General features: G+C 45.8%; 1 protein-coding gene and 1 pseudogene across 1 annotated transcript; one reads left to right on the top strand and one right to left on the bottom strand.

Moving 5' to 3' along the window:
• Positions 1 to 14,956: 14,956 nt before the first annotated feature.
• LOC121837209 (endothelin-converting enzyme homolog) lies at positions 14,957 to 67,748 on the bottom strand. Its single transcript, XM_042292772.1, has 5 exons — positions 67,724 to 67,748; positions 67,294 to 67,578; positions 60,843 to 61,040; positions 45,041 to 45,270; positions 14,957 to 15,277 (listed from the first exon to the last, which is right to left on the bottom strand). Exons 1-5 carry the CDS (start codon positions 67,746 to 67,748, stop codon positions 14,957 to 14,959), a joined length of 1,059 nt encoding a protein of 352 aa, XP_042148706.1.
• Positions 67,749 to 69,634: 1,886 nt separating this feature from the next.
• Positions 69,635 to 70,870, top strand: LOC121837207 (annotated as a pseudogene).
• The last annotated feature ends 1,219 nt before the right edge of the window (positions 70,871 to 72,089 follow it).

Here is a 72,089-nt window from a genome sequence, read left to right as displayed (position 1 = left end):
AGTTTCAGGTCAAGACCACGCTACAAAAGTCACTTCGGGCTGGTGCTAACTCAATTTTAAACTAGAAATAGGGTCATTCCACGTAAAACGACTCAGACGTTGCGCTCGATTACCTCCAATTTCTAAAATAAAAATATTCACGGGCTTCGGCCACAAGGTCCGTAGCCATACCCTAAAATAGTTTTGACAAAAAAAATTTGTTGTGACGTGAGCGCGATCTTAATTTTTGAAAACAGCGTGAAACTAGGCATCACACAATAATTGACGAAAAATCAGCTTTTTTTATGAAACACCCAACAATATTTTTTCTCTTAAATTTGCACGGTTGTCGACTTACAATGTGGTTGGGTTTGTGCAGTTTTGTTTGATTTAAATATTTTTTAAATACATAATTTTATTCAAAAATAAACATTTTGTCATTTTATTAAAACACATATAATTGCTCCCGGGACCTAATATAACTTTTTACTGGCTGCCCTCTAAGTATATAATCTATGAAAAATATTTTAGACCGCTCAATTAAACATCTTGCAGTAAAAACAAAATCCTGAAGTTGCCAAAAAGTGCGTTTTGACGCATAAACAGCCGTTTATTCCGCCCTGAGGTGATTCAAGTAAAAATACAAAATATGGTGGGCTTGGAAAAACGATTGATCGTCTTTTGATTCTGAAAGTTTAATAAGAGTAATTTTTGTTTAAAGCGAGAAAACAATTTTTGAAGTTGAACTCTCGCACCACTACCCGGCGTCGCTTCTTAACGCCTCTTCGCCACACAGCACGCCACCTGCGACAATAGCCGACGCGATCAGGTACAAAGAAACGGAGTTTGCTGCCCGCTTCCCCTCGTCCCTCTTTTCTGGCTGTAAGGAAAGAAACGGCGGGTATCGTGTACTAATCGGAGGTGCCGCCAGTGCGTCGTCATAGCAGGCCCGTTGTGCCCTTTGTACCCGAGGGCGGCTTCTCACGCTAAACCAACTAGCCCACATTAATATTTTAGTAATGGATGCAATCTATTTTGAAGTCCAGCAAAGTTTTTGAAAGTGCTGGATCGAGCAGGAAGTTCAAGTTATTCATTGCAAAATTTTGTTCTGGAAATCTGTCAATACCGAAACCAAACGCTCGATGCCAGCCAGAATGACAACCCTCGTTGGACGCTGGTGGGTTACGTGTTAATGACGAAATGTACCTCGCAGCACGCAGGAGCTGATTGCAGTAGGTGTTCCGTGGCCGCTGAACGAAAGCGACGAGTAAATTTAGCGACTGCGAGAAGTTGCTTTGCTTTGATGCGTGATATAACTAAACATAATTATTTGTGTTGCTTTTGTTCTGGTGGTGGTTGTTGTTATCATGCATTTCTTTTGCTTAATATGAAAACGGCGAAGAGTATGTATCGGAGACTTAAGCGAATAATCTTAAAGTGAGACATTTATTAATTGTCCCGTGACGTGAGGCGGGTGGTTATCATTTGAGCCCGTTCTCGTTTCGACCTTCTCACTTGGCCCTTCTCAAAACTACCATTCTCAAAACGATCTTCTCTCTTGGACCTGTCGCATTTGGTCCTTTCCCGTTTCGTCCTTCGCATCTCAACCCTCCTCATTTGAGTCCGTTCTCGTTTCGCCCTTTTCACCTGGCCCTTTTCAAAACAGCCATTCTCAAAAATATCTCGCTTTGACCCCGTCGCACTTGACTCTTTCTATATTAAAATCGTTTTTTAGGGTAATATTAATACATTGATATAATTTGTGTGTGTGTGTGTGTGTGCCACACTAAAGGCATACTCTCCCTGCTAAGGATTTTAGCAGTGCGTCGCGGTCGTCGTGAAAAGCTACTAGCTGACAATAAAACATACCAACTATTTATCGCAACCAGATCATATTCCGAACTGTCACGTCGTTTGAGGTTTCTTGACTTGGGACAATGCCACCACTTTTATAATGCAGTGGTTCTCAAAAGGGGGTCTGCGAAGACATCCTAGGGGTCCGTGAAGCCCTGTCTCATCAGTCAGGCACGGCAATATTAGTTGTCTTTCTTCACGTTGAGAAGAAACGTTCCAATTTTCGGGAGAGTACTCTCATGTGTATGTCAATGAGATAAGTCTACTTTACACTAGCAATTAGTTATATCCATTTATTAAATCATTATCATGATAACCTATACCTTTCTATTCCCCTCACCCCGAACGGGGTGCTCCATCATCTCCGCATTTCTACAAGGCGTCCGCGAAACATCAATGGTTGAAAACCACTGCTATTATGAATGATATTTCTGTTCAAACAAAGTTTCCAAAATAAATGTTCATCGCTTTTTTTTATTGTTTGCTTAGAGGAAGGGAGCAGGCGTCACTGTACGATTCTCAGTGCGTAACTCCACACATAATATATATCTGATGGTATGTTGGGGGCCCAAGCAAGGTAAGGCTCATCAACAAAGTCGCGTAGGCATAACGAGGTCAGAAGCATGCCGAACTAGTGCCATTCGGTCGTAGCGCGAACGGGCGAAATGAGAATGGGTCAAGTTGCGAAAAACACAATTTGGACCTTATGAGAAGGTTCAAACGAGAAGGACCAAATGAGAATGGGTCGAAATGTGCAAGGTTCAAATGCGAATGGGACGTTTTGAGATACACCCACGTGAGTCTACATGCGCATCCGTAATGTTCGTATGAATAGCTGCTATGTTCGCACGGAAATAATACAATTCCAGATGATGAATCGGACATTTCATAATCATGGCAGAGTAATAAAATTGCTCTACTTCTGCTACTGCTACAAGCGCTGTTCTTTGGCTTCAAGCTACCTTTTGCTCGGAAGGCTTTGACGCACAGAGGCTATATTAAGTTCAGTTGGCCTGCCTTCCGTGTACCACAGAACGATTCTGCGAGGGTTTCCCGTGAGCTTCATGTATCCGGCGAAAAAAGAAGTGGACATGGTGTTGGCCCTAGCCTCGTCTAGTGCCACTAAATAAGCTGCGCTTCAGAGTAACGACACTTGCCCATATTGTTGCTTAAAATCATGGTTGCCAGTTATCTGAACTTTTATCGAATATCACAGGAAACTCTTTTCCGTCCTCCACATATGTATAAACAGTTCTCAAGAAAGCAAAGCAATATTACATGAGCTTCCTTACACCGAATCGAATGCTGAGGAAGTCGCACTTTTGAATTATGACGATCGGAAGTTGCGTCTGCTCTGCATACGAGCCAAAATGGCTGCGCCCACAACAATGTCGAGAAAACGGGGTGCCAATACTTTATACTCTGTTTCATACTTAGCTTGCAACACTGTCAAAGCTACTTGCGCGAGCGCGTGGCTTCATCTATGGTTTTGTTTGCACGAGAACGCGTGCAAATGATCAACGAGATGAAGCCCCATGCTCGCGCCAATAGCTTTCACAGCGTTGCATGCTAAGTATGAAACAGAGTATAAGCGCAGCTTATTTAGTGGCTGTAGCCTCGCCTATACTGACCACTTATTTTTATAACTATTTGCTGGATCGCGTTTGCCCGCTCCACAAATGCGGCCGCTGGCGGCGATCTTTTTGTTACAGTTATATTACCTCTAGCCAATGTACAGCTAGTGCAGCCACTATCATCCATCCATGGCAGGCAGCGTTGTGACAAAAATAGCCGTGGGTTATATTTCGCTCTTCATTGAATTTGTTTGACATAACGCATTGTTAAAACCCAGCGTCAACGGTAGTTCGGTCTCTGAGGACTTGGTGAAAGTTTGACGAAATCGCAGCAGCGGGGAAAGCTGAAAAGCAGCACAACACGCATCGAGAGAAGCATCGAAAGTAGACGCCGGTCACTGATCTCTATGACAATCGCTGAATCGTGTTTGCCCGCTCCGCGAATGCAGCCACTGGCGGCCATCTGTTTGGTAGAGTTATGTTACTTCTAGGCAAGGTACAGCTGCTGCAGCCACCAACGTTACTGGATCGGAGAAGTTGACAAGCTCCGAGAAAAAAGTGGGGCGCTGCCATTCACTGCCGCGCAGCGGCGCTCGTGTCCAAGCCCGCCCGACCCGTTCGGTCTGACTGGCCTCGGCACCCGTGGATCCGCCGTGAAACATCGCTGTTGTGTGAATTCACAAAGTGCATTACGAAGGACGGTTGCCAGTGTGATAATCTCCGGATCGAGACAACATTTCCTGGGACTTTTGAGGTAAATTTACGCCAGTCAGGCCTTTTTAGATTGGACAGTTTTCCGACACCCGGCACCAAGGCAAGCAGCACAGAGAAATGGCTGCGTCTATCGTTCGTGGTGGTTCGTGGATTCCGGCACATGAACCGTTGTGTTTTGGTAGTTTGAGGACTAAAACACCTTGAACTTCCCTCTTTTGGTGTTCTGTGTTTGAGTTAGAAGTTCAAGCGTAAACTGCTGTATAAACACCAAAGCCGCATTAGGAAAGAATGACAATTTGAAGACGTCTTAGTCATTTGAAAGAACCGGGCTCTTTTTTTTTTAAATATCTATTCGGCTACGTCGAGGCCTGCTACTGGTGAACATGGCTGAGTTATTCCCTTAGTGTGTTTTTTACGTGTGTGACAACCTCGCTCCCTTGCATGTGCGTGCCATTTCGGAGACGCGTGACTAAAGGGAAAGAATTTCAAGACATCAGTTCCGATCAGCTAATCAGCGCGGAGCCGTGGATGTATATTTGGAGATTTACGTGTGAGCCTAGGAGAGATATTTGAACCGTTATTTTGCAGTACCTGCTACAGTTTCGAGGGGTAACAGTGCACGAATTGTGACACCCTCGTTGACTATGTGAAACGAGTTCATTTGTGTAAGCGTATGCATCCTCCATGTGCCTGACAACAACATGCTTGTTGACGTGTTTATAAGCGCGCGTTCATTTAAGTTCGGTTTATGTTAACTACTATGTTCTTAACGTTGCAGTTGTCCATAAATGCTGTTGTTTTATTGATCTCGTGACGTTTCTGCGATCTAGTTCAAGCCAAAATAAAGACATTTTCGCTACCCTGAGAATGCGACATAGGAAAGCAGGGGTGCAAAGACCACTTTTGATAACTGCAATGCCTCTTTGTTGTAACGCAAATGCTCTTCTACGCAAGATAGGTCAATCGAGAGATGACGGAAAAGGTGCCAGTAGCAAACAAGAAAGCTCGGGTCTTGTGATCGCTAACTGCACGTATTTCCAGTCTTGGTGTTTTGCGTTCTGCTCGCGATTTTTTTTTCATGCAAAAGAAAATGAACGCTGCACAGTATTCTCCTGCAATTTCAGCCTTGCCGAAGATTTGTTGTGGTAACAAATAAAAGGCAGGGAACGCATTTTGTTGATTTCTTGTCAAAAATGGAAGCGTTTATTGAGAACACCATACGGCGCTGACAGCGCACGCGAGCCCCTGCTTGTGGATGATGGTCATAGACGAATATGAGAGACATCAACCATGACATAAATCCTGTTGTACTTTGATCTTACACGAACATAGAATTGCACTCAGAAGCCAGGCCCAAAGCTAGGCACCCATGCTGGTATCCGATGAATTATAGAGTAAAAATCGAAGAAATCATTAGCGTGCATAATTACAGTCGTGGCTGCAGCAGAATCCACTTTCAGAGTCAATTTCTTAAAAAGAAGGGCGCAAGGGCCGCCGACGTGCCGCCGACTGCCTGATTTCGGAATGAAACGCCAGCATCCTGAACTTTCCCAGAGTTTGGCCGGCCTTGGGGACCGGGCGGGCTGCGACGATAGCGCCACCATGCTCGCGCGAAAGGAGGAGGCCGACTTTGCGAAGCGCGGCTAATGCAGAGCTCGTCAACTGAGCTGATCTAGTAACGTTGGCAGCCACTATCATCTATTCATGGCAAACAGTGTTGAGGCAGTGAACGTTACTGGAGCAAGCTCAGTTTCACAGCTCCGCCTGCAATGTGGGCTCAGTGGCGATCCCGATAACTAGTAGCGCTGCAGTCGAGTCTTGCTTCCGGATTGTCTAGCCCGCCAATTTTGAATAGCAATACTTGAGCTTGGGCAAGTTGTTGATTCATACTATACTTCGTTTCAGCTTCGGTCCAGACGCAGCCGATGCCACAAGCGCGAGCATGTGGCCCGGAACAGAGCTTGCACTGCACGAGCGCGCGTGCTTGGCAGGGATGCTGAAAGCCCGGAGCTCGCGCTTGTAGCTTTGGCTGCGTCTGGACCGAAGCTGAAACGAAGTATAACACTTCACAGCGCGAGAAAACAGACGCACACAAAATAAATTTCAAATACTAAAAGAAAGAACACTCATAATGCGCTGACTCTGAAGGAAGAAAAGAAAAAGGAAAGGAAGCTCTCAACGCAGTGGTAGTAGACAACGCGCGAGGCAGGGAAGCAAGATCCGACTGCAGCGCCGCTAGTTCCCGTGACCGCCACCTGTGCCACTCGCCACTACAGGCCAGAATAGGGAGCTGCGAAACTGAGCTTGCTCCAGTAAAGTTGGTGGCAGTTGTGGTGGCAGGCTGCCGTCAAAATCACGTGGGTGACACTTCGTCCTTGATTAAAATTATTTGACGAAACATATTTTTGAAACCCGGCGTGAACGGTAGCCCGATCTTTGAGGACCCGGTGAAAGTTTCACGAAATCGCAGAACCGGGGGAAAGCAGAACAGCACACATTGAGAGTCGCATCGAAAGTTGACGCCGCTACGGAGTCTGCTTTCGATGCGAGCTGCGCTGCTTTCCCCCGGTGCCACGCGTTCGTAGAGCTTTCGCCGAGTTTTCAAAGATGAGGCTACCGTTCACACCGGGTTCCCAGGATCTGCTTCGTCACAACTTAGCAACTTCAATCAACCACGAAATTTCACCCACGGTAGTGTACTAGATTTACGGATATTTTATGGCAGCCTGCCGCCAGAGCGCAGTCAACCATATTACTATGATAGCTAGAGATAATATAACTCTACCAAAAAGATGGCTGACCGTGGCCGCATTCCGATCCATAGGCGGAGCTGGTCAAACGCGATCCAGCAAATAGACATAGAAATCAGTGATACTGACAAAGCCTGGCATAGTCACGTGACGCGGCCGCCGAAAGTGAAAAAGAAGAGCGGCAAGCAATGGAAAAGAGGAGGGTCATGTAACGGGCGCCCCGCTGCGACCAGATGCCGAAATACACTATGTTTTTTTTTCTCCTGTTGTTTAGGGTATACATGGAACGCCACCCCTTCCCCGTTCCGTCGTGTCGGTTTCGTCTAGTTTGTTTGCGCTCAAACTTGTGCGGCGAATTGCCGGGGCTCATTGATTACAGATTGCAGATATTGATACACAAGAATAGCGTCGAAGCGTCAGTAAGCAAGATGATGACGACGACGTTGAGAAGATGACACACCGGGCGACGGCGGTGCCTCAATCTGAGCCTTGGGATTCGGTTCCTCGGAGGCGGCAGCTTCCACTTTGACTTGGCTACCCCTGGGAGCCTCATGCTTCGACCACAGTGGATCCCAGCAAGCAACAGCGCTATAGACGCTTTACACACGCGCCAAATTACAGCCGCCATTGCTGACCTTCTCTTGTCTTACCGAGATGCCGAGCAACTGAAACGGTAGTTGCCGATCCTCTACAAAGGCCGATGCTTTAGAAAAGGACCCAATTGAATATAATGTGGCAATAACCTGGCCTGCTATGGTAATCATGAAGTGCAATAAACGAAATAAGAGGAAACAAAAACTGAAGGTCAGTTATGGCGGCGTCCATGCACAGCTGCTGCAAAGTGTCTATAATGTTCCTGTGGCTCCTTCTAAAGCCCCTTGATAAAGGCGTTTTCTACAAGTACCGCCAACCATTGTTGTGAAAACGCGCGAGACACGTGCTACGAGCGGGCGCTCCGCCGCCATTCGCTTCCAAGGGCCGTTCATTTCAGTGCTGCGCTGCCATCTGCTTCCAAGGGCCGCTCGAGACACGGGCCACGTGCGCTCGCGCATTTGACGCTACTTGCAAGACAAACGGAAACATATCGAGGGGCTTTAGCTCCTTCATGCACCGATCGAACCGCGTGCCAGATTCTCATGGATCGGTGCTGACCCGCGCAACCCGCCTCCACGAAATCTGTACTTCTGCAAATCGGACAGCCATCTTCCCCAATACCAACAATTCATGTCGTCGTTATCCCCTCGCATGTATATACTCATAACAATATCATGTTCACTAGACGTGGCACCGCGGGCCTCCATAGTACTTCCTGCTGCCGCCTTTCCGCGGTGCCGTGGCTCTCCAGACCCCCCCTCCCCCCAAAAAATAAAATAAAATAAAGACAAAAAACATTGCCTGCTTGGAGTTTTTGGCGGTTCCTGCGTCATAGTTCACACCACTGCCCAGATGACGCAGATGGTCCTGAGGACGTCCTCAGCTGGTCGAGACGTCTTCGTCCCGACGATGACGTCGTCGGGACGTCCGGAACCATGCATTCGGGACATTGTGTTCCTTTCAGAGACGTCTTGCCGACGTTTTCAGGTTCCCCTATTTGGAACGACCTAAAACGTCTCCTCCCGAATGCTATTCAATAGTACAAAACGTTTCCATGCCGGGAAGTAAAAAATAAACCGGAATGAGTACGAAAATAAGAATTCGTCAAAGGATATATTTATTGGAGATTTAATTGCGGCCGCCGAGGTCACAGGCCTCGGCGTCCGCAATCGCCGTAGCCTCGACATCAGCAGCCAGTCGCATCGGTTTCTCCCGAGCGAACAGTGTGTTTAGGGTCCTGGCCATTCAGAAGCCGTGCGCTCACTACCGGACAGCCCAAGAAATGTTCTGTGCTACCAGATACTCGCGCTGTAAATCTGCGACCGGGCACTCTATGGCTCCGTCGACGCACTGCCAGGCTTTGTAAGTATAGAGGAGTCTATGTTCTGGCATATGCTAAGATGAATAGCAATTCCCGACTGGGCACACGGCTGTACGCTGCTCGTGTTCCAGATCGTCGAGCTCCCGGATCGTCGGGTTCCGGGATATGCTTAGTTTGCGAGAGCCTTCATAAATCTTCAGAACGCAGGTTATGTACATCCCAGAATCACTCAGAGAAGCAGTCGTTGTAAGTGAAAATTATAAAATTGACGTCCTTGGCTACGTGAAAATCCACCCACTTGCCTGCACCTGATACACTTTGCGTAAGTGCGGCAGCTGTGTCAATACTGTCTAGAATGTGCCCCAACAGCATAACTTGCATCCGTACTGTTTGTGTGAACACCAGGACCTCACTGAAGGAAATTTTGATGATCACCTTGATTGCTACAACCGGGCTTTACTTAGAACGAATTAGGACATGGTCGTATAAAAAAAAAAGTAATTAGGACCGATGAAAAAAAACACGTATTCTGCGACGTAAGTGTGAACCTTCTGCTACTGCTGGCGGAACTGTGATAAGGTACAGAAACAGGGTATATGCCTGCAAGACGACGCTTAATCCACTTGTGATGTTTACGCAGCAGTTGCTGCTTCTCGGTGTTCCTGCCGCCAGCAGCCAGAACAACGTGGTCGTCTACAACGATGAGATTTCTTCGTCACCTACATTTGCACGACCTGCCACGTGGTCCGTTTTTTGGGGAACCACCCACTTCTTTGTAAGACATGCCACGCTTTGGCATGTCTACTTTGGTATCAGCGTCATCATCACCAACGGCACTCTGGGAGCGGAAAACCAGTAGTACGGCACCAATTCCGCTCAGAAGGCACAGCGGCAGGGCAGCCCGCAAACGACACTCGATCCACTTCTAATGCCTGCGCGCAGCTGTTCCAGCTTCTCGGTGTTCTGCCGCCAGCATACAGAATAACGTAGTCGAATTGGTTTCCACACGAATCGAAAGTAGGGAAGGGGAAGTCTAAATTTTTAGGAGGGGGGGGGGGGGGGGGGTTAGTGTGGCAGTCTGAATAAAGAAGTTGTTGTGAATTATGAGGGTGCCTTTAGAAAAACAAAATGGAAGTGGACACTCCCCCCCCCCCCCCCCCCCCTCCCTCTAGGGAGTGTGTAGGGAAATCACTGCGTGAACGTCTACAGCAGGCGTCTCCAAGATTTTTGGCTAAAGGGCTGGGATCGCGAATCTGTCACTGCCTCGAGGGCCGGAGAATAAATAAGCCAATATAAAGAAGCAAAAAAAAACAAGTAAATAATTTTAGATGAGCATAAAAATTAAAAAAATTAGAGCGAAATAAAAAAAAAAAAAGAAGAATTTAAGCTGCATGAATATATACACTTTATTTTTTGAAAACCAACAACTAGCTAATTATGTCACTACACTATAATCGAGACCCCGAACATTGACCAGGTTCAAGTCGAAGTAAAAAATATGGCATGTTCACACAGAGATTAAAGAGAATAATAGAACTAAAGCTGACAATGGGGTCATGCAATAGGTAGGACACGGGACCCTAAGCATAATTAAAACGAAAGGGAATTTTAACATACTTAATAACTCAGATTTAAAACAGCGATCTACGAAATGTAATGCTGGCGATGACAATGTCTAATGAATATAATAATGTCAGATCCCGAATTACTGAAACACTTTTGTTAGTGTATAATGTTGTTGTGGCTTTTTGTCTTCGTTTACACCTTTGGTGCTCATGGCGACGCCGAGATTATATTTTGCTTCCCGGTAACAGAAAGCTTGCTGGAAGCGGGCCACGGGCCCGCTTTCAGCAAAACCTTGGCATGCCTACAGCAAACCCGCTGTGCGTTGCCCGCTTTCAGCAATCCCCGGTCCGCGGGTCAAATCCGGTAGTGGCTGTCCGCGGTTCTTCACTGGAAGGACCACGGGCAGCCACGGGCCGGTTACAAGACCTCTGCGGTTCGCATTTGACTCGCAGGCCAGGTTTTGGAGACCCCTAGTCTCGAGCAACGAGAGTCCTTCGTCACCCGCATGCGTGGCAGAAGAAAACGAGCAAGTCCCATGCAAATAATCTGGTCAAAGTTTAATATACAACAACGAAGCGAGTCTTGATTACCTTACAAACATTCTACGTCTTGTATTGATACGTAGCACTTGAACTATGGGAGATACAAGGGCAGGCACATATCGGAGAGATTTGCGAAACGCAACTTAAGTAACAGCACGTCCTTCCTCATCTGTATGGCATATAGGACGGAGGAACACAGGCAAGGCTCCGTAAAAAATGATCACATGATTCTTTGAAAATTGCTATCGGATTTCTGTAAACCGACCTGACGTGTAGAACATACCAGCTATATAGAGGTTTTTTTTTTGCAATAAGATGGGCCTTTCTGTTGTTATGCTTGCTGTTAATTTTTGTGTGTGCGTTTTGAGAACTCTCTAGAAGAAAGAAAGTATCAATAAACAATTCAATATTAGACTATGTAGAATGAATGAAGCTCAATTAATTAATGTGATGAAGGTGAATACCGTGGGGTAAATACCACGCACTTTGACATGGCCCGAAGTCCTTTCTATTTGTTTGGATTTATCTGGGCGAAGTAACTTTATCATAGAAATAAAAGCGTTGAAGATGATACGTGATATTAATCTAGAAATTCATAAAAATTGAAATGCTGGAATTTTCTAAAAACAAGATTGAGCCTAAATGTAACAAAATGCTAGAACTGGAATACTAAAAGCACCAAGTTCACAACATGGAAGAAACATAGTGAAAGCTTGCTCTGCTGGTCTGGAAGTATCTAGGGTTGTAATAAAGTATGAAGTGGTCACAAGTGAGCTTCTGTGAAACTAGCAAAGACATATGCACATAGACTGAGCTTAGCAGTAGCATGTACTTATGACGTTGTACATAACACAACTAGCGTATACATGACACCATATCAGCACTTTTTGCATTTTACTCATACAGGGGAGTGCTGAACACAACATGCTAGTAACTTCTTTGGTGTTTTACATAAGAACATTCCATTGCATATGCAGTCTAATGTAGTATTCTTCAGACCTACTTAGCAAGTCTAAATATTGTCTGCAATGTACCAATGTGGCAAATTAACAGAAATTAATTCGCTAACTTACTAAATATTAATTTGTGCACAAACTCCAATACAAACGTTATAGAGCAAGTTGGGTAGCATCCTATGGTAATGTTTCCATCAATGTATACCCTTTGTGTGTCTAATTTTTTAAACCTTAAAAAAAGTGAGAAATTTGGAAATGTCATACGTTACTATGGGCACAAACATCGCAGTTCGCTAGTGGGTAGTCATGTGAAACTGTTTTAAAACCTTGCGCACTTTCTTGAACTTCGAAAGAAATAAGACACAAAATGCTACTTTAATGAAAACCACATGGGATGTTCCTCCCACGGATGGTTTGATCACAAACTAATATTTAAGGAGTGTTCTAATTAACCTCTGTTAAAAAGTCAATTTGGTCAAAATAAAAAAAAAATATCTTGACTTGCTCAATAAGACTGATCAATACTGCGTTGGCTGGACATGCCATGTGTGCCGAACCAGCTCAGTATTTTATTACATCTTGGAACGAGTTAGCCTGAAACACGCTATATATGTCACTGCCGTAGTCGGTGACAGGTTGAAAGACCAAGCTAACCTCCTTCCACAAAGCATTCTACTCTTTCGAGAAAATGTGGGAGAGAAGGCGAGCCCCTCCTCGTCTTCTCTCCTTCGTTCTCTGCTGGAGTAGAAAGGGTGAGGGCTTTGTGGGAGGAGATAACTTTAATTTTCAAACCTGCCACCACCAACTATATATTTTTCAAACAATTTAAATTGTATTTAGGCAGAATACAATAAGGGAATTACCTAAGCAGAACATACTGAGTGCAATGTGTAAAATGGTACTCATGAGCTGATTCGCGACTCACCCGAAAGGCATTTGCTAACTGTCATTTTAAATTCGTCTGTGGACCGATCAGTATACATGTTTCACCGCCCTCGAAATGAGTCCAATTTGTTCGAGTGATGTACGAAGAAAAGTTTGGAATGAAACAGACCACGACTATTTAAGAAAAATGAGCAGGAACAGAACAGTGGCGCAACAATATAAAGCAAAATCCGCCTCTTGTCCTGTTACAACAAAAACATTGTTATACCACATGTTTAATCACTTTCAATTTACTGAAGATAGAAAGCATTAACAGAAGCAAGCCTTTTTATTTTCAGTTTTATTGGTATTTGATTGCTAAGTAGAAATCGTGATACACTAATACATGTCCGTATTTTACAAAAGCATAATTTTTCTGAATAAATTAGTGCAAAACGTTCAGCGTGCCAATGCATCTTCAATTAAAAGAAAGACTGATTCGGCGAAAATATATTTCATATTTGGAAGAATTGAACATGCACTCATGTGATCTAGTTTTGTAACTTTAACTGATAACAATTCCGTCACCCCAAAATGTACGTAATGCTTAGGAAGTTATGAAAGGACAGATCCTTTGAAGAAACTCAAACGCGTGTGCTCCTCCCTCTGGGTACTTGATGTTGAATATGATTTAAGCACCCAGCAGTAGGCCAAAAGCTGACTAGATGCTGTTAGTTTCGAGCACCACTAATCGGTCATCAATATGCTCCACTTTATAGGAGAAAAATACTCCACAATCCTTTAAAACCAAACAAATATAGTGTCAACCCATATATCAAATAGATAATTGTGAAATTCTTTATAAATATTTACTTATAATCGAAGCACAAAAACCTAGTACTAATCGTTGCAGCATACCTATATATATACCCTGAATGCAGAAGAGAGCTGAACCGAAAAGCAATAAAAATAAAGAATTTGGAAAAAAAATAAAGTCTAATAATGCAGGTACCAAGACATTATACATATTTAATTGTAAATAGGAAGAAACACCGATTCGTTTTCTAATCAAAGCCAACCTTATCGTCTATACACATGAGCTTTATTTTGTTTTTGTATTTATTGAATGATAACAAAAAGTCAGCATCGTCGACAAAAATGAGAAGCAGCGCAGAAAAATGATAAACTAATTGTATTTATTACACAACTGGTGCAATAATGTGGTTCCCACATGTTTGTTTTATATACACGCGAAGCCACTAGCAATAATTAAACTCCGGTGTAAAAAAGCATAAAATGTATTCCGTTTAATTCATATTTGCTTGAATACATACGTTAGGTAGCAAACAAAAACAACAGCAACAACAAATATCTAGGGCAAGCAAAAAAAAAAAAACATTCAACATGAGGCCAAATTAAGAGACTACCGGTACTCACAAACATACCTGCACCCAACATGGTGCCCGCTGCATTTTAAGACCCATTCGTCTATTAAGTGGAGTGGTATGGTTTCGGTTTCGATCGCCCCGTTTACGAAGTAGTGCACGCATATGCGATCCACATGATACTAAAGTCAGCGTTGACTTGCATTGCACCTATTCCTGAGAGCCCCAATAATATACGGACCTCCGACGGCGGTAAGGACCTACCAACACTCAGCGAGTAGCGGCATGGTCGCCCGCGACCAATATCTCTCTGACGGATTGGCTACCACTCCAGTGTGCAGAGCACCACAGCATGACCCTCTCGGCTCACGTCTAATGCAGGAAACCAAGGACATTGATAAGACAATGGAACGGAATGATCGGCCCAGCTTACTTCTTCCTTTTCTATGTGCTACCGCTCTCCCGTGTTTACCTGTGCACAAATTCTTGCACCTCGGGAGACCAACACAAACGTGCCTCCGCATTCTCTCCTTATTGCTGCATGAAACGCCTAGAGTATTATAAATTTCAGGAAAGGCAGATATTAGTAAACGCAAGCACTGCATTTGGTCGTAACGGGATGTCTTGAAATGAGGCTGGCAGATCGAAACCGGAACACTGGCCAATGGGCTTCAAAGGTGCTTTGAGTTCTATTACTGTGGTACCTACCCGAAGTTATAGGTCAATTTGAGAAGATGCCGTTGCACAAAGTGACCGATTCTGAGTCATCCAGGTGTTGGCCGAAAGTCGGTCAAATATATATATTTGATTTCGCTTCCATTATTACAGTATCATAGAAATGGCGGACCTTGAGCCGTTCACCACACCGAACATTTCTGTTCCGGATTCATGCGAGAGCCGGCGTAGCACTTGAAGGCATGAGCGAAGTTTGGTTCGTGCCTGAGGGGCACGACGCACTTGGTGCGGGAAGTCAGGCGGCCGTGCTCAATGCCCTCACTCAGCTCGCACATCTTGGCGCAGTGAGCCACGAAGAAAATCTGGCTTGAGCTGAACTGTAGTCCTGGCAGCACCACGCTTCTCTTGTCCGCGGGAAGCTCTAGGAAAGCTTTGTATGCCACGCTCAGCGAATCGATCTCGGCTAACAAATCTTCGGGATCATCCGCTCCTTGATACTGGACCTGAAATTGGTAATAGTTTTCACAAAAATATGGTGTGCTGTGCATATGGCTGTCCCATGTGTGCGATGGAACTAACAAATATGCTAATACTTTAGACCCCTGTGTTAATGGCTTGCTGTATTGACATGGTGTTATTCAGTGGTCATTGAGGGTGGGTTTGGGGGCTCAGATTTATCTTTTGTTTATAATTGGGGTTTTATAACCTCTGCCTAATGGAAGTGTTACGCCATTCAATCAGTATAGTTCGCGGAAAGAAAACCTCTCGAAAGTGCGGCAACTTGTGGTGAACTAAAAGGTTCAAAGCCTTAAATATTTCGGGGCATCCCGTTTTGCTTTTCCAGCTTTTACCGTAAAACTTTTATTGAAACATATATCTCAAAAACTTTTATGATGAAGACTCCTGAGTCACATGTTCAAAAAGCTTGTACTTAGTTGCGAAAGAAAAGACCCAAATATAAAACAGGCATGCTATCTTTTAAAAGTTATTGCTGCCTTCTTCCGTAACCAATATAACGTGGCTCTAAAATGAAATAATAACAATATTATTATTATTATTATCATCATTATTGTTAATAAAATAATAATAATAATAATAATAGTAACAATAAAAATAACAAAAACTCTACCAATAATAATAATGATAACGATAATAAAAAGGATGGTAATTCGGAAGCGAAAAATGGGTTGCAAAAAGCTAAGTAATCTAGTACATAGGGTAGCTGTACAACATCATAGCATATGCCGTATACTTCTGAATGATCGCTTGACTTCAGAACAGAGATGGAAACCTTAAATTACGCGATTTTTCGCATTCGCAACTCCAGCCTGCCGCTCGCCCTCTCGCGGACGAACGGAGAACCAGAGGAGCGGGGACGGCAGCGGCGGCGGCGGCGGCGGCGTGGAAACGGTGGCAGGGACTGTCGGCTTTGATGCGTGAAGCCGTTTTAACGAAAAAAAGTGAGCGCGTTAAAATAGGAATTATTGTGCTCCGCCTTGCAACAACGTTGTACCAAGCACCGGGATGTCTAATTTCGTTAGTACTTTTTCGTGTATCGCATAGGCTGTGGATTTCTGGTCTTGTGCATGGCCCCCAGATGAATCTGTGCTCAACGTGAGGGCAAACGCTCCCTATAATAACGAAGAACTCTATAGTACGGTCTACGAAATAATCTATTCCTTGCCATAAGTAGGAGAAAACTCTTCGTGCAACGGTATGTTGAGCAATACAAATCGGGAATGGCTTCGCGTTTTAAAGCTGTTACAAGGAACATGGCCATTTATTCCAAGCACTTCAAAAAGACAGAATAGCCGTACTTGCTTTCAGGTAATTACAAAGCAAATAAAGAAATGCTCTAAGCATTTTCAGCGCGTCTGTGTTAGCCAGCCATTCGGGGCGAGGGCTTAGAACGCACAGTTTTTGGCCAGAGGGACCGCAACGTTGCAAAAAACACAGTACAAAAAATGTACGGTATATTAAAATATTGATCTTTCACAGAGCGATAAAAAAACACCTTAAACACGCCGATTAATTGAATAGACAGTGTTTGCATAGCGTACGACACCCATAAACTTCAGTAGGGCGTACAGCGCACAGCCGTTAAACCGACGCTACCAGCTTTCACGAGCGGCTTGATGGCGGCGACTTGTACAACTTAATAAAATAGCCTAAGTAAGTGTAAATGACTGTAAAAAAAAATGTGATCGGTGTTTTCTTGGCCCTACTGAAATCCTCGGTGTTTTTTTTTTTTTTTTGTGATCTTTGATGCGTACTTTAAGTGTTTAATGTCTTATATTGCGCCGTCATCAAGCCTTTCATAAAAGTTGTTGCCGTCAGTTTGACGCCAGTGCGCTGCACGCCTAACTGAAGTTTTGGAATGCCGTAAATGTGACAACAGGTGTAAGGACTAAAACCTTTTTTTTAGAGTGATGAGCACGGCAACGCTCCTGACGCGTACTGAAAATTGTGCTTCAAAGGCGCAGCGCGAGCTTCCGGCTGTAATGCTACACCGCACGGTAGCCTGCGGTAACAAACTTTCTATATATAACTATAGAGCAGCTTGATCACATGTGGCAATACACTAAAGCCAAGACGGTGAGCAGCGAGCTGTGAGCATGTGACGCAGAGACACCAATACTGTGAACGCTGCTCTTCCGAAGCTTGACGGTCACCGTTCGCGGCTCACTTTTTAGAGCACGAATCGCCAGGCAAAGCGCAGACATGATTGATTCATCACCCTCAAAAATATTCTGCCACAAGCAGTAATGTGGCCGGTGCCTAAAACGCGCTCGCCCACCACAAACCTTCGTAATTTGGGGTTTCTGCAACTTTTAAATATCAGCATGCCCGTTTTCCTAACGTGCATCAGCATCTCCGTCACCTGCAATATGATCCCTCCCTAACCGCTTCTCATTTGTAGACAAATAAATCATTTTTAGCGCGCTAAACAGCGTCAGCGAGCAGGCGCACGGGATATCCTGAAGAATCTATCCCCGTCTCTTCCGCCATCTTGGAACTACCGCCTCGCCACCTATGGAGCGTTGGAGTTGCAAATAAGCAATGCATACATCTGTGTCCACTTCCTAGGAAGACTTAATCGAAAGAACTATGGTGCATGCCGGGAGAGCAACGGTGCGGGGGTCTGCACACCAGTGATGTGACTGGTGGGCAGTACACTTTTTTCAGAAATATGTGTTGCCCATACTGGTCGGCCTGGTGCACTATAAAGATCCGTTGTGCGGTGCATGAAAGATTATCGGGAAATCGAAGACGAAGTTGACGTTTGCCTATCATTTTAAGATTTCAGAACGCAAAGAAGGCAAATGGGAAAAAGAATGACTTCGCTTCGCATTCGTTTTATATTTTGTGAGTTCTAAACTCACAATGACAAGAGGGCACGACTTGTGAAGCTTCCAGGATATACGCAACGTCCGCGTCGACCCAAAAGTACATCGGAAGAGTCCCACAGTTCCACATGTCGCGGAGTGTAACTTGGGGTAGCTGCGATGTCTCCCGGGATTTTCGTTTCCCCAGATGTGTAGTTTCGCTTTCCTGAACTTAGGTCTTACATTTTACATTTCACGCCAGTCTGAGAAATATCTGCAAACTTTCAAATTAAGAGTGCTTTCAGACTATCAACTTCGGAAGTAAAACCCTGAACCCCCCCCCCCCCCCCCTCCCACTTCTGCGTATGTTATTAAAAATAGCGTGCGCTCTGAAAGCTAAATCTAAGGGCTGTGCGACCTTTATTATGTTGTCGTAATAAACTTCCTACAAAATCAGTACTCTCGTACGTTGTTCAAACTCATCTTTCTGCGGTGAAATTCGCTTAGTGGGTGATGAAGTGCAAACCTCCTTAAAGGAACAGCGACAGTGTACTTAAGCAAGCCCATGTTTATATGTAAACATGACCTATGAGAGCCTAACTACACAGAACAGAATTAGTGGCTCGAAACTCGTATTATTTCCGCCCAAAACCGCAGGTCGAGAATTGGCTTGTTTTTAGCACGCTCACTCTTTTCCACGGGCACTTGCGTCCAAACTGATGCGTACCGAATATATTGAAAGTCGTGGGCCATCTAAGGTATATTTTCAATAAAAAAATATATATATTAAACTCATTTTTTGTGTCTTCCAAAAAGCTGCAAATGCGTCAAATGCGTTGATTTAAAAACGCTGTTGCACAGATTACAGGAGATAGATGAACAGATCCTTCTCAATAGGGCGACATGCAGCGCGGGCTCGACGATGCGACGGCCACACTCGACGGACAGGAGACCGCTATTTCGGAACTGTGATTCGTGGTACCGGCTAGTGGATCTTCGAGCACAGAACAGCGATGGAAAGGGAAGTTATTGCGAAGCAATCCCATGACAAACGGTTCACGCAACGTCCTCATTGTCGTCGTCTAAAAAACAGAGAAACGGAAAAAAAAAAAAAAATCTTGGTAGGGTGCGAGAGGCACGTGAGTTTTGGAAATATTTCCTTCGAGCCTCCGTGCACATGTTTTGGTTTCGGTTTGGAGCAGTTGCGTTTTTGACTCTATGAAAAATCTACGTTATTCTGCAGCAAAATATTGATTGGGTAGTCTTCTAACATCATACTAAATCGCCTAAAAAAGTTTTTGGGGGGAGGGAAGGGGGGTTAGATTTTGTATCGCTTCCGAAACTGTCAAGTTCGCGCTTTCAGCCGCCTGTCGATCACTGTCCCAGGATTTAGGGATGTCAGTAGTGACATTACTGTATGAAACTACTGTAATTAATTTACTTTTTGCTGTAAAGAGTGATGTAATTGACTATTTATCAATGTCGGTAATATAGTAATGCAGGAAATTTATTTCAGGCAGTGATTCTGAGAAAGAAATTACTCATTACTTTCGTATTTACTTTCTTCCGATGCCCATATGAGAACGAAACATGTGACGCGGGAATCGTGAGTGAGACAGGGTCGAAAGGTGAAGCGAATGAAGAAAAGCTTTCGAGTGAAGACATAACTGGAAGGCCACGGTTCACGAAACTCTAATCAGTATGGATTCACGGGAATAGTAATCGGGGACCGTTCCAGGCCACAGTGTGGAGGGTACGGCACTACGAAGATCAACACATTTTAAAACCTGTCCCCAGGAGTCGGGAGATAATCCTAAATATCTTGCCAAGGAGCCCATAACTTCTCACGAGTCGCCTTGTCCTTCGTGGGTAAAGGTGATTTCTGTATGCTTCGTGTTCAGTTCACCTCTACGCTGACAGTGCGGTGGAAGCTGCACACTCGTTGAAGCGGTCTTGCGTCGACCTTTTGCCACTTGATTGCGCCCCGCCAACACCCATGCGCAGAGAGCGAAGTCAGGTGCGGAAAGGGCGGCGGTTGTCTGGTCTGACGAGCGCGTAGCTAGCACCGCACTATCAGCTTATGGGTGAAAGGAACATAGTTGGAAACAGCAAAACGTGAGCAAGGCAAACTCACGGGGGAAGTTAAGTAAGGGAAAAGTAAACGCGCAGATATAACCGCTGGTTCGTCGGGGAAGGACACGTTTTCGGAGGCGCTCTTCACCCCTTTCCTTCTCTGATAGCGTTTCTCCCTAGAAAACATTCGGCCCTTTTGCGTGACAATGCATAATAATTCGCGCTCTTCTGGTGTCATGGAACAATACCTATTGAGAAGAATTTCCGAGAATGCGTCAACCAGAGTCCTTAAGAAAAAACGATTCGACTGCGTTCGAGTAAGAAAAGTGGAATTTTAGGCATTTGCTCAACTTTCTGCAAAATCGATTCGGGAACGATAAAATAAGGCCATATAAGGGTCAGTTTCGAGCACCTTACAACGGTCGTTACAAGTTCATTTAAACACGAGCTGCCATGGCTCGAGCAACCGAAGTGGACGACTTCTTATAAATTAGGAGGACGGAATCACATCAGCAATTAAACGATCAACTTCAACGTTGAACGAACAGCGAATCCGGGCACGAATTACTCCCCGAAGGAATTTAACAGTAATCTCAAAGTAATTTCATTACATTGAAAAGTAATATAGCAATGTTATGTAATTAATTTTAATGAGCGGTAATTTGTAATGTAATGCATTTACATTTGCGTATTTCTGAGGAACGTAATCAGTAACGTAATTTAATTACTTTTGAAAAGTAATGTTTCCATCTAGGCCTTAGGTTGACGTCCTCTTACCTCACTTGCAGACGACCGCAGGCAGTCGAGTCTCGCCGTATACCGCTCACGCGTGGAATCCGTCCACCAGGTCTTCCTCTCACCCCTGTCGTCGATCTCGCTGCCCCTGACATCATAGCCATGCATCAACGCGCTCACCACCAACTGCGTTCACACCACAAGTGAAGTAATCAAAGCTGCAAGCACTGGCAATAATAGACTTTAGGTCAATTCTTTCTATTTATATAGGGTAATAAGGAATAATTTTAACACACTTAAGATTCATCCGATATGTCAGGAGCAGATCATCTGCTTGGCTTGTATGCTTCGCAACTATTCGCACCAAGTTAAACTCACTTTCACTCAAAGGAGAACAATACTACCAAACATTTAGCTTTAGGTTCCGGGAAAGGAATAATATTACGTTTATAACACTGAATCATTTTTTTCCGGGACGAAACCAACCTAGAGAAAGATTTACCCCGCGAGACACACTTTACGTGAGGTGTGATTCCAAAGTTAACCTTCATTTTTAAATCGATGTTTGAAAAGTAAAATATAATGTGCGTCCTATTTATCGCAGCAACGAGGCAACGCCAAAAATAGAACTCCAATCAAAGCTTCCAAGAAGACCGTGGCGCGCTAAGCACGATCACATCGCGCTCCGCTCCAGTCGGCTCCGAAAAATGAACAGTCGAGGACAAGTCACTAGAGACATGTCCTCGACTGTTCATTTTTCTTCTACTTTGAAACTTTCCTCTTTTCCTGCCTCAGTCTCGGGCTAAGAACAAAATGGTTAACCCGCATTCTAGTTTGGGTTTTAACCACCTTTGACTTCATTGCTCCCTCTGCGTACAGGGGCTCCGAAAGCGGGAGGGGAAGGGGGACTTATGCCCTTCCTGTCGTCAGGACCAAGCTGCCGAACCCCCCCCCCCCCTCCTTCCCCTCCCCCCCCCCCCCTTCTCCTTTCTCTTTTTCCAAGTTTGGGTGTTTGCAGGCCACCTGCTGTACCCCGTCTCTCCTGAGCCGAAATAAATTAAATGAAAATGAAAATGAAATAAACCTTCTATACATGCCGACGTACTGCCCTCCTCGATTCCGCCAAGCACACAAAGCACCGGGGCGACGGAGGGACTTGCTTGAAAAGTCAGAAACAAGAAAATGACAGGCAGACTGATGAGACTGACTGAGCGCGGAAAGATTGTACACAGAAATGAATGGAGCCCGACAAGGCGACGTCGGCGAGTGTTGGTCTGTTTCCCCCGTGTGGAAGCAAGAAGCCCAGAAGATGGTGCTTCTCGCCCACGGACAAAACATAAGCAGGAGGGACTACCGTGGCGATTAAAGGCAATCATTAGGAGAGGGAGGGGAGGAGGGAGGGAGGGGCGGGGGCTGGTGAGAGCTTGAGCGGGGATTTAGGAGTGCTTAGAAGATCCGAAAGTCTACTCGCTCCGAAATTTGACAAGGCGCCTTTGATTGCGAAAGCTTTGAGCGCATGAGGCGTCGAGCCCACGGGGTGTTGAGGTAGGGGGTGACAGGTATTTAGAAACTCGGGAGAGATATTTAGAAAAGCCGACAGGATAGAGGAATTTGGTAAGTGCTCTGGAACTCTCTGAGTGCGTAACTGAGAAGTTATTATTTCGGGAGATCATTGTGATGTGGTTTGTTAATCTCACATAACACGCATCCATCGTTTTTACTCGGTTGTGCCCTTTTTCGGTGGATGCATGAAAATGACATCTTTCAGCCGCACTTAGCCGCCGTGCGATGCCAAAATCTTAGACGATATAAAGCGTTTTCAACCGAGCCGATGTGCACGAGAAAGGTAATTACTACTTTATATAAGCCACGTCAGGACGTAAACAGCTAAAAACTGTGGCCCACGAGTATATGATGATCAGCCTTTACAGTGACTATCCAAGTCTAGCGCTACCATTAGTCGTTGCTTCGCGGCGTTGATAAAAAAGCTGTGTGCGTGCCAGTGGGCAGTGGCCATGAGAGTTCATGATTTTCTAGTATTTGATTTTGCCTCTATAACCTCAGTTTAATATCTTTTTAAGAAAATGCGTTTGAGGCAAAAATTAGTAAATAGGTATTAGGTTGAAATGATGCACTCTCTCGTTGAAACCGCAGGATTCAAAAGCGCAGAACATGTCGCGCTGCAAATTAATTTTTTTGCAGAAGACGACCTTACTTTGATTATTCTCCCCAATTACTATATGTTTCAACAAAACACAACTTACAAGGAAGGAATACGAATAAAATATTAGGCAATGATAACACTATAAAAATCAGAGTTTTCACTTCCACGAAGAGCGGGGGTTCTCCTCCCAGAAAGCAGGTCTCAAATGAAAGTATTATGATGATGATGGTTACGAAGAAAATCACCGCAAACAACCGGGAAAGTCTAGCGAATTACTTAGATTGGAATAAGATTATACCTCACAATGGCCCTTTACGCTGCGAAACTGAGCATGACGTTTCCCTTGCATGCATGCAAGGAAAACGTCATGCTCGGTTTCGCAATAGGACTACCATGGTAGTTCTATTGTGACTTGGATTTCTTATATTTAATTGTTTATATGCCTTGCTCGTGACGTACAACGTCCTTTACCAGCGTACGTACCTCTGTACCAAGCACCCTATTAATGGGTGCTTGGTACATCGCGGGCCCACCGCTTATTATCCCCAAGCTCCCAACAGGAGACGAAGAACCTGACCCGCTCCTCGTCGATCTCCACATCGATTACCTGCGAAGCAAGAAAACTGCAGCGACTACCACTGCACGGCAGCTCGCCCAACACTACCTCGAGCGGCATTACGACGGCTGGACGCGTATCTTCACCGATGGCTCTGTACACCCTACAAACAAGACGGCCACCGCGCCCGCGAACTTCCAAACAGAAGAGACCTGGCTCACGGAGAAACTCTTGTTTCACGCCTCATCGACGACCGCTGAGCTAGCCGCGATTGGCCTGGCTGTGCACGGCATTATCGCAAAGAACACCGCAACAAGAAGGTGGGTCATCCCCAGCGACTCCCAGGCTGCACTTGCGCTGCTCAGGAGCCTTCACCGTGCTTCTTCACTTGCGCTGGTCGTGGCGAATAATGCCATAAGACTCAAACAACTAGGACACACGCTGGCATTCCAGTGGCTACCTAGTCACTGCGGCATCTCTGGAAACGAAATTGCCGACCAGCTTGCATCAGAAGCACACAAAGACCTCACATGCTCGACATCCGCGGTTACTCGCTTTGCAGACGCCAAGCTCCTTATACGGAGGAAGATAACCAGCTTGCACCCAGACCCAGGCATCGCGTCGGGGGAACGCCCAACCAGGATCCCATGTGGCTTGGACAGGGTGACGGTCGCCGTGCTGCACCGTCTCAGGACGGGAAGCGCATTCACCCCGGTTTGGCTACACCGCCTCAGAAAGCACATCGACCCCAACTGTGAAGAATGCAGTGTACCGGCGAACGCAGCACACCTTCTGGCGCACTGCACGATGCTAGATGACCAAAGAACACAGCTCCGTGCAAGGTGCACCGCCCTCAGATTACCGAGGAAGAAATGCTACGGCCAAGAGGACCCAGAGCAAACAACGAACGGGCTCTGAGGCACTTTATTACTTTCTTAGGGGTCACTGCCTTACTAGACCTCCTGTAGTGCTACTAAACCTCCTGTAGTGTGACGAAAGGCCGAACAGAAACGAACACGCAGCACCACATAAACACGTCAAGCACGAAAGACAAGATTCTCAGCACACGACTTAGTCATTTTCGCACCCTCCTGCCGGACTTCTGAATCCCCAGAAAACCGCGTTGCCGCAGGACACCTAGAGGGCACACGCCACGGCATCGGCACAGCTGACCTCTTCCTCAGGGATGAAGATAAATCACGATCATACCACCTTTCCAGCGGCTTGACGTTGAAGTGTTGGCGGTTCTATTGATTGTTTTATTAAGTGTGGACGTTGAGCTTCTGAAATTTGTTTACCTCTCACATCCTCTACTATACTCTCTCGCTCTCCCCTTCCCCTTCCCTGTGCAGGACGGTGACAAGAATGCGCACACTAGCGTCCTACCAACTGTCCTGCATACTTTCCAAAAGTAATTAAAAAACATTGCCAAACAATATGTTGTTGCTTGCCTCAAAGAGCGTTTCAAATCATGATACGTTTGCCGCACTCAACATCACGCTGCCATGTGCGAAGGACACCTGTTTGCAGTACAGTGTTACGTCAATGCAAAACATATTTTTCGATCTTCGTTATTAGGTGAAATTCCTTCGCTGTTCGCTGTGATTGGATGAACCTTCTGTTCTTCAAGAAAATGAACGCGGAGGCTTCTAAACTGTGAAAGCTTCACGAAACGCAACATAAAGGGGGATTTCCGTACGAACGAAAGCCCAAGAATTTCGGCTTCTTAAATATAAATGGAAACTTTGCAGGAGCCTGGGTGGTACAGCCTTCCCCAACACTAACGCCGCCACAAGATAGCCCTCTCTGGTGACACTTTGACTTGTCGGGGCATTCAAGCTGGTCCGTTGTCTGATTTATCTCTTAGCAAGCGGCAATAGCTCAATACTTGGGAATTCAAGTGACGTCTTTAAGGTTAGAGAAGAGCACTCTACTTACCTATACTCATCTCGACTCCCTTTTTCAAACTAAAGTATTAAAAAGCGGCTCTTACAAGCCGACAATATTGAAACTATCACTTAGCTTCCTTAGCATCAAGGTGCGTGATCGATGCTATTCCTGTATCGTGGAAGCTGGCAGCACTAGGTGGGTGCAACTGATTCAGTCGGGCTAAAATATTGGCGATGTGCGCGGCCAAAAGCGTCGCTGTTATTGCAGCATAGTGATTAGCCGAAGTTACCTAAGCTGATGTCACGCAAGAATACAATGATTTTGCTCACAGAAGATTATGATCACGCGAATAAATATGTAGAAATGACGTTGATAACAACGTGAACCGTTTTTCCCGAAGTTATCAGCTGTCAATATGGAACCGTTCGCATGAATCTTGACGAGTAGACAAAGAAGTTCTGGCCGTAAAGTCAGCTTAAAGGATAACTGCAGGAAAAAAAGTATTTTTTTAAAAAGCCTAATTGGGACAAGCATGTCGAAAAACAATTTTACCGCGAGAAAAAAAATTACAGCAATATTTATTGCGCGAGACTGATTTTAGTTTGCGGCTATTTCGCCCGTTTTAAATCGCGCCACGCAGTTGGGATTCCGTGACGTTGAATCACAATCGGCAGCTATACTTCTCATTTGCTAAGAGTTTGATTGACAGCTTAGATCTTGGTTGTTAAACCTTTGTTATATGTTGCAATTTCCTTTTGAGCGCCATATTTTTACGTTTAAAGAATAACCTATGTGATGAGAGTTATTATTATTTACAAAAGGTTTACAAGACGGGCACTTCCGTTTGGATTCATACCATAACAAACAAAAGCTTCGCCATTCTTTCATGGCCGCCGAAGTCCCCGCTACCGCCTGTCTCGCCTACCTCGACTAATCGTTTCGCCGAAATGATCAGTGTTTCGTGCTGACCCGGGAGCTTGAGTGAGACGTCTTGAAATGAAGTAGTGTGTGGTTAGCAGCTGTCGCAGGTGTTAGTGATAGGAAGCGACGCGGGATTTCGGCTCTCATAGTGCGGTTCTTTCGTTTTCCTCTTCGCTTGCTTAGCGTTTTCCTTCTTTTTTTTCAGCTCTTTTTTTTTTTTTTTTTTTTTTGCACTTGCGCGTTTAAGTGCTGACTTTTCGGAGATGTCAGATGAGTGATCCAGACAGCGAGCCTTCCAGCAGCCATGTCGCCCTGAAAGGAGTGCTATTTGGCTGGAGGCAATCGAGCGTTCGTATAGCGACAAACGTGTCCAGTTACGTTTTTGTCATATCGCTCCGGACGCCGTCGAGATTCGCACCCGGTGCCCCGGGTGCATCGAACGTCCGCGACCAGACACAGCTGTTACGTAAAAAAACTGGCACAGCCAGGTGATTACGTAATAGCTGTCTGCAGAAGCCATCGGACGTTCGAATTTTGCGTTAGCCGAGATTTTTTTTCTCAGCTTTCGAACCATCTTACGTAAATTGTTTGAATGAATATGCACTGCTATCGTAAATATTGGCTTGTGATCGCGGCTTTGTATATTATCGTATTCGTTTTGCTGAAGAGACGCAAACGACGGGCATAACAAAATCGGTTGCATATTCCGCCTACCTTGCAAAAGCACTTCCCCAGACACCTTGCGAAAAGCGCGAAACGCGGAGTCCTCCCCGTCCCGACTTCCCATTCTTTTACCTGCTTTAGGGCAGTTTGTACCTGCTAGTAGGTGTTTCTACTGAGACTTGAAACTAGGGGCAGTGCCAGAGAGCAAAGAGACAAAGTTTGGAAAGCTTGCTCGCCCTCCCCGATTTCTGAACTTTCAACTTTCAACTCAATCCCCCAACACACCAATCCTGGTCTCTCCACATTTAAGGTGCAACCCCACCGTGCATGACGTTTTGGTGCTTTTCCGACGGCTTATAGCTTTATTTCTATGCATCTTACAATTATAAAGTTAGTGCCAAATTAAAGAGGAGTTTTTTAACAATGCTTCAATGTCTTGATATCACGATTATTTTAGTTGTTAGTTAATTATTTGGCTTTTAATAGACATCAGTCTCTAATATTGAAAAAAAGTATTTCTCGAGGTATAACGTCCCATCGTCCACGATATTTTACGTGAGCGTTTGGTTAGATGTAATAAAATAAAAAAGTAAGCAACGAACTGCTCAGATTATGTATATTTTAAAATAAAAAATAAAGTTTAAAATTGTAATATTTTATGGCGCTATAAAAACGGAATCACGTCAACTAATCAAAATAACGAGACATTAAATTATGAAGCGTCGTTCGATATTTCATTTTCCAGAACTTCCATATCAATATATTACACGTTAAGAATGTTATAAGACCTCAAACCTTTCCCATTCAGTTACGGCGAATTGTAGTTTCTTAATATAAAGTGCAGATGGCGACACGTATTCAAGAACAGCTTGATGTGCATTTTCCGCCGTGTGCCACTTGGAACGCCACGGGAAAGACAGAAAAAGCGCCAGATGTCAGGGTGTCAGATGCCTGGATGCCCGCAGTGAGCCGGCCAGAGATGTGACAACAACAAGCGCGAGGCTGCGGGTGCACCACTGCTACTTTTGCGCGCGTTCTACTGTGTGTCGGTACACATGCCCGACGCGATCCAAATGAAATGGGCGCCATGAAATGCATCCTGCCATTTCAGATTCCGCACGCATGCGAAATTATTTTAATGTTTTTATCACTTGCATAAATCGTTTACGGTATCAAACTATGCTTGTCGGAATGGTTCGACTATATTTTGTTCCAAAAACCACATCGGTGGCTCTTAAGTGGCAATGACATTAAAACGTCTCAGTTCCTCTCAGCCAACGCGCTGGCCCATGAATCTATATTTGTCGGGTTTAAATATCGACCGAGGTGCCCGCAACTCGACGGAGGCCAATCTGAGATTTCGGTTGCACGTCAAAAGTTAGTCAAAATAAACAGGAAATATTTTTTTTTATTTGGGCGTGTTAAGTGTTTTTTGTTGGTTTGGCTTGTGAAACCCTAAGATCTGAATATTTGCTTTGCTTTACCTTAGTTTGGAGAGCAACCAACGCCACGGGCAGATGAAGCCACTGAAGCAGCGCCAAGAGCGCGAAGTTAAGCTGTTCGTTCTCTTTCTGTGCCTATGCGGTCGGGCTAAACTAGACTCACTAAATAAGCTACGATTCATACAGATATGGATGCTTAAAATGATGGTTGTCAGTTCTCTGAAGCTTTATTTGAAATCAAAGGAAACGCTTTTCCGTCCTCCACAAATGTTTAAACAGTTGGCGACAAAGCAAAGCAATATTACGTGAGGTTCCTGACACCGAAACTTTTGCTGAGGAAGTCGCACTTTTGAATCATGACGACCGGCAGTTGCATTTGATTTGTTACTAACCACCAACATGGCGGCACCCAAAACAATATCGGGGGAAAAATTGCCGATACTCTAAGTGTAGCTCATTTGGTCTAGCTCACAGGATAAATCAAGTGCGGTGGGGGATCGTTGGCCGAGTGTGTTGTGGCACGCAGAGAAGAGCACGTGGAGAAATGCTCGAGTGCGAGCTCCGTTCAAAGCACGGAGCTCCCGCTGCAGAGCGTGTAGGGACTAAATCTCTTCGATGTATTTGCGTTGGTCTTTCAAATAACCTCAAAGGTGCCAGTGCACGAGGCCCGTCTCTCGACCGGCCCTTGGACACAAATGGAGACGCAGCACTGATACATTCGAGTTGTCCGTGTGGCACGCGTGCCACACGGGCAACACGAATGCCATTTACAACGAATGACATTCATATGATCAACGAATCGGCTCGCGATCTGTCGCGCGTGGAACGCCCCACGCTCGGAGTGTCGCGCGCTGATTGTCCGATCCTTCAAATGTCATTCGTTGTAAATGGATTCGAGTTGCCCATGTGGCACGGGCACCGTGGGCACGGGTATATAATGACTGGCCCTTGAAAGCGAATGGCGGCGGAGCGCCCGCTCGTGGCACGTGTCTTGCGCGTTTTCACAATAATGGTTGGCGGTACTTGTAAAAAACGCCTTTATCAAGGGGCTTTAGCAGGGACCCTGGGTTCAGTCGCCCATCTGCATCCTACCGTCGTGCGATCGTGTCACATATACTGCGTAATGCACGTTAAAGACCCCGAGCTAACAGTTGCACTGCACTTTTTATAACCTTCATCGGGTAACAATGTCGTCCTACGAAATTGCTGCTCTCTAAGGAACTAACGACTAATTTTGAATGCGCCGTTTCATCGCATTTTTGATGTGTTCGCGTTCTTTTTTATTATTTTTTTGTCTACATCTTTGATTACGTGGCTCTTACTTATAATGAAACAGACTATAGTTGTCAGACTTCTGGGAAAATATTATATAACTAAGAAAATGGCATGTAAACGTAAAAGTAAAAAAAAAAAAAGAAAAACGCATAGGCGCATTTAATAAAAATAATTGAAATAATAGTATTGATTATAATTGTGTTTTCAAAGGTTTGAGCGCCCCAAACACTATAAAAGCGAGCTCGGTGCTTTGGATGGTGCACTTGTTCACTAGAAGTGTAGTACAGGACAGTATGCTCGCACTTGTATGTTCCGCTTCGCTCGCAGGATAAAACCAAGTACTTTATTGGCAATGTATTTAGTGAAACAAAGCTTACCTTCTGTATATATGCAATGCCCTCAGTTTTCGCGTGATTACACACTTGTTTATCATTATTGTTTTCGTTTCCCACAGCGATTCAGTTCGTGCTCTTTTGTGTGCTACATAAATTATTATAGACCAAGGTAACCCAAAAGCATTCTTTTTCGCAAACTCTAAAAAAAAGAAAAACCTATGCAATTTGTTACGTGTGCCACACCCAATAGAAAATATTCTAAGCTTCACATATGACCGCTTGTCTGACTAAATATTGTTGTTTGTCAAGAACAATTGCGATCGTATGAAATCACGTGGAAAAAACTCGTTCTAAGCACGCGACCGTTGGCATGCAGTGAATACTGCATGCCAACGGTCGCGTGTTGGGAGTATTGGGAGTAACAGAAAAGAGGATACTGGAATACTGCCAATCGACAGTAATGGTGCAATGGTATCTGATGATTGTGAGAAAGCATTATGCTTCAATAATTACTTCCAGTCCATTTTTTCCCAACCAGTCACTGACGTGCCCGATTACTTTCTAGCAGAGTCACTCCCCCCAATGTCGAACTTAGAAATAAATGCTGACGGAATTCGGAGCTTCCTCCTAAACTTTGTGGGCTTTGCGGCCCGTCACCGCGCAAAAGAACTCGCGCTCCGCGCCCGGCCAGCAACGTGCGCGCGAGCCACGGGAGGCGCGGGGCTCGGCAGTCGGTTGACTGCCACCAGAAAGTAAAGGTGTGTTTTTTCGGAGATCCGCCTCGTTGGTCCTTCTTGCGGGTGAGCGGTAGCACCGAACCCTACATTATTTGGCGCTCCACGCGAGGCCTACTGCTCCCCCGCGGGTTGGACCGCAGGCTTTTAGCCCGTTTTAGGCGTGTTCGCCCGGTTTTCTCGCTTTCGCCATCCCCGATAGGCCTACGTGGTCGTTCGACTAGGCTTCGGCCACCGGACGCCATCTTTGCCATCGGGGCTTGGCCGTTGTGAATAGTGTGCATATTGTAGTATATTGCGTGTTTTTCCGTTCTTTTGTGTTTTGTTTTGTTCTGTTTTTTTCTGTTTGCCTGTTTTCTGCGGTTGCTACTGCGATGCAGACCCGCCATAGAGCCGCCGCAGACCAAGGCGAGACCGGAGAGGGGCCTGACCCGACGTCCATGGACCTGATGGCTCGGGTGGCCAACCTGTGCGACACGGTCGCGCAACGCCTGGTCCTGGCTGACCACGGACCCCAAGGGCAAGGGCCACGACCCCAAGTGCCGGTTCCGTTGTACACGGGCTACGACGACCGGAAGTCCGTGGCCGACTTCCTGGCCGAGCTGGCGGCCTATAAGCTCGCCACGGGAGCCTCGGACGAGTACGTCCTTGCGCGGGTGCTGCCCGTGGCGTTCCAGGCTGGCGCCGCGCGCTGGTGGCGCATCGTGGCCCCCTTCCTCACCTGGGAAGACTTTCGGCGGAAGTTTCAAGATGAGTTTCTTCCACCTGGGTACCAGTCTCGAGTCCAGCGAGAACTGGAGCGCCGGACCCAGCACCCGGACAAGACCCTCGTCGAATATGTACGGGTGATGCAGGAGCTCTATGACAGAGCCTGCCCAACGACGTCGGAGTCGGACAGGGTTGCTCGGGTGATGCAGCAGAGCCACCCAAGATTCCGGCCCTACCTGCATGGCCGCACGTATTCCACCCTGGAGCAACTGGCCCGGGACGCTCACGGCATACAAGAGACGCTCCTGGCCGAGCTGCAGTATCGGCCTCCGCCACCGCCTGAAGAAGCTCTTGAGCCGTCCTGTGCCTGGCGAGCTCCCGGGCCCAGAAGAGGTCCGACTCAGCGCCAAACCCTGGATGGCGCGGTCTGTCCCCCCCGTGCGCTGGACTCCTACGCCTTCGGGCAATGGGAGCGCGGGAGACCACTCGATGGTTCGGACCCCCGGCTACGTGCCCGGCCGGCTGGATCGAGACTACGGCAGGGTGAAAGCCGTTTAAGGTCCTTCCCCCGCAATGCCAACCGGGGCGCCGATCGCTGGCCGGGCGCGGAGCGCGAGTTCTTTTGCGCGGTGACGGGCCGCAAAGCCCACAACTTGAACATAAATAAGGCCACTGGCCCTGACGAAATCCCAAATCGCGTTTTGAAGGAATGTGCTGACGTGATTTCCTGTTATCTCTCTATTCTCTTCACAAAATCCTTGTCATCCTCAAAGCTGCCGGCAAGGTGGAAGGTAGCCAGAGTTGTGCCTGTGCATAAAGGTGGATATAAGAGTAAAGTAGATAACTACCGGCCTATACCTCTTCTACCCGCATGCTCGAAACAGCTTGAGCACATCATATTTGGCACTTTAGTCAATCAACTAAACTCCAAAAACTATTTTTCCCCCTTTCAGCATGGGTTTAGAAGCGGCTTCTCGTGCGAAACGCAGTTACTCGAATGTTTTCATGATGTGGCGTCTTCGTATGATAGAGGTTCTCAAGTGGATTCTGTTTTTCTTGATTTTAAAAAAAGCTTTTGACTCTGTTTCAAACGAATTAATCTTACTTAAATTATCCTCATTAAATATTCCAGTTAATGTGTTACTGTGGCTAAGAGATTACTTTACTGACCGAAAGCAGTTCGTAGTAGTAAACAGTAAAACATCTACATATGTGGAGGTCACTTCGGGGGTCCCGCAGGGCTCCGTTCTAGGTCCCCTTTTATTTCTCATTTTCATTAATGACATTACCATGGGGGTAGAGTCAAGCATTCGTCTTTATGCCGACGACTGCGTGATATATCGATCAGTTCAGAGCTCTGATGATAGCACTGTTTTGCAACGGGATATGGACCGCATTTCAGACTGGTGTAAAAGTTGGCATATGAATCTAAACATTGATAAATGTCATCATGTGCGCTTCACAAAGAAAACTAAACCGCTGCTTTTCTCATACAGCTTGAATGGCACTACACTGACCGTTACCCCAGAGGTAAAATATCTCGGGATAACCTATACAGAGCGGTTATCTTGGCAGTCCCATATTAACAAAATAACCGCTAAAGCGTCTTACGTTTTTTTTTTTTTTTTTGACGCAATTTTAGAAATTGCCCTCCCAAAGTTAAGGAGACATTGTATTTGACAAATATAAGGCCCATTCTCGAGTATGCTTGTGTACTCTGGGATCCCCAGATACAGTATCTGTGTGACGACCTTGAAAGAGTTCAGAACAGAGCAGCGAGATTCGTGACCGGAAATTATGATTATACTGTAAGGTCGAGTGTTTTAAAAGACTGTCTTGGTTGGCAGCCGCTAAAATGCCGAAGATCCGCTTTACGTTTAAAACTCTTTCCTAACATTTATAATAACATACGGGCATAAACAGGGGATCGTTCCTTCAGTTGCCTCACTTCATACCACGCAGGGTAGATCATCAGAATAAGCTTCGCGATTATTCGAGCGGCACTAATATCTTTAAACACTCTTTTTTTCCTCTTACCACTCATCAATGGAACTGTCTACCCGAGTCGCTTGTCATGGTATCATCCAACAATGTGTTTTTTTCCAGACTTATTGAAGAGTGCCTGTACCTTATCTCTTGATATGTCAAATGTATTAATAATTGTATAATGCTTACTATTCTTCTTGTTCTTTCCACTAGCAAACCTTATGTCATAAAACCTAGAGTTCGTTTATTGTTTTCCTCTAGCTGTATGCCCCCCCCCCCCCCCCCCTTTTCCGCAATGCCTCTGGGCGCTGAACGGTATATTGAATGAATGAATGAATGAATGAATGAATGAATGAATGAATAAATAAATAAATAAATAAATAAATAAATAAATAAATAAATAAATAAATAAATAAATAAATAAATAAATACTCATAATCGGTGCCGAGATTATTGGTGACCGTCAGCAGATGGAGCTTTTCTACCAACCCAAAGTTAGAATGTTTCCATCTTTCTGTTGTAAGGAATCAGGAGACAAATTACACCAAATCTGAGGGTTATAATTTACTATGGAGCATTCAAACACAATGGCCTGAGCAGTATATGTGTACAAGCTTAAGCTTTTGATGCACCCTTAACTTTCGACACGCTAAACGCTAGTGTAAAACGTAGGGCTGTTTCATTCTTAATCAGCGTACCATGTGCGTGCTTACACTATATTTCATACAACGTCAAAGCCTACCCGTTTGCATCGTTTTCATTTTTGCACACCACTACTTGCGCGCATGAATCACCAAATTAAGACTGGCACAGGATTCCAGGGATTATTTTCATCATTACTGTCCAGCTCGCTTGCACCTTTGCATTTAATTGCATTATAATTACAGGATTGTTTTTTTTTTTTTTTTTTTTTTTTTTTTTTTACCGCAAAAATAAACTACGCATTGCCTAACGCTCATTCTCCGCCCAAGGGTAGTGCTAGGTCACAACCAGATGCCAAAGTTTCATCCCGAACGGACACCTTATTAAAAAGTTATAAGTGATTTTTGGAAAATTCCAATAGGAAAAATGGAGCCCATTTTTGCCTGTTTTTCGTTTCTGGTGCCCATAGAGCCCTGTGTATTCGAAAACTCCGTCAGCCGCTATTTTCCCATTGAACTTTTAAAAAAATCACTTATATTTTTGAAGAAGGTATCGTATTGGAAAACTTTGACATCTGGTTGTACCTCTAGCGCTACCTATGGGCGGAGAATGAGCGTTCGGCGATGCCTAGTTTATTCTTGCGGTAAAAAGAAACCCTGTATATTTTCTTTTGTGACACCCTGCAAGTTGCTTAAAATATGTGAAAAAGCTATCAACAGACCCAGAGTCTTTGCCTGATCAGTCATTGCATTTATCACCGAATTCGTATTAAAATTAATAATTATTCTTTATTGCTGTGAGTTTATTTTTAAGCTCGGCATTTTTTATTATGACCCCCGGGCCAGTCCTACTTTGGGTTTACCAAACTCAACATCTAAAGCTGAGTGTCATTTTTTGTGTTTTCCTGTCTCGTGGTTGGGCTCAAAATAAACACCCAGCTACCTAAATGAAACGCCTGACCGCCCAAAAAATAGTCTTTTCTTTTAGGTAGGTAATTCCTCAGGCTAGAATTTCGGAAACCAGGCTATGACGTCATCACGTTTTGCTGGAAATCCACAAAGATCCAAACACCTGCACGATAAAAGGGCCGGCCCGTCATATTGCCACCCGCAGAGCCGAGAAAGCATGCGCTCGGTCACGGACTTCTGGAAGATCCGTGTTCATTCTTGGCACCAGACGGAACTTTCGCCCCGTTTTCTTGTCCTCGAAAGTGCTAGTTCATCCTCGCCCCGAACGCGCGACGCTCGAACCTTCTTTGCCGAACTTTCGAGATGGTGACGTGACGCACTCTAGATAAGCAGCTGCCAACGACCTTGTCGAGTCAGTCTCGCTCTCGCTCTTTGTTACGCTGCCGAATCGCCGCCTGCTTTTCTGCTGCCTCGACGCTCTTTGTTTACTTTTTTTTTTGTTTGGAAGAAGTTCGCCGATTAAACCATTATTTTTCAGTTCACTCTTCGTCCTCTCGTCACCATCATTCGTATCAGTATAAATCTGATCGCATTGTAATATGTGTCACTGACCTCTGAAATCTCCAATAACGGCGCACAGGCAATTTTATATTTTTCCACGCGTCAGTAGTTTTGTTCTGCAGGTGTCTCGCCGTTTGGCTCATTACGATTTTCGCGTTTTGTTCTGCCTACATTTGCTGGAGACGTGAGCTCGGAGCGTGGCAACTGGCCCCCTTGCACGAGAACTGGCGCAGCCGTGCGCGTTCCAAAGAAAGCTCGCGCAGAGAAAATCAAGCAAGGGACCAGGGATGTCAAATTCTGGATATAGAAGAATATCGAACTGTATCGAAGCGTCACCACACACGATTTCTCGCATTGATGTACAGGCCTGGAAGACGATCCCAACGCCATCTGTTGGTTCAGAATCACACTAACCAGGGGTGGGGTCGCACCTTAATCGCAGCTCTGCGAGCACGACTTTAATGGTGGTCTTTTCTCGCCCCTCTACCAAATGGGCGCCACATATATTGTGTGTGCTCCGATAAGCAGTAGTTTTTGCGCCTAACCTGCAATTTAATTTCCTTGAAAGAATTTACTTTATGAGAGGCATTGCAATCAACGGTTTGGAAAATGTGTCACAGCGTCATTTGGGTTCATAGTGGTCAAAATCACCAAACGTCCTCCTTGTTTCCCTTTGACGATGCATACTACCCGAAAAGGTAAACTGACGTAAAAGTCAGCCGAGGGTTTTGCGAACTTGAAATATTAGTCCCAGCCGAAATCCTGAAAGTTGGAGTTATTCGAAATAATAAAAAATTCTCTCGATTGCTTCTTTTTTTTTATATAAAAATGAGTCGAACATGCACAACTATAGTAATTACTATAATTTCCGGTAGCGCAAAGCAAAGTCAGAAGGTAGATTTTGGTCTTTAATGTGATTTGATATTCCAGTCACATTGAAACATTGGCTTGTACTGCGTTTCATTTTTCTCAACGACATCCAATTTTATATTATAACACTTTTTTACAATTATACACGTATGAACGTATAAGCGTGAAAGGGAGAGCGGGGAAACGTCGGTCTATGTTTTTACTCTCTTTATGTGGCAATAATTCTTTATGAAGCTTTCCTCAAATTATTGGCAGAGTTATTGGCCAACAGTTTGATATCAGTGTGTGGTGCTTATGTTCATATTTTTATTTTAATAAGATATTAGTTTATAGGAGTTAATTTTATATATAGCAATACCATGCATTGTATTTTGCAAAACACCACACTGACTGATTTACCCCACGGTGGCATTTCCGGCCACAAATTAATAACATATAGACTTAACCTTACCTGCACTGTTGGACGCATCTTCCGCTAGCAAGTTCCTTTTCTGAAATTTACTATTTCATTAACTAGAAAAATAGACGCTCAAAATTTGCTTGGTAGTCGTCTCACCTCAAAGTCACTGAACACATGTGTTTATTTTAATTTTATTTACCAATATTACTGCCAGGTGACTCTGCCTGGGCAATGGAACAAGGCGGGAATCCTAATTATGCGTACTTGAAAAAACCGCGTTTACACACCGTCGCGCGTTATCTGCTGCCACAGTCTGTACTACTGCTGTTAAAGAGGCATTGGGGAGTTTTAGCCTACCCTTTTTCCGCGCTGAAATTGACACCCGATAACGACGAGGAAAAGGGCCGCAGGGGTATCGGGTATAGTTACAGGGTTATCGGAACGGTCCGCTAAAATTTCCTTTTATCTCTCCCATCATATTACCATGCTGTGGGTGGCATTACACTCTCACGTGTTTAACATATACGCACTTGTTACAGGTACGAGAAAAGCCACGGGCCAGAATGGCCATCGCGCAACGATCCAATATGCCAACGAATATACGAGTAGTTTGTTATGCTGATGAAGAGTATATTTTTAAATTTATTTCACTTTAAAATCTCTCAAGTCAGAACATTAGAACCCAATTTTGAAATTAACATGGATTCTTTTTTTTAGAGATCGAGTGACTTGTGTATATCTACAGGTTGTTCTTTTGACAAGAAAGTGTGCTGAACAGGCGGCAATATCTAGTTTGATAAGCGAGAAATATGTGTGGCCAATATTTTCCGCCAACCTGTATAGACCCGCTTTCTCCTACTGCATCGATACTATATCCGGGCTTTCAAAAAAGAAGTTGGGAATGCAGTATCTTCAGCTTTTGATATGGTACTTCATTTCAAAACATTTATAGCGTTTATTACGTGAAGTTAGCCAAATTTTGTATCGTACTTTTTCGGAACATTTTGGACCACTATTGAAAAGTACCTCATTAGAAAGCAAAAAGCTCCCGATATCAACTGCAGGACTCCAAATACTTTCCCAACCCTATCCAGTGAGTGCCCAAAGAAGCGAACCGTTGGTAAGGCTCAAGATGATTGCACTTTGGCCAGAATGCGGCGACGAGCTGAGGAATGTACAAAAACAATATTCTGCGAATTATGTCGCAAAGGTTGAGCACTTCTTCGGATGTTGTATTGTAAAAGCTCCCTTTGTTCCGCATTATGTTTGAGAAAGGAGTGGATTTTCAAATCCAAGATAATTATGATCACACTGCCTTTGAATGTGGTATCAGCCAGGGTTGTAAAAGTTACTTCAAAAATGTACCTAAGATACAGTTACAGTTACTCATACGTAAATGTACCTAGGTCCATATCTAGCTACTCGCTTAAAAATGTACCTAGGTACAGGTACAGTTACTTCAAAGGTACTTTTTATTTTCACGTCAAGTATTTTTCTCAAATTTGTCACATTATTATTGGAAGTAAATCCTTTGTATACTGGGATGTACACCAAAGCAAGTTTGATAAACGTGCTTTATTGGTGTCACTGGGAGAACTAAGGCAAAACGCTCTCACCAGAGCATTCAAAGACTTTGTCTTTTTCACTTGAGTGCTCGATTTGACCTCAGAATCAGGACTTCTTCGAAATGTTCATCCGACATCTTCGATCGCAGTTTGGTAGCAATTGTTCCTCCTATGCTAAAGACGCGCTCCACCGCCGCACTGCTTGGAAGCTTCGTGTTGAATTTTAAGAACACGCTTTTCAGCAGCGGCATGTGCTTGAGACAGTTCAGACTTCTTGTCGGAGCAAGTTCCGTGTACTCTACAAACTCCTGCTCCCATGAAGCAGATGGGGACGATATTACGAAGTTAATGAAGTGCTTACAGTCTTCTTTATCCTCACCACTTTGTTCGCCTGACGACGCTTTTTCTATAGTTGATGTTCGCATAAGTTCGTTCTTTAGATAATCCCAGGCCCGCTTCCGTTCCACTTCGTTGTCTATCCATGCAACCTTAAATTTTGGATGGCATACGGCAGATATCAAATGTTTTTCTTCCTCCATACCTGCAAACCTCTTACTGATCGGCATGATTAAGCTCTCGACCACCGGGCGGCAGTAACTCAAGTTCTCCGTCAGCAACGCGGACATTTTTTGTGAAGTGAAGCCACTGTACGCAGAAGATATGCCATAAACATGCTGTTTTTGCGCCGTAGAAGTGCTATAGCTTGTGTGAGAGGTGTAAAAACTTGAATTACTCATCAATAAAGTCAATGTCTGACTTCGTGAATCGCGGAATATTAAAATTCTCATAAACTTCCTTCAACTTTCCCTCATTGTGAACAAGCATTACCTGAAGCGATTTGAGGCAATCGTATGTAGAGTTTCACCGCGTGAGGACAGGCGTGGGCAAATATCCTTCACAGCTTGAAGAGATGGCGTCAGCAACCATATTAGACCTCGCTTGCTTCTTCCATAATGCCGAGCACTTGCTGAAAGGATCGGAGTTGAGTCCTCACGTGCCTTACTCCCACGCTCCAATTGGCTCACCGAGGACACAGCTTCCACTGTTTACGACGTCCCGCTCAAACTCGCTTGTTGACGTGGCTTGCCCTTCAGCGCCAGCACTGGCATCGAAGCCATCGGCGGGCCCTGAAGACGTCGGCCGCATGGAGAAACGAAGAGTCGAGTGCACACGCACCTAACCTTCGCAACGCAACGACGAGCGAAAGTCTTTAAGCTTTCACGTTTTTTCTTTCGTTTTTAGGAAGGAACAGAATATTTCAAAGCGAGCTCGTTTAGAGGCTCGTGTCACAGAAAATCCTCGGATGTCGGTGGCGTCGCTAGCGTGACGGGAAATTCCTGACTGGTCGATAGGGTCGTGACGTCACAGCCACATGACTTCGCGCAGGAATTTCAAACAACCAACAACGCTCATGTGAAACGTGACGTCAAAGGGGAATGAAGGTGGTTAAAGACATACGAATTAATGGTCACCGCATGTTTCAAACGATCCCACTTGATAAACTAATTCGATTGCCTTAAAGAAAAATTTGAAGAATTTACGCAGGATCGCACCCACGACCCTTCGGTTGCGAGCCAGACATGCTACCGATTAGGCAACGGAGGGCTTGGGAATGGCACCGCGATCCTGCCGTCATTAGAGTGCCTCGGTGTCTGTCTGTGTCAGGGTAAAGGCATTATCGCATCGAGTGTTGTTAGCGCGTGCCGAGCAAACACATAAATAAACCTTGTGGCGTAAAATGGCATGAAAGCACAGGCAAAAGCTTCTCGATCGCGCCGGGAGTGTTGTATGATAAGAACTAGGTCGTTGTGTTTACTCAAGAGCATGAGAAGCGATTGAGAAGGCCATGCGAACGGGGCCCGATAACCCTATCGTGTTCAACTCTTAAATGCGAAGGTTAATCGTCCTCCCAGTTTTTTTGTGTTTTTTTTTTCCCAAACATTTTCAGTTTTGTAAAGTGCGAAATTTGAGTTCGATTTATTGCGTGGAAACACTACGTGAAGTTAAATTGCTTGACGAATGTAATTATAATTATTTTCAGTTATATGTTATATTGTATTTTCTATGATTTTGACGAAGTGAATAGAAAAGTACCTGTAAAAAGTAACTTCACTTAGTTACAAGATACTGGAAAATGTACCTAAGATAAAAATACAGATACTGAGAAATGAAAGTACCTAGGTTTGTACCTCAGGTACAACAAAAGTACCTAGATACCGATTTACAGTTACTTGTACCTAGGTACTTTACAACCCTGGTATCAGCTCATGAGCGATAAACGCCCTTCTGCGCGCTTTCCGTGCAGTCATTCATAAGAAAACTAAAACAACATCAGACCGTGATGTACTCTCTTATAAACGACGTCTGACTGACGCGTCTGCTTGTAGCACGAATTGCTCATTCATATTTTGATAAAATTGTTTCTTGTTGATAAATACACGCAGCACCGGCAGACTTCTCCTAGCCCTGACTTCATTGATGCTTTGGATGATCTTGAACGCGTGGAGGCTCCTTCAACGTCATGTTTGCCGGACGAGCAACACCATCATGGGAAAGATACTGTAGCCGCCGGCAAATTTGTGCCAGCAAAAAGCTACCTGCTCAAAAAGAGCAGAGGTAACATGTCCTGCCGGCATGCGTGGTTTCAAATGTTTCATTGGCTCCACTACGTCACTGATCGCGGTGGCATGCCTTGTCACGAATGTAGTATTGCGTTTAAGGAAAGAGGGGTCACATTCCGGGCTTACAGGTCAGCTTTCTACAGAGTGGGTTCTCAAACTGGAAGATCGCGCTTGAGAAGTTTCTCAGGAATGAAAAGAGAACGTATCATCTCGACGCCGTGCAGCACCAACTTGGCCAAACAAAGGGTGCACGTGCTGTTGAGCTCCTTACAAGAAATTCCATGAAGCAGCACCAAGAGTCCAGGAACGCTCTTCGCGTCATTGTGAGTTCTATTCGGTACTTCTGGCGCAAAGGTCAGGCTCTACTTGGGCACACTCTACAGGACGGCAACCTAGTTGATTTATTAGAGGAACGCTCCTAGGATGTGCCTGCTCTTCAGACCTGGCTAACTCGACAAGACAAGTAGCTGAGCAGTGTCATCCAAAAATAAATAATCAAAATCATGGCTCCCACACTACAACGCGACACTGTAGAAGAGGTGAAAAGGAGCCCTTTTTTTGGAATCATCGCCGACGGGACAATTGATGTTGCCGGAGACAAGCAGTTTAGTCTATGGTTGCGTTGGGTCGAAAATGTGTTGTTCGAATTCAAGGGAGAGTTTATCGGGGTTTACAGCCCTTCAACTGAAAGGCTAACACGCTGTTCACAGAAGTCAAAGATATGCTCGTTCGTCTAGTGCTGGACTTCAGTAGCTTTCTAGGGACACTGCTTTGATGGTGCAGCAAACATGTCTGGGTGTTTCTCTTGTGTTCAAAAGAAAAGCGACATTCAGTTAAAGTTTGTTTACGTGCATTCTGTCAGCCATTTTTCAATTTTTGCTCTGCTGGAGGTTCGCAGAAGCGGCAGAGTAGTCGCAGAAGCGTTAAGTACTCTAAACGACGTGTCCAACATTACCCTTACGTAATGCTGGACACATGCATAGGAATAGTCCTCCCTTCATGCGTAGACGCGTCACAGCAATGGTGCGTGGAGGCAATTAGTCTTCTGCCACTCTGTTCAACGAGGTGCACAGTGCGAGTGAAGTTCATAAAACGAGTTCTGCAGAACTACGAGAGAGTTCAAGCTACGATCTACGATATTTTGCAACGCCAAGATTTTCTTTGGAGATGGTCGAGAGGGTACTAAAAACTGCTCAACAAGTTTGAAACACTTTTCGGACTGAACATGTCAAAGGAACTCTTCGGCCCATGTGAACAACTTGCCAGGGTTCTTCAGAGTCCTAAATACAGTGCGACTGGAACGATGCAAGCGGCTGAAGCTCTCCATCAAGCTATGATGAATTTGAAAATAGATAAGGGTTTTGATAGAGCTTAGGCCGAAACCAAGAATGCCTCCGTGGAGCTTGACCTTAAAAAGAGGGAGCCCACAACCACCAGAACTGTAAAGCCGCCAACAATATTTGAGCAGACGTGAACGCCCACTTCCCTACAGTGGTGCTGGATGCAACGGCTAACTTTCGAAATTAGTTCTTCTTTTTTTTTTTTTTGAGGCAGTTGATTGCGTAACGTCTGAAATAAAGAGCCGGTTCGACCAACCTGGCATGATTCTGCAGGTTAAGCTGCAATGCACGCTTGTCAGCGGTGCACGTGGACAGCTATTTAATGCGGAAAGGTTAAAATAAGCGTTTGGCGTCCAAGGCAGCGACTTTGATTTAAGAAGGCTAAATGCACAGCTTGTACTCCTCCCAGTGGTTCTTTCTGGCATAGAGGTGACCGTAGTCGATGATGAGGTGGAAGTACTGAAGGCGCAGTCTTGAACTGCTCTGAATCTCTTGTTCCAGGTTGTCAGGCTTGTGCAGCTTTGACTAACGGTGCTAACGTAGGCGGAATCAGGGGAGCGTTCTTTCAGTGCGCTGAGGCGAGTACAAACTTACCTATGGAGTCGCATGACGCAGGCCCGCCTCGCTCATCTCCTGCTTCTGCATGCCCACCGACAAAGAAGTGAAAAGCTGTGCCTCAACAACGTCATGATTGGATTTATCGCCAAAACAGCCGAACGCTTAGCTACGCAGGACGTATGTTAGTTGGATAGTTTTTTTTTCCTCTTTCGACAAAGCGTTCAAAACGAGAAGTTGCGTGTTTGAAAGTTGACTCACCGACCAGTGCCCCTCGATCTCGGTCAAACGCGCGCAGCAGAGCGAGCAGCCGTTCACCGACAGTCTACATTCTCTGGCAGTGTATATTTTTGCCTCTTTCCTGTACCTGAATATGTTGAATGTTGGTTTAATGCCTCGCATATAGCTGTTAACAAATCAGTAAATATACACGCCTGATAAAGTGTATCATTAGTAGGGTTGATTCGTACTAAGTACCAGATGCAAGCAAGTACTACGTATTTGGCTTTATAGGAGACAATACACTCTTGTTGAAACTTTCCGTTTATGCTTTTTGCCTTGTTTATTTTGTGTTGCGTTTTGGGGCATCTAATTAATTCGCGCACAAATGGAGCTCTTGTGTCGCCTTCTGGTCATTACGTTTCTTCTTTTTTTTTTTTCGTGACAGTGCTGAATTATTAGTGTCTCTATATATGGCGGGATGCCTGGGGTAACTTTCCATGAAATGTTCATGTGTACATGTTTCCTTTCATCCTTTTCTTCTGCTTGATGCGGCTCAATATGGCATCGTCACGTTTTTTAATAAAACAGTTTTTTTTGTTGGACAGTATATGTATTCAATCTGTTGAATAAACGAAACATGTATGAAGAAGGTATCGGAACGCATCAGCGTATTTTTTCTTGGATAGGGTATTTCTAATTATCTGTGCCGCACCTTAACTAAGTGCGATAGTTTTGGTAAAATAGGTCATTATATAAGGTTTAGAATATGAGAGCAGGAACGGGATATAACCACGTTAACATAACTGTAGATAGTTATGCTCTGATCCGTCTGTTATGTATTCTTCCTTGATGCTTTATCGTCGGAATGAGTTCTCCCCAAAAACCGTAGTTATCTTAAAAGAATATGGCTGTGCAATGCCACCTTTGACATTGTATTTCGGTTAATTTTAACACTTGTTTGTCTACGTCTGCGTTAATACATCGTGGTTCCTTGAGATACCATAAATGAAGGGACGTTTTCATTTTCAGTGAAAGCCAATTAGGCATAGGCACAGCTGCGGTCAATATGTCATACTTTGTAAAGGAAATAAAAAGAACTAAAAGAACACATGATGCGGCTGATTTTAGTGGTTATCGAATCATTGTATGAGTCGTCAGTGTTTTTACTCTTATATTACCGAACCATTGTTTTACTTTGTATTCCATGTATTTGAGCGTAAATATGTGAAGGCGTTGCATTAATAAGTTTTTAATAAAATATGGCAATTAATGTCACCTTGGAGCCAACCTAACCTTGAGGATTTGAAGATGTCGAGCCCCCCCCCCCCCCCCCCCCCCCCCCCCCTCCCTTCCAAAGAAAGATTTCCGGAGCCTCCGTGACTGCGCAAGGAGCGTACGACATCCGTGCCTGCCATGTTTGAATGGAAACGATAGGTTGAAGCAAAGGCAACCATAGTTTATGGCAGGTTAAAAGTAAAGTGGAAGCTCCTCCAACTTGTTTTCGCTATAGCAAAAGCAACGCTAGAGAGGGTGCGACGTCCTCTCGTGCGTTCGCTCTGCTAAAGTAAAAAGAGGTGGGAGGAGCTTTCATTTTATTCTTAACCTGCCACCGACAATTGTCTTTGAGTCTCCCCAGCATAACCTTCCAAGCAGGGTTCGGTGCTTTGACGTCGCTGTACCTTCTGCGCAAGAAGCAGATGGACCTGCTCGCTGTACACCTTTCGGCTGTTCGACCTTTTTGTTGTGTTGATATCTAGTGCGATGATGCCATTACCTGGCCAAGGCTGCCGTAGTTGAATGAATCCGGCCCGTCCTTGATGAAGAACGGCGGCTGAAGAAGAGCGGGCGCAACAGCGGCCCAGCTGGCACTTTCCGCGTAGATCACCCTAGGCGCGCTTACGCTGAAGAACACGTCGTTCTGCTTGTGTATCAAGGACTGATGCCGTTCAAAGGCACCATTTATCCAGTGTCTGAAGAACTCCCCGTCGTCCCACTGGTACTTCTCTGCGGAGTATGGATGCAACAAAATCGATTGAGAATAAATAAGTTAAGATTGATTTTTAAAAGGTTAGGCTATAGTTTTTCATTTCAAAACCACCTCGCAATAAATTAGAGATTATCCTACAGATCAAATTTTTTTTAAGTTATTGTTTTCTGAAGGTATATCCAGAGTAATTACGTGCCTGTGTGTGAGATGCCATATGCATAGCTTGCAAGTGCGTTTGAAGGTACGTTTGAAGAAAAAGAGGACGTTATTAATTAACTCTCTACTTATCAAAACTTGATGGCGAAGTTGTGGCGATCACATTATCACCGTCAACAATGCAATTCCTTCGGTTTTACCATCAATCTATGCAATTCCGGTGGTGACGACAATTAAATGTTGCTCATACAGTAGAAACGACCAATGCGCGAGCAATCGATTTGGGATTGTGAGAATCGATGCCTTGACATGTATTCGGGTAGCAGCTTGTGCCCAATAAATCCAATGACGAGAATACCCAAACCTTAAAATTTCGACGAACTCAGCGAGTGCGCTGCACGTTGCCAGCCCCAACGTGTCGCTATGACAAGCACTGGCGGCCTATAGACTGCTCTGGACCCTGTAGCCGATTCTTCTCGCTGCGAGTTGAAGAGGCGAACGCTTGTTTTTCTTCAATATATATATATATATATATATAAGTCAAAGATGCGTACTGTCGGAGTTTCTAATTCGAGGCTTATTACGACGTTTCGAGCGGGGACCGCTCTTCACCTGATGAAGAGCGGTCCCCGCTCGAAACGTCGTAATAAACTTCGAATTAGTAACTCCGACAGTAAGCATCTTTGACTTATTAACTTTTCCCGGTTCATTGTTGTTATATCTACGTTACTTCACCTATATATATATATATATATATATATATACATATATATATAAGTCAAAGATGCGTACTGTCGGAGTTTCTAATTCGATGTTTATTACGACGTTTAGAGCGGGGACCGCTCTTCACCTGATGAACAGCAGTCCCCGCTCGAAACGTCGTAATAAACTTTGAATTAGTAACTCCGACAGTAAGCATCTTTGACTTATTAACTTTTTCCGGTCCATTGTTGTCATATTTACCTTACTTCACCTCTCTCTCTCTCTCTCTCTCTCTCTCTCTATATATATATATATATATATATATATATATATATATATATATATATATATATATATAGATTTTTTTGGCTTTTTTGCCAATTTTTGGCTTTCGGCGGGTTCCTGGAAACCTCAATTCTTTGATTCATTAAATTAAGTACGGTTCATTCATCTGCACATATTCGTTCATATCCTCCTCGGAGACCACGTACGATGACGTGAAGTGCCCGTGTTGTATATTCAATAACGTGGCTCTTGATTCTCGCAGATGATGATGATACCGTGTCTCTAAAGCTCATAAACAAAGAATACTACATGTACACGGGGCGAGACAAACAGTGGGAGGATTTCTGGAGCACAAACGAGCACGTACCACGTGACACTAAGCGTCGTACCGCGTTCCACGCGGCGGCGTGTGTTTCCAGAACACCTCCGATTGGATACATTTCGTTTCTTGTGCATTAATAAGACAGGTAGGAAACGCCAGAAAGCCAAGGTATAGTGGTGTAGTGGTTAGCACACCCGACCGGACATTGGAAGGCCCAGAGTTCAAATCCTGGCTCCGCCAATTTTTGGCTTTCGGCGGGTTCCTGGAAACCTCAATTCTTTGATTCATTAAATTAAGTACGGTTCATTCATCTGCACATATTCGTTCATATCCTCCTCGGAGACCACGTACGATGACGTGAAGTGCCCGTGTTGTATATTCAATAACGTGGCTCTTGATTCTCGCAGATGATGATGATACTGTGTCTCTAAAGCTCATAAACAAAGAATACTACATGTACACGGGGCGAGACAAACAGTGGGAGGATTTCTGGAGCACAAACGAGCACGTACCACGTGACACTAAGCGTCGTACCGCGTTCCACGCGGCGGCGTGTGTTTCCAGAACACCTCCGATTGGATACATTTCGTTTCTTGTGCATTAATAAGACAGGTAGGAAACGCCAGAAAGCCAAGGTGGAGTGGTGTATGGTTAGCACACCCGACCGGACATTGGGAGGCCCAGAGTTCAAATCCTGGCTCCGCCAATTTTTGGCTTTCTGCGGGTTCCTGGAAACCTCAATTCTTTGATTCATTAAATTAAGTACGGTTCATTCATCTGCACATATTCGTTCATATCCTCCTCGGAGACCACGTACGATGACGTGAAGTGCCCGTGTTGTATATTCAATAACGTGGCTCTTGATTCTCGCAGATGATGATGATACCGTGTCTCTAAAGCTCATAAACAAAGAATACTACATGTACACGGGGCGAGACAAACAGTGGGAGGATTTCTGGAGCAAAAACGAGCACGTACCACGTGACACTAAGCGTCGTACCGCGTTCCACGCGGCGGCGTGTGTTTCCAGAACACCTCCGATTGGATACATTTCGTTTCTTGTGCATTAATAGGACAGGTAGGAAACGCCAGAAAGCCAAGGTGGAGTGGTGGAGTGGTTAGCACACCCGACCGGACATTGGGAGGCCCAGAGTTCAAATCCTGGCTCCGCCAATTTTTGGCTTTCGGCGGGTTCCTGGAAACCTCAATTCTTTGATTCATTAAATTAAGTACGGTTCATTCATCTGCACATATTCGTTCAAGAAAAGAACCCTTAGTGAGAACAGCAACAACGGACGATTTAATCTTCGACGTTTCGGTCGGAGTCCGGCCTTCGTCAGTCCGGCCGGCCGAAACGTCGAAGATTAAATTGTCTGTTGTTGCTGTTTTCACTAAGGGTTCTTTTCTTCTTCTATACCCACGCCTTCGGCCCCCCCACCACCATGCCCGTTGGATATATATATATATATATATATATATATATATATATATAACACGGGCACTTCACACCATCGTACGTGGTCTCCGTGGAGGATATAAACGAATATGTGCAGATGAATGAACCGTACTTAATCCAATTAATCAAAAAATCAACGTTTTCAGGAACCCACCGAAAGCCAAAAAACGGCGAAGCCAGGATTTGAACTCTGGGCCTCGCAATGTCCGGTCGGGTGTGCTAACCTCTACACCACTCCACCTATGGCGGCGGTGCGTGGAAACACTTAACTTAACCTGAAAACGTTGATTCTTTGATTAATTGGATTAAGTACGGTTCATTCATCTGCACATATTCATTTATATATATATATATATATATATATATATATATATATATATATATATATATATATATATATATATATATATATATATATATATATATATATATATAAACGAATATGTATACCCCTGTAATATATAATATATACCCCTCCAAGCCGTCGCGCCACCCTTGTCTTAATAAAGTTTAACAACAACAACAATATATATATATATATATTCTTTTTTCGTTATTGTTATTGCGTGAAGAAAAAGGAATCAACGCGTGTTTTATAGGTTATGAATGCCTAGGAATAAATACTGAGCGATGTTCATTCAGAGTGTATAAGTGTTAACATCTCCCCTGTAATGGCGCATGGAAAGACTTAACCAAGAAGTTTCAGTGAGTAACTCGAGGCAGCATTGCAGCATGACCTAACAGATTTTCAACCTGTCGTTCCTTCTAAAAAAACAATAGAAGCATTTGTGGGACTCTATCTGTCACCAATGTTCTATCTGTCACCAATGACAAAAAACAAAGTTTTTCGTGCGCGCTAGTTGTGGAACGTAAAATTCTTTTAACAAAAACCCCTATAATAAAATTGAGCCCTTCAGTCTGCCCAGCCGCCCGAGACTTACAGATGAATTCAGTTTTTCGGCTGAATTGTGCGTGGAAATTTACGCCCCGTGACCAAAACACCAATTCAGTTTCTTCGTGTTATTTAGCCGGAAACTTTGGCGCGTGGCCTGAAGTCACGAGATCTAGGCTTATTCAGATTTTTTCGCTAAATTTAGCGTAATATTTACGTCTTGATTTATAAACCAATTCAGTTTTCACGTTCAATTTATCGGGAAAATTGGTGTTAAAGGATCTTACGTCAACTGATCTATGCTTCAACTTATTTCCCCCTTAATTTGTCAAGAAACCTGAAGCCATATGACGACAGTCAGATTAGTTTCTTTCCTACATTTAGTGGGAAAATGAATAAACGTATAGGTTTAATTGAGCGATCATTATTCGGTCCCATAGAATGACGCCGTTGTTGCCTTAAAGCGTTGTCTATAGAAGCGAAAAACGGCACCTAAATACCTATTGCCTCAGCGAAACGGAACCTAATTTCCATTGGCTGTGCGAAACGGTACTTAAATTCTCACCGGCGGGGGCGCTCAAGGTCAAGGCGGACGCGCTTCAGAAATAAAACACAAAGAGAAGTACAGCAGCGCAGATGCTTCGTCAGGGAAGCCGTCGTGAAGCCGGCGGGGTTCACCGCGCCTGTGGGGGAGTGTGATGTCACTGCCGGAGCGCCGGGGGAAAAAGGAAGACGTGGCGCGCTGCTTGTACGAATGCGCTCTCTGTACGAATGCTTCTGCATTCCTACACGTAAGCAGTCTTAAGTGTCTCTGCCGCATTTTTACTTTCACTCCCCGAAACGTATGTGTTTTATCTTCTAGATAAATTGAGACCATTTCTCAAAAAATACTGTATTTCATGAATCATAACGCTTCGCAAAGAACAATTGTTGTCTTTTTCTTCTTAAAGATATTAAACAAACCGAACGTTGTAGTACTCCACAAATTTCACGCCGTCTTTCAAGTAACGTACCTGGGACGAGCTCCACCTGGTTTTATATTGCATTTTGTCATCTGAGCTTCTAGCCACTTTTTCCGCAATTGTCGACTTCTCAAGGATTAGTACCACCCAAGGACGCGGTGAGCGGTCGAGGCAAATGACTTGTTCGCCACGGGGCTAACAGCGAGTGTTGCAGGGATAAGAAACTGGTTTAATGACTTTTGGGTGCTCCCAATGACCAGCGAAGCTATCAAAGCTTCCTCAAGTAGTAAAACTTTGAGAACATTCAGGGCCATGGCTGGCCCATTTGAACATTCCGCTCCTTCGCAAGCACGAGACGACCGTGACCCTTTCGCGCACGTTGTTTGAGAGTCATAAAACGGCTCGTGACAGCAAATCAAGCAGCGCTGTCGTGGCAGACCATGCGGCGACCACCAAGGACGGCGGCCACATAATGGCTGGTGATATTGGCGGTAAACAGCAGTTTTGGCGGCGAAGGCAACCAACAGCGAGCGGCAAAGAGCTAAACGCATCGCCTCGTGACAGTAATTGCGCGTAGAAAGCACGCGCGAGACGGGCCGGTTCCAACGAGGTAGAGGGGCTTAGAGTGATAAACCGGAAGTTCGGAAGTGGCACCCCCCCGGTTGCCGCCACATTTTACGCAAATGTGACCACTCGTCACGTGACCTCCCAAGAGCCGTGACGTCACAGGTAAGATGGCAGCGCCCAGAGCTGGCGGATGCGAGTTTGTTCGTTGCGCGGTAGCCGTGATGTGCAGCTGCTTTCCGACGACTTCGGGCTTCTTCGTGCTCGCTGACGCAGGTATAATGTGAAAATATGAAGGAATGAGACTTTATACCGTTTTTTCGCAAGATCGCTCTGGATCATCTGGATATTAACGCCTGTGAGACAGCATCAGCTCTGCATCGCCGTACCGGTGCTTGGATTCCGGGATGTGTCCGAGGATCGATAGAACTTTGAGTGCTTTTAACATGAAATGTTCGCATTCTCTTAGCTTTGTTTCAACGTTGAAATATCTGAGAATCTACGCGAAATGTATACGTCGCGTTAGGGCCTAAGGGAAGTTGTTTCAGCCCTCCGTCACCGAACAACCATAGCAACTTTTAGCGAGGAAGCTCCTGCGATTCTAACCTTTTGTGCTAATCCACGATTCTACATTCGATCGCTTTTCTTCCTTTTTTTTTGTGTGTGTAAGTGCGAAGTGCACCCTTATTTTCAGCTACGAGGTTGGCGTTTTATTGAGTATGGGGAAGAATAAATCGTTGCAGGCACCTGCTTCAAAGCTATTCGACTTGCTATAAGAACAACTGTTTTGGTGCATGCATAGATTAACTGCGCATTTTTTCTGTTTTGTAGGATTTATTGCAGCTATACTCTTTTCCATCAAGAGTGCATTGTATTAGTCGGTCAATTATTTAATTGTTCTAATTACCTGGATAAGATGATTCATATTTGTGTTCATCCCTTGCCTGGAGAGCAGTCTTGTTGAAAAATGTTGACTACCATTCCTTTCGGTCTCTTCAATAGACTCTTTTTAAAAGTGTGGGCTGTCTATACTTCGCATCACCGTAACTTGGAAAAGGCCAACCGCCACAGCCCCCTCGAGCCAATCAGAGAGACGGAGCGAAGGTGTGTGACAAATCTGTGCAGATGAGCACTCTGGTGATATGCTGTCATGTGCCTCTCTCCAATGTGTGTATTGACTCACCGAAACCGTAGCCTTTGCTGTCTGCCAAATTCTGATGAAACAAATTACAGTAGCTACTACTGTAATTACCCCAGGCTTTCGTACTTTGGGTATTTGCTCGAGAAGAATGTTATGTCCGCCATCCCTGTGAATTCGGCTCAGCAACTATTGGACTCGAATGCTGCATTGGCGTTCGACATGAACTGGGGCCCATTCGTGTGCTTTGCGCCGAAAAAAATGGTGATGGTTGTGTTGCTTGAAAAGGTTCTGCAAAGGGTCTATTGTGTCATACATATAGGAAGTGTCATGCTATATAACAATGCATCAACACATACTATTAAACTATATGCTCAGAGGTGTGTTTGTTTTTCCAATTAACAAGTTACAGCAGTGTGCTTTAATGCTATTATCATGTGTGTAGTTTTGAGTATCCTCTCTGCAATGCCTACGAAGGCCCCTAGAAGGAATAAATTAATGAATAACATTTTCACATCACTGCAGTTGGTTTTCGGATGCACCACATGTTCAGGAAAGGTTGAACGAGTGCAGCCCCTTGCAAGAAGTCTGCCAGTCTGGTATGACCGCTTAATTAATACTGAAGAGTCAGAGAAGCGAGTGTCCTCGTAAGGTCCAGAGCGTGCAATGGACACAATTCTCGGTGTGTAGACTCTCAAGGCATGAAGGCAAGCGGAAATATGTTTATCTGGTTAGTGTATAATATATATTTATTTCCACTTGATTACATAATTATTGATTCTTAGTAAATGGTTCCATAACGAGTTCTTTCTGCGACAGTCTCGTGTCAGGCGTTCAGTCGTAATACCTGTGGACCTTGTTGTCGGATGACGCTCCTGGCACGTCAGTGTTCAGTTTGGTCGAGTGGCAACTTTGACCGACTGATGCTGTCTTGTAATCATACGTCATGTGCACTGAAGCTGCAGGGCTGGCTTCTAATCCGAAAATTTTCCTGGTAGTTTTCGGCATCAATGTAGCAAGCTCGGGCATGTATTGCTTACGTGGCTGTGCCTTTCGCTGTACCGTTGACTTGAAAGCTGGCAACAATTTTTGTTTGCTATCCAAGTCTGGTGATGCTTGCAGTTCACTTTTGAGGGCAACCAACCATTCTATTCCTTCAAGTCACTCAGGGGCATTCTCCCTCAAAGTTGGAAATTGTGTGCTTCGTGGAGTGGACACAGAAAATTGGTGTCAGCAAATTTTTAGGTATTGTCCTTGGACGACAACCGACACCAAATCCACTGTCACTGCATCGCCACTCACCTGCTTTGTCGTGCTTACCTCTTGTTGAGGTGATGGACATGAGGAGCTTTGGGGTAATCAAGGATTCAGAATCTTCGATTCAGCACCTTCGGCATCAGGGACAAAGATCGCCGAAGGTAATCCTTAATCTCCCGTGGTCGCTCCTCGAGACGTAATCGAGGGTCGTTTGGCACGAACCCTCGCCGACCAATTCATTGGTACAGGCTGCTTGGTAGACATGGTCGGCTTCATGCAGTGGTAGCAAAGTGGTTTTCGGTCGCACATTCGCATCACCTACGTTTTCCTCGGTGTACTTTGTTGAGCACAGTCCTACACACGATGTCGGGAATGCTTCGGCGTTAGAGTGTCTCATTGAATTGGCATTGAATACTAAGGGGCAGCCGGTGGCGGTCGTCGTGCCATTGTGGCGTAAGTTGCCCTTGGTTTGTCAGATGCCGCTTCGCTCGCAGAAGTCTCGGTTGAAATACCTGTCAAACTTGTTCTGAAACAATCTCGGCAATCAAAATAAAAGCCGGGCAACTGATGGCAGGAAGTAGCGTCCTGATCTCCTCCCAGACAACGTCGTGGGTGATGTCGTGGATGCCTGGGAGGCTGGCGTCGAAGTAGTAGCTGGACAACTCGAGTGTCGAGACGCCGGGAAGTTGTTTATAGTGGCAGGCTCGGGCATGCAGTGCACATTCCATGTTGGAAGCCTCAGTGATATGAACACTTCGACTGTTGTTGGGGGGTTGCGGACAAGGCTGCCGAAGGTGTCGTCCCTCACGTGAGGCGCATGGGATTCTTAGGTTCTTGGCTTCTGTAGCATCAAGGCCGGCATGGGCTTGGGCGCTCGATCAAGCGCAGAACATCCTCCACGAGTGCGGTGGCGCTCTCATTGGGGCAGTGTCCTGGACAGAATCAAGAATGCGGCTCTCTTTCGTTGATGTTGGCTGACGGATGCGCGCTTCAGCTTGATCTTGCAAACTTCCCATGACGTTAAGGAGGATCCATGGTTCTCAGACCAGTGCCGGCAGTTGCTTCCACGAGAAGTATAGGTTCTGCGGAGCTGGTTGTCTGTCCACCCAATGTGGCGGGCGACACTGTCATATTGTTCAATCCAGTCCTTGACGTCTTCATACAGCTTGCGTGAAAAAGCGTCGGAGTGTGATTTGCGACGGGCATGCAAACAATGGTGGGAGGGGACACAGTTTGCTGCTACAAGTTTGTCATTGTTGGCTTAGTCAGCTTCGGATTTTCTGACAGGAGACCGAATTCCGGTGGTTTTTCCTGGTAGCAGCAACTGGCTCAGATTTCAGGTGCTTCGTGGTGTATTTCCGAGGTTACTCCTTGTGGTACTCGGTCGTCTTGCGGTTGTTCTGCCAGGCTCGGGTCAGGACTTTGCCTACGGCTCGACAGGGGTATAAGACGCAGAATAGTCCGCCAGCCGTGTCCCATTATCGGGTAACTCGGCTGAAGAGCCGCCGAGTTCACACAGAGTGAAGGGCTACGGGTAAAGTGCCCAGCACCTCCACCTGAATATATGATTACAGCTGAGCATGACCTGCAGTGTCCCAGAATAGTGAATATTGATAGAAGATAGACTGGAACAAGGATCCGTGACAGTATAACAAAACTAGCAGAAGAGAATTCATCCTGACCACTGAAGAAGCTGCATTGCTTTAGTGGCATTCTGTCCGAATAAATCCTCTCCTTCGGGGTTTGGCGACTGCCGTGGACGAACTGAACTGAAATGGATGTGGGACCACTTTTCTGGTAATGAGCCACTGCAGACTGTTGCCACAAAGCGGCGTGAGCTGGGTACGTAACACGCTCGGTGAAATGTCCGGACAGCTTGCAATTCGCGTAACGAGTGTGGATGAAAAGTTTGTGTTGACGAAACCTGCGGCAGACCAGCGGGATCAATACCAACTGCAACACCTGTGCTCCGTGGAAGTGCACGTCTACGCCGGAACAATTTCGGAAGCAGCACAGCATCACCTAAAGCATGGCACAGGAACTACCAGCTTGAAGGCAGCTCTTCGGTGCGCCGCACACCTGTGCTCCGTGAAAGTGCACTTCTACGCCGGAACAATTTGTAAGCAGCACAGCATCATTCAGCACGGCACGGGAACTATCAGCTTCAAGGCAGTCTTCCGGTGCGCCGCACAACCGAAGTGAGCCCTCGGTCATTTGATCGAAGCTGCACCGTGATTACAGACCGCCAAGCACTACTCACGCAATTTCCGTCGCTAAACTGTGTATCCAAATATATTGCACACGCTTCACTGCAAACCTCGAAGATTCCAATGGTCAACAAGAGCACAGAAACGTCACCTTAAATTATATCCTAGTGGTATCCGAATCAATCCGAGGTCCGAGCAACGTAGGTCAGATTGTCTCTTCCGTGGCAATATCCCGGTCGGTCACCAGCGAAATGCACACCGTTTCTCCGTATTTTCACGTTATACCTACGTCAAACACCACGCTGAACTCTGAACGCGCTTTCGACCGGCCTCATATGACGGCTTCCGCGTCTGAAATCAACTCGCCGAGACGAACGACAACCAAAAAAGCATTCGACAAGCTCCGGCCCAGCTGGGGCCAGCCGCTGCATGGGCGCTGCCATCTTTTCTGTGACGTCACGTATTTGGTTTGGTCATGTGACGTGTGGTCAAATTTGCGTACAATGGCAGCCTCCTTATGGGGGTCACTTTCGAGTGCAGACCGGAACCCCGGTTTATCGCTCTAAGCCCCTCTACCTCGTTGGCCGGTTCCAACAGGTTCCTTGCAAAACAAAAATAAGATTTTTGAACGCACGTGCACGTGCGTTGAAGGTACGTGCACGAGGCACCTTGCGCTATTTTTGAAACATGAAGGGTTTTAGGTGGAATCGGAGACGACACCACCGCGGCTGCCGCGAACATCCACGTACACATGCGTGTGGAGTGACGCGGACCTCCCCTCCGTCGGGGATGGATTCGGCGCTGTAGGCGTTCTGTCTAATGCATATGAGCGGAGTGGCATGCATTCCCCTTGTAAAGTATTTGAATGGGCGAAGACTAACAACTGTTTACTCTTTTCTTTTTCCTCCATTCCCACGCATGAGTTTTCCCACGGTTGAGTTTGGAAAAAAACGAAAACCTGAGAAAAAATAAAAAATGCCATCATGAAGATGCTTGGACTTTCGATATTTTGTGGTGTTGTTTCCTCTTCTGATATACGTTCGTTTTCTGTGGTGTAAGAGGCGACCTTGAGGCTGGTACCGGGGTCCGTATCGTTATGCTGTGGCATAGCCTCCTCCGTACTGAAAAAGCCTGGCATATCACCACGAGACGCGGCCGACGAAAGTGGAAAGGTAGAGCGGCAGACAAGAGGCATGTAACGGGCTCCTCGCTGCGGCGAGACGCCGAAACACACTTGTCCCGAGCGATGGAATATCCGGTCGTGCTTTTCGCGTTCCTCGTACTACAGCTTCTTTTCCCATCTGGTTTTAAAACCATGTTTCGGGTACTCGCCACTGCAAAAGCTGTGCGCTGACTATAGGCTACCCGAGAAATGCTCTTTGCTACCAGATACTCGCGCTCCAAATCTGCGACCGGGCACTCTATGGCTCTGTGATCGAACTGCCAGGCTTTCTGAGTATAGAGGAGGTTCTGGCTGTCGAGTGTCTGAGCAATTCAATTCCTTTTCGTTCAGTGCAATTGATGGATCACTGCCGCACGTGCCGCGTGCTTTCCTGACGCCATGTGGAACGCTCCTATGATTTCGACCTTGTTCCTATCTTTTAATCTATCCAACACTGAGGTATTTCCAAAAAGCGCTTCGCAGTGCATCTTGCACAATGCGCTGCCAGGTTGCCGGGTATTTGCGATTGTCCGCATGCATATTTATGTTCTCGAAGTATCTCATTTAGGCACCTCCCCGTCTGACCGATGTATGATTTACCACACGTCAATGGTATTTTATAGACAACCCCTTCTACGCATCCGACGAACTTGGATTTGTGTTGTACCAGACTCAAGGACTGACCCGCTGTGTCGCGTTCTTCGACAACCGAAAATCCACGTCAGTTTATAGTGGGACAATCCGTATGGATTCTGAAGTTCCTTAACGGACGAACCTAGATCTCGGGAACCACCACAGAGCACCCAAGCTCGCTGTCATGGACAGTCCAGACAGAAGACGGACAAGTTCGACGGCACATGAACCACATACGACCAAGGCCATTTATTGGCTACGCATCGGTCGATTTATACACCCTCAGCAGCCTGGGGCTTGGACGCTCATGCCGAAGAGGTACCAGCGGAAGCGATAGCACAGAAGGCCACGAAGTGCGCGAACCTGTGGCTATGCCCACTCGGGCAGGTACGCGGGAATGAAGACCCTCCACAAGGTACGGGACCGCAGCCAAGTGAGGAGAAGACGTGATGTATCTGCTTATGCTAGCAGAGGACGGGACATGTTGGGGAGCGCACGGTTACCGCGTAGTGAGAGCGCGCGGTATGAAACAGCAAAGGTCTCGGTCAGTCGGGAGGCATGATTAAAACGAACGAGTCGAGCGACTAGTGACTGCAACTGGGTTCTTACTCGTGAGACATCACACCGGGGAAACGTTTCTTGAGATTAGAATTACAATTTCGTCTTGCTAGTTTACAAAATGTATTCCTTGCAAAAAATTAAGAAAAAAAAATGAAAGCCGTTTACAAATCCCTGTAACGCCGAATCGGAGCGTAGCTCTTGAGGAGGAGTAGGGAAGGGTACTGAGGGGGGTCACGTCCCCTGCGGGTGGTCACGTGACCTCGGGGGGTGAAGGGGGTCACGTGACCTAGGGGTGGGTCACGTGACCTCGGGGGTCACGTGACCCCCCCCCCCCCCCCCCCCGGTTACGCCGACGCCGACGCCGCTCAGGCTGGAAACGGGCCCCTAAGAGCTGCGCTCTAAAATGAAAGCCGTTTGCAATTCCCTGTAACGCCGGGTAGAGCGAAGCTCTCGAGGAGGAGGATGGAAGCGTACTGAGGGATAGGTGACTTATTAGGGGGTCACGTGACCTTAGGTCAGGTGACTTAAAGGGGTCACGTGACCTCAGGTGGTCACGTGGCTTCAGGGGGTATCGTGACCTCAGGGGGTCACGTGGTCTAAGGGGGTCACGTGACATCGGGGGTGAGAGGGGGTCACGTGACTTCAGGCGGTCACGTGACCTCGGAGGGGGGTCACGTGACGTTGGGGAGTCACGTGACCTCGGGGAGGCGGTCCCGTGACCTCGCGGTTACGCCGACGGCGACGGCGACGGCAACGCCGCTCAAGCCGGAAACGGGCCCCTAAGAGTTGTTTTTATTATTATTAAGAAATTGTTTTTATAGAGTGCACAAGGTTGTTTATTTTTTTAGAAAAAAAATACGACGCCGACGGTGAAGGCGACGCCGCTCAAGCTGGAAACGGGCCCCTAAGAGCTGCGCTCTAAAAAAAGAAGCAACCTTGTGCACTCTATAAAAACAATTTCAACCTAAAGATTCAAGCGCAGAATCCATTTTGGATACACGAACGCCGCCGCCTGGGAGAGGATACCACCTAGGAGATATACTTGCAGGGCAACGCATCGCAGAACGCTCAAACTTCGCCGGAATGTAACCCTAGCGGTCCAAGCAAGATGCCATAGTTTCAGCCCGATCCAATAACGTAATCGAAAGTTATGTGATTTTCTGAACATTTCAAATGGGAAAATGGCCACCGACGGAGTTGTCGAAAACATGGGGCTCTATGGCACCAGAAACCGAAAACTGGCAAAACTGAGCTCCATTTTCCCATTGAAAATTTCAGAAAATCACTAATAACTTTTGTTTACATTATCGGATCGGGCTGAAACTTTGGTGTCTTGCTTGGACCGCTAGGGTTACATTCTGGCGGAGTTTGAGCGTTCTGCGATGCGTAGGTTTTTTACACGGGCCGAAAAGTAGGGTTTACTTTTCCCGATCGGACCCTGTAGTTTTTGAACACGTCCTTAAGGTCGTCCTACATATCGTCCTTGAGGTCGCCCTAGACGTCGTCCTTAAGGTCGTCCTTGAAATCGCCCTTAAGGTCGTCCTTGAAATCGTCCTTGAATTCGTCCTCGAGGTCGTCCTAGAAGTCGTCCTTGAGGTCGTCCTAGACTTTGTCTTCGAGGTCGTCCTAAGGTCGTCTTAGACGTTGTCCCAGAGCTCGTCTTAGGCGTCATCCTTGAGGTCGTCCTAGACGTTTTCCTCTAGGCGTCGTCCTAGAGGTCGCCCGGCCTAGACGTCGTCCTTTAGGCATCGTCCTAGACTTCGTAAAGATAGCTTCGCTGGTCCTCCTTCTTCACGTGAAGTGAAAGGGCTCTACGTTTTTTATAGTGTTGTGTTATTTTTCTGAACTTCGTGAATTTCGGAAATCTCTGCTTTCAAATCATTTCGATGTGCTGCGTTCTCTGTTCGCAGCGGCATGTTATGCGCCTTCTGAGAAGTCCATTTACTTCTGCGAACAGTCGCTGTTGTAAATGCTTGTCGCGCAGGCCGCGCACAAAGCGATCTGTCGACATTACCTCGAGAGGCAGCAACGTTTGGTTCAGCTCCAGCTGTCGTGCAGGAGATCTGCTCTTCGCCTGCGGAACCTGCGGTACTGGTGCTAGCTGTGACCGCCGCTAGGGGTACCGTCAGAACTCCGAAATTGCAGTTGGCAGCAAGCTTCTTTGAAGCTGCAACGTAGCTCGATATCCGCTCCCCCGCCAGCTGGTCCCTTCGTTGAAATTTGGCCCTCCTGAAAAGCTCCGAAGACCGCGGGTCGTAGTGTTTCTTCAGTGTCGTCATGACCTCGTCAAAACTGACCTCACCAGGAGTTTTTGGTGCCGCGAGCGCTCGTACAACTTCATAAGTTTTTGCTCCACAACAGCTCAGCAGTAAAAACTTTTTCTTTGTAGGCTCCAACACTCCGTTTGCTTTGCAGTAGAAACCAAGTCGCTCTGCCCAAGATGGTCACGCTGTTCCATAAAATGCTTTAAGCTTCAAGCTTGCCCTGGGTAGCCATCGCTCAGTCACCCTTGTGGTGCCCGTTCACTAACCTCCTCGCGAAAAGTGTAATGCATCGCGAGTAAGAACCCATTTCCAGCCATTAGTCGCTCGAATCGTTCGTTCTAATCATGGCTCCCGACTTACTGAGACCCGTGCTGTTTCAAGCCGGGCGCTCTCAGCACGAGGTGACCGCGCCCTCCCCAGCAAGTCCCGCCATCTGCTAGCATAAGCAGATACGTCACACCCGTCATATTAAAAAAAAAAAATTCATCTGGAATTGAATTTCGCTCTGTTAAGGACAAATAACTGCCAGAACGATGCGTACTCAAATTATTAAAGCCACTTTGTTGCTTCTTTTTAGGAGACGCGGCATGTGGGTACCCACAGGCCCGGTACCAAAACAACCACGTATCGAAACACCCGCACCGAATCGTCCGGTACAGAACTACCATGTATCAATAACACCCGGCTTCCCAAGGGAAGTTCTTGGTGAGCAAACATTTTTTTTTCTTTTTTTAAGAAACGGAGTTTGTTCGTATTTAAACGGTCTTTGAATATTTAACCCCTGGAGATGTTCGACGGTGCTTTTCAGTTAAAGCAAAGAAGTCTACGGCCTAGTTCTACTACGGCGTCGTGAAGCGTTTGAGAGAATGAAGAAAGGACCGATATGGGGTTGTCAGCATTCCTTCCAGAAAAAATGTCAGCAATGTTACCCCTTCTCAGCGTCCAAAAAATATCTCTAGCCACTTTCCAATCAAAATATTATTTTTTTTTTATTTTTTTACTTTGTAGAGTTAACGGTTACCACTCACCGTAGTATTTGTTCAGGCGTTTCTCGTCGGAAACAGCATCGGGGAAGCCTGTGAAGATGGCCGTGTTGTCAAGCTTACGCAGCGCGAATTTCCGGGAATCGACGTCCATCCATGCGGCCTTTTCCAAACGACTTCTGAGCGCATTTCTGAGATCGGATATTGTCAGCTTGGCTATTGCGACAGTGTCAGTCCAAGTCTCTGAAAAATATTAAAAGGCTACAATGATGATGTCTGTCGGAGAAGAGACGAAACGTCTACTTATAAACTGTTGACATTGTTTTATAAGTTGGAGGCATTTTGATTTCTAATCATAAGCCCCGGCTTTTGGAACATTCTTGAATTTATTAAAAGTAAGTAAAACGAAAAAATAAATAGGAAATTAGAGGACTGCACAATATGTGTGTTACGCAGAGTCAAACGCTCTATTGTAACCTGCAAAATGTACGAGATGTTTTACGTGCCTAGCTTTTACAGGGACCTAGAAAAACGAGCACCATCTTCACCTGGGGCACGGTGATTTTCGAAGGTCCTGTTCATTTCACACCAGCCGAGCTACAAATCGCCCGCAGTCTTCTCAAGGGGTCTGGCTATAGAGTGAAGCATGCGTGACCAGTGAAGCTGGTTGAGTTTTTAGAGCGCAGCTCTTAGGCGCCCGTTTCCGGCTTAAGCGGCGTCGCCGTTGGCGTCGCCGTCGGCGTCGCCGTCGCCGTCGCCGTCGGCGTAACCGCGCGGTGCATTATGGGTAAATTTCCCCGCTAAATCTTGCAGGAAAATTTCCCCGCTAAATCTAGCGGAAAAATTTCCACGCTAAATTTAGCGGAAAAATTTCCCCGCTAATTCTAGCGCTAAAATTTCCCCCCTAGATCTAGCGGAAAAATTTCCCCGCAAAATCTAGCGGACCAATTTCCCCGCTAAATTTAGCGGAAAATTTTCCCGCTAGAACTAGCGGAAAATTTGCCCCGTGCGGAAATTTCGCCAGTAAATCTAGCGGAAAAAATTTCCCCGCTAAATCTAGCGAAAAAATTTCCCCACTAAATCTAGCGGAAAACATTTCCCCGCTGAATCTAGCGAGGGAATTTTGGTCACGTGACTGGGGGGTCACGTGACCTGGGGAGTCACGTGACACCCCGAGGTCACGTGACCTCCGAGGGGGCACGTGAGTCCCCCCACGTGACCCCACCAAGGTCACGTGCCCTCGGGGGGGTCACGTGGCCCCCCCCCCTCCCGAGAACACGTGGCCCTCAGTACCCTTCCCTCCTCCTCCTCAAGAGCTGCGCTCCAATTCGGTGTTACAGGGAGTTGTAAACGGCTTTCACTTTTTTGCTCACACACTCCCGACTCAAGCCGTGCGCGAATAGACTTCGCCAGTCTCCTCTAGCACTGATTAGGAATCATTATTATTATGCAGCAACCAGAATATTCACAATGCATTGTGTTTTTCAGCATTCTCACTTTTTTAGGTGGCAAGGATTAAACATAAGTTATTAAATTGAAGCTGACACAATACCATAACTCCTAAAGAGTTTTGCCAAGTTTCTTGAGGTTTAAACAATGAGAAAATATGCAGTTAGCGAGGATCGCGCGCTTATTTTTCACTGCGATCAACGATTTGGGAGTTCGATTGCGTAGAACCAAGAAGGGCCCCAGAGCAAAATCCTAAGCTCCCACCTCTCAACCGAGGTTTCTAAAGGCACAAGCTTTTCTAACAAAATATAAAAAAATGCCTAAATAAAAAAATATTCTTTAAATAATTAAAAGCTCCGAAAAAGACAAGGACAAAGAAGTGGAACGACACAAGGCGCACTCACAACTGTTGTTTATTTTAAAAAGTACATACATTTATAGGCCCCAGAACCCTGTTAGTTATGAGCGTGTCACCTCGCAATGCTTCTCTCAAATATTCAAACTCACTCTTTGACAGGGCGAGTGACGCTTCACTTATACACTCAACGCCCTTATCCCTAACTGCATACGCCTCGTGCACCTCTCGGCTTGTTCGGTCGCGATAACGAGCCAAAATCTTAATGTCATGTAGCACTGGCGTACACGGGCATCTACTACAATGAATGGCGAGATGGCCAGACGGGCTGGCTCCCGTGGCAGCCGCATGCTCGCGGGCGCGGTCATTCATGCATCTGCCCCTCTGGCCAATGCACACAGAGCCGCATGACAGCAGGATTTCATATACAACTCCTAAAGCACACTCGGCAAACTTTTTTTTTGTGTTTTTGCTGCAAATATTACTCTGTTGATCGGGACAATTGATTTTATTAAAGTGGAACCATCCGATTGGGCGCTGAGAAAACCACAGGTACGTTGAAACGCTGGGCCACTTTCTTTAAATTACTAAGTGTATGTATCGAATAACCGCTGGCCTCATATTGGGTCTCTCGAGGGCGGGTTTGCCCGTTCTTTTTATCTTTTTTACCAGGGCTTCAGCAACCTCAGTTAAGCACCTTTGCGGAAAGCCGGCCTCTTTGCAGTTTTGTGATCTGTCGCGCGAAACTTTTCTGAACGGAATGCTCGCAAGACTTCTTGAGAGCGGCATCCAAACACGTTTTGGCAATGCCCCTTTTACCTAACTTAGAGTGAGCCGACTCAAATGGCAGGATCGCTTTCTTGGATCTCGGCTCATACACTCTAAAAAAAGTCTGTGCATTTACTTTCACGCACAACACTCGGAGAACGAGTCAGCGCAACTTACGGAGGCAGCTCAGCGAATGACGATGCCGAAACATCTGTTTAGACCAAAACACGCATACTGATTTGTGACATTAAGCAATGCAAGAGTGACGTCTTGCATTGCTTAATGTCACAACTCAGACTGCGTATTTGGTTGTAAGCATATGTTTCGGCATCGTCATTCGCTGAGCTGCCTCCGTAAGTTGCGCTGACTCGTTCTCCGAGTGTTGTGCGTGAAAGTAAATGCACAGACTTTTTTTAGAGTGATAAGTCCAACATATATGTGGTCTCCTAAAAAAACTTAGTTTAATGTCTAAAAATTGTAACTTCCCCTCAGTGGGTGTCTCAAATGAAAAGTCAAACCGCCCGCGCAAGCACCGAAGATACGCATAATCGCAGATACAACATCTGCCAAGGATACCTCAGGTGCCTCACTAAAAATAAGAAAATCACCAATGCATCTAAAAATCCCGTTTTTGCCTTCGCATCTTAGCTTCTCTAGGATGGCGTTGTCGCATCTGCTTAAAAAGAATATCACACAGAACTGGCGCCACACGCGACCCAATGCCAATGCCCTTCTTCTGAACGTACAAGTCCCCTCCAAACAAAACATACGTGTGCGTAGGAAAAAGGTAGAAGTTCAAGAAAACTATCAACGCTAACGCCATTGGAGGAACAAAACGTCACCTCTCCATTTTTTTCGATACATTTCCTAACCGCACAAAAGAGTGGCTCATGCGGTACAGAATAAAAAAGATCTTCAGCATCCACCGAAAAGGCGCTTTGAAATCCCCGTGCTCCTTCCTCCAGAAATTTAATAACACTCTGCGAGTTTCGCACCAAAAGGATCGTACAGCTTCAATGTTGGCAAGTGCTTGCTGAGGAAGCTAGACAAGCGTGCCTGCCAAGAGCCCCTTTCCGTTACAATCGCTCTAAAAGGGTTCCCACTTTTGTGCGTTTTGGCTCGTTATCGCGACCGGACAAGCAGAGAGGCGCACAAGGCGTATGCAATTAGGGATAAGGGCGTTCAGTGTATGAGTGAAGCGTCACTCGCCCTGTCAAAGAGTGAGTTTGAATATTTGAGAGAAGCATGGCGAGGGACACGCTGACGACTAACAGTGTTCTGGAGCCTATAAATGCATCTACTTTTCAAAATAAACAACAGTTGCAAGTGCGCCTTGTGTCGTTCCTTTTCGTTGTCCTTGTCTTTTTCGGCGCTTTTAATTATTTAAAGAACCATGAACCAACTGGCCCAACTTTCCACTTTGCTCAAAAAATATAAATGAGCTTTTCTTTTTGTACCAGCACAGATGTTTTTCGAAAGTAACATGCTGGTAGATAGAAGATCAGATTCCCAGCACGATGGCGTAACAACCGACACCGCAGAACATGCAAATAGCGCTTGCGGAAGAGCTATGACTTGTGCTCCCACCACAGGAGGATTCGTGCTGCCGAGGCGCAACCGAACGCTATGGTGCGGAATGGCGTTCCAAGGAGTGAGATTCCTGTAATAATTAAAGACGACCGTATTGGTGAGTGGGTACGAATACATGAAATGATAAAACATTGAGGACGGAAACGAAAAGGGGACTTCTTTCATGGATGAAGCAGGATAAAAGATGTCCTGTTTCCGTACCGGGCCTCGATGGTTTTATTCTTTCATATATTTGTAGCGAGATTCCTGGAACGCCTTCGTTCGAGAAGGATTGGAGGAGCGTCACCGTTCTGTTTTAAATCGTTAAAACGGGAACGGGAACGCGCTACATTGTAAAAAAAAAAAATGGCAAAAGAAACGGCGCTTTTTTTTTTATTGCGTAAGAATTGATTGTCTTGGCGCACGCAGCTGTCTGCATGCCGAAATAAGGCGCGTCGCTTCACCTTGGCAGCCGGTGGGCAGCGCCACCGATCACCGCGTCCGCGTCACCGTCGCATAGTGCAGCGCTGCCAGCGCTGCCCGCTCTCAATACGTCCGCAGCGTCATGGTCCCGTCTAGGCCTTCCCGCAGCAGCGTTAAAAGTTAGGCATCTCCAAAATCTGCAACCTACTGACGTCCATCATTCTCTGTTTAGGTTTTCACGTCATTTGACCCAGACGAGTTGCTCGGAGCTCAAGTTCAATCGTGTCCTCCCAGGTTGTAAGCGGCGACGAAGGTAACATACCGCTATACTTTTCGTTTGCCTGCGCTGTGAAAGGCCAGTAGAAAGCGCCTGTGTGTTTCACGGTCCGGAAATCACTGCGGGATGTCATTCAATAGTGCCATTGATTTGATCAAAATCAACGCGGGGAGAACTGTTCGCAGCTCTCATTACCAGATTGCTCTACGCTCGCTGGTGGATTCAGTAGACGTACAAGGACTGAGATGATCACCGTCCTTGTCTCAACGCATGGAGGGGATATTTGTTATCGGTTTTCAGGTATTGTGTAAAGAAGGTTAGTGACGACTGTGAACCCGAACCTTGTGTATGTCAGCTTACCTGTGCTCAGGTAAGCTGACATTAGCTAGAAACTAATGTTGGCTTCTACATAAAATGTCTACACAAGTCCTGCCACGCTCGAAGCAAAATGCTTCTTCTGCTAGGAGCCGGACCGAGGCGCAAGGGTCTATTCGGATGCTTCCAATAGGACAAGAGGCTAAAGTAAAGTGGTTTGACAATTTTAGTTGTAGATCACGAATAAAGTTGTTTGCTTCATCGATATTATATAGTCATGCCTCGTTATTACGCTTACTTCCGTGCTCACCAAAAAATATCTCTTCTGTGAGTTTTCCATAATTACGGAACAAACATGCTAGTATTTCCCTTGTTTGTACCGAAACTATTGTCTGTATAGCGGGTTATTCAGAAAATAATGGGCTCCGCATTAACCAAAGGCAAGTTTATAATATTTTATTTGCCTTTATACAACCCAATAGCCCCTTATAGTGTATTAACTTCTGAGTTAAGTTATTTTTATTTTTACCATAACCTTCAGCGCCATCTACACGTTTCAATATAAACCTCGCTATGAAATTTTATTTGCAGAGAGGCAAGAAATTTTAATAACAAAAAAGTTTCACCTCGTGCACAAAAAGCGTGTTTCGCGGTATTGAAGTTGCACGCATGTTGTTTGAATCTCCGCGATGTTTGAACCAAACTAATCGAGCCGATTTTATGTACCAAACTACACCCACCGCGACAGCTTCGACACGTGACGGCAAATTCGTTGTGCGTCAGCGTCGCGTTTGACATCGAACGCTTTTTTTCACACACCACGGTGCGAAGACAATACGATTTGGAGCAAAATAGACGTCTCACCATTTTTTTTTTTCCCGAAAGCGTTCTTTTTTTTTTTTCTGTTTTGTTCCGGGGCGTGAACATGCTCGTCTAGGGGCCCGAGCTCTTTTCACTGACAGTGCTACAACGGAAATTTGTTATCGGCTATATATATTTATATTTTTTTTTGTCAGACAGCACGTGCCAGTTGGCATCGGATACTACAAAAAAGCCCTAAGGATTAACCCGGCTGTTAAACGCCTCCCCTTTGCACGCTGCGGACCTATGTTCGATTCCCGTGGGCAGTGGACGATCTTCTTCAAGGATGTAGCAGTATTGACGACGGAAGCCCTACGCCCTCATACGCCAAATACAACTACAAAGTCAACAACGCCGCCATTTAAAACATCATCAACTACAACGTCAATGTTAACAACTACATTATCAACAACAGACGTCGTTTTTAGTGGCGGAAAGGGCCCCCCATAACAGCTTTCGGTGTAAAACGAACAACGTACCGTTGAAAAAGTGCGGTGCCCACAGTGCTGGCTCCATGATGGCCTCTACCCTGGCCACGCATTCGGGAGCTGAGTCTGGGTGCTTGGACGCAAAGACATTTCCGTCGGCAAAAGGCATCAGCAGTCGCAGCATGGCCAAAGCCAGCAGAAAGTGTACGTCCTTGAAATCCATTTCTCTCAGCAGAACATTGATGGTGCCCAGTGCTTTTTCTTCAGCGTGAACGGGATCTCGGCCGCTGTACACATTGCCCGTGAGGCTGGCGATGGTCGACAACCAGCTCCCGACTAAAAAGTAAGTGGTTACTAAAACAAAACTGGTCGAATATGCAGATGAATGAACCACGTCAATAAATCGGAAATGAAACTTAGAACTAGTGGAAATACCAAAATTTCACGGAGACGGAATTCAATTTTAGAATTTCTCTATCACCGGTGATGAATGAAATCCACTCCATGGCGCAGGACCCCAATTTTATTTTTCGGTTAAATTAAGACATATTTTTACATGTATCATACGCTAAAAACCTGAGTTTGACAAGCAAAACGAATGCATCTACGAATTTTAGATAAATAACGTCTCCTGCTTTGCAGGCCGCCGTACGAAGAACAAAATAAAAACGATTAAAAATATGTAAATGTGTAATGTGAAAATGTTTTCCCGCGCGATAGACCCTTTCTGAAATCCAATCTGGCCACCTTGACAGCAAGCATCACCTAAGTGTTTATCATATGTATATCCTAATGGCTGCCTTTTGATAGGTGATGAATGAAGGATTTGACCAGGGAGCAATGCAGAGCCTAAACATTCCAGAGGTTAGTACGCTCTATTGTTCTTTGGTGACCGCTGGACCAGTTATTTTATAAGTATAACCTACTGTGCGCTACGCATTTGAAGGTTTATTGTGAATCCTTCTAATGCTCGGCTTCGGCCCAGCCCAGAGCTCATGACAATAAATTGGGGTGAATATTATCAAGAGATTTACTCAAGTGGGCGTCCCGTACAAAGCGTTAGCTTCTTAACACCATTAAACCTGAAATGAAAAGTTTTAGACTTTCAGCCACTATATGACACTATTTCTGAAACTGCCTATTTAGCGCTTTAGACCTCAGTCTGCTGGAATAAATGTCTCATTTACCAGTATAATTTCCATATTTCTGTTTCTTTTATCAGTTCTCTAGGAAAAATTTGGATATGTAACAAAACGAATGCGCATGCACGGAAGAGTGAAATGTGCTAACATGCATGGTCATGCATGGTAGCAATATAACATTGTAGCGTGAGCGGATTTCGACGGTGTGTATGTGCGCATGCCGGGTCATCTTCCTGCCGCGTTGTGCACGCGACGAACTGTGTGTGCGCGCGCGTCATCTTCGTGGCGCGTGCCGCGCGCCCCGCAACAAGAAAGAAAAAGAGAAGGAAGGCGGAGAACCAAAAAGGGAGTGTGTTCGAGCGGGCAGACCAGCGTGTGGAAGGGAACCGCCGGGCGTCCAGACCCAGGTTCTTCAAGGATTCCACCTGGCCTGACCTCCGGCTCCCGCGAGGCCTTCACCCCAGCTGAAAGCAGGTGCACGCGTTGTGGAGCACACGTCAAGAGCACAGCGGCCCGGTCTATTCCAACACGCCACCCTAGACGCCGACGCCGTGCCAACGACGCCTCCGACCCACCGGCTTCAAGCTGAATCCTGAGCTTTCCGGTACGTGCTTTGTTGCCGCTCCAGCGCACGACACCTCCCAAGACCCAGCGCCACAAAACAAGAAAGCGTTAAGTTGTTGCAGCGAACTTTCCGGTTGCCCTTAGTGAGCAGCATTGAAGCAGTGTGCCGACATTGCGAGAACAATCTGTCGAACGTGCATTCTTGTAACTGTTTCCCCAAAGTCATATTATTCGTAGTTTTTTGTGTGCAAATTTAAGTAGTGTGTTTTCTTCTTGGCATATTGTTTTCTAATATAAAGCTGTTTTCTACTTCAAACGGTCTCGTCTCTCAATTCACGTACCTGATACTCACGATTCTTCACAATTGGCGTCCGCAACAGGACGAGACCGTTTGAATCTTGTGGTGCATAACAGTAGAAGTGGAGACGAGGGAAGTCATATCTCTGGGCCAAGCGCTAGGTCTCGCAGGAGACGACTTACGCAATTGGGTAGAGGCGGAACGAGCGCGAGAACGGGACGCGAAGGTAGCGGAAAGAGAAGCGACAAAAGAAAGACTAGACGCCGAACGCGCGCTGGCTTCTCTTGAGCAGGAAACTCTCCAGCTAAACCTTCGCTTGGCAGAGACTGCAATCCCAGCAGCAGGCGCCGCCGCGGGTGACAGCGGTACAGGTCCAAAACAGTCGTTCATGATAAACCCGCATAAGCTAATCCCAGCATTTGACGACAAACGCGATGATTTGGACGCGTACCTTAAACGGTTCAAACATATCGCCGTTGCGCACAGCTCGCCAAAGGAAAAATGGGCCACTGCTTTGAGTATGTGTCTGGGTGGGGAGGCACTGAAAGTTTTCGGACGATTATCCCCGGAGGATTCAATGAAATATGATCAGGCCAAGCTCGCGCTACTCCAACACTTTCGCTTCACGGCGGAAGGCTACCGTGAAAAGTTTCGCGAGAGCAAACCCCTAGACGGTGAAACTGGAAACAGTACGCCGCGCGACTCTCCAGTTTTTTCGATCGCTGGATGGAAATGTCCGAAACGGCCAGAAACTTCGAGAGTGTACGAGACATTGTTGTCGCAGAACAGTTCCTCAACAACTGCCATAGCCAGTTGGTGTTGTTTTTGCGCGAGAGGAACTGCAAAACACTGAGTGTAATGGCCCAGGCGGCACATCACTATCTCGCAGCGCAACGTCAGCGAAACTTGTTGTTGTTCAGGAAAACGCCGGAATCAGAGAAATCAAAGAACGAGAGTGGAGAAGCCACCAAAAAGACTCAAATCAGATATCTCGTTTGTGACAAAAAGGAACACAAAGCATCTGTTTGTCGCTCAAAGCCCACGCAACTGTACTGCGTCTACTGCCGTAGGCCAGGCCATGATTTGAAGACGTGTTGGAAGAAGAGTAACGATCCAAGAGAAGCTTCTTCGTGTGTATCTCCTAAGAACTTACGCCATGAGTCACACCAAGCCGGGAGACACAAACCTAAGAAAAAAAAATGCGGTCAAAAAGGTTGCAGATGTTGCCCGAGAGAGGACGATCGAAACGTACGACATCCCTGTCGTGGAAGGTGAACTCTTAGGACAGGCTGTTTCGGTCTTAAGAGACACTGGCAGCAAGACCCTGATCGTGCGCCGGTCGCTTGTCCCAGAAACAGCACTTACCGGGTCAAAAGCTACTCTTCCGTTGGTAGACGGCACCCAACTGGAGGTTCCAGAAGCCAAGGTCGGCATCGCTTCACCATATTTCAAGGGTACCGCGATCGTGAAATGCCTAGGGGCACCGCTTTATGACGTCATAGTGGGAAATGTTTCCGGCTCGCACGAGGCCACTTGTCCCGACCCATACTGGAGGGGATCGTCCAAAATTGCTGAACTTCCGACGTGTAACGACGAAGTCGGCAGTGAGACTGAAGGTCATTAACCAGCCTTAGTTTTGGCGGGAACAGGTTCTCCTGCTCAACGTCGCAGGTGCTCCGTTGTGGACATCGGTTCTTTACAAATGACGAAGAAGACATTTCAAGAAGAGCAAGGAAAAGATGCAACTTTGCAAGGTTGCTGGGCAAAAGTAGAAAAAGTATTTCCTGGCAAGGGGGACACCTCACACACGTTCACGGTGGACAAGGGAATTTTGTTCCGCTGTTATCAGCTGTCACCAGGCAAGATCTTGAAACAGGCGGTACTGCCTAAAGTTCTGCGGGCTCAGGCATTAAACGTGGCCCACGAAAGTCCAATGACAGGGCATCAAGGCATAAAGAAGACCATCGACCGCATCCTGGAAGCATTTTTTTGGCCAGGCGTACACAACGAGGTCTGAAGATTTGTCAAGTCATGTGATGTCTGCCAGAAGACCTTTCTTAAGAGTAAGGTGGGCAAAGTCCCGCTTGGTCGCATGCCATTGATCGACACGCCGTTCGAGCGCGTCGCCGAAGACATTGACGGTCCGCTATCTCCAACATCAGTTAAGGGGAACCGCTACATTCTCACGTTGGTCAACTTTTCCACACGTTATCCGGACGCCGTAGCACTGCCGTCAATAGACTCAGTTACGGTGGCAGAAGGACTCGTGGAGATGTTCTCCCGGATAGGATTTCCTCGCGAAATTCTCTGTGATCGAGGCACTTGTTTCACCTCTGACCTGATGAGAGAGGTCAACGACCTGTTGGCAATCAAACATCTCAGCACAACTCCCTACCATCCGATGGGCAATGGGATGGTTGAGCGGTTCAACGGCACCCTAAAGCAAATGTTGCGAAAACTCAGTCATGAGCAGCCCAGGTCTTGGGATAGGTACCTCGCACCACTTTTGTTTGCGTATAGGGAGGTGCCACAATCTAGCCTTGGGTTTTCACTATTCGAGCTCATCTAGGGACGTCACGTGCGAGGTCCGCTTACGGTTCTCAAGAAACTGTGGACAGAGGATGAGATCAGTGACGAAGTTAAGACCACGTACGGTTACGTCCTGAATCTCAGGGATCGACTTGAGAAAACTTTGGAACTAGCGCATCGAAATCTAGTTCAAGCACGAACGAAGCAAAAAAGGCACTATGACAAGAACAGCAAACGTCGACAGCTTAAAGTTGGAGACCGGGCTCTCATTCTTCTCCCGACAAGCCACAACAAGCTTCTGATGCACTAGAAAG

This window comes from Ixodes scapularis, unplaced genomic scaffold (assembly GCF_016920785.2).
Source record: "Ixodes scapularis isolate PalLabHiFi unplaced genomic scaffold, ASM1692078v2 PGA_scaffold0__279_contigs__length_252992795, whole genome shotgun sequence".
NCBI lineage: Eukaryota > Metazoa > Arthropoda > Arachnida > Ixodida > Ixodidae > Ixodes > Ixodes scapularis.
Note: the sequence above shows the minus strand (reverse complement) of the source record. Positions and strands in the feature narration are given on the sequence as shown.

Excerpts from the sequence above, each read along its gene's own strand:
- LOC121837209 (XM_042292772.1), bottom strand. The coding sequence starts at position 67,748 with ATGGAGTGGATTTCATTCATCACCG. Across the intron at positions 45,271-60,842 it reads ACGCCTGAACAAATACTACG|AGAAGTACCAGTGGGACGAC; the intron begins GTGAGTGGTAAC and ends CATACTCCGCAG. Across the intron at positions 15,278-45,040 it reads ACTACGGCAGCCTTGGCCAG|GTCCAGTATCAAGGAGCGGA; the intron begins GTAATGGCATCA and ends TACCAATTTCAG.